We start from the raw sequence: 61151 nt of genomic DNA, 5'->3' as shown, positions 1-61151 counted from the left end.
AAACATTCCCAACCAACCATAACCACGAGTATCCATTTCAAACTGTCGTTCATCTTAACGGAACTCGTTTACCTGAATACCCTTTGCAGGAAGAATTTCAGTACAGGGATCATTATGCTCATCTCAGCTGGTCACTAAGACAAACCTTCAGCTCTGATACCACTGTTGAGTCTATCAAGGAAGGGGTTTACATGGGAGACACAAACACCAATGACATCTAAGCCTAACCATATAAGGGATTGACACCACTCTTTACCCAAAACCTTAAGGCAATGGGTTAATGGGTCTTTCATCTTTATATATCTTTGGGCTTCATCTTTAACAGTTCAAACTCTCCTTTGAGAGCTTGTATTCAGACTTGTCTAACGTAGTTGTCACCTTTATATGCAACCTCCAATATCTCCCAGGCTTCCTTTGTTGATTTAGCATTCGCTATTTTTTCGAATCTCAACTCATCTACTGTATTGTGTAACGTGAGATTTTCTTAACAATGTTAACATCATTTTGACATAGCTTAAGTATCATTTTCCAATTGTTTTGTTAACTATTTTAGAAGCCCTAGTTTGAAAATGTTTGGGTGAAAAACTGCACAAATATAATAGCGCGATAGTTCTATCGTTCTTTTTTTCAAGTTTGAGTTCAAAAAACTTAGGTCACTTATCGAGCTTTTGTTTTCAAATTTATATACTTCCTTTATTGTTTCTTTTGTTTGTTCTTGGTCATCTTTGAGATCGACCATTGTGTTGTTTGTTCATTTTTGTGTCAAGTTTATGTTCTCATTTGCCTCGTTCACAGGTGAGTTTAGTGGAAAATCTAGTTTGTTTTGTGTTTTACACGGTTTCCTTTTGTTCCTTGTTCCATGTTTCATTGTTTTTCAGTGAAGTCGAACACATTTTCAAGTAAGATACATAACACTAATTGAGACGACTCAAAATTTGATGATCGAATTGAGATTTTCGAACAAATACGAAGACCAATCGAGAGTTTAAACCTAGTTCTAATTATGTATTTCATAAGATGACCAAACACATTAAGATTAATTGTCACTTCTTTTGAGAAAAAATTGTATCCGAATTATCAAGACTGTGTTCGTTAACTCAAGTGATTAGTTAACAGATATTTTTATTAAGTTTGTATAATACTAAGAATTGATTACATTTATAATAAAATTAGTACATACAATTTTCGTACACCAACTTTAAAAAAGTGTTAGATATCTTAGATTATTAGATATCTCATAATTATTTTTTATCTTAAATTACTTAGTTTCATTTATTTTGTTTTATTCTTTAGTTTATATTTTGTAATACACATCATATATAATTTTTTACTGCATTCAATTAGTGTTGTCAAATGGGTTGAACCCGCGAGTCAACCTGGCCCACCACGAGTTCGGGTCGGATTGGGTTTGAAAAAAATGAATATTTTTTATACAGACCAATTTTCAACCCAATTCACTTAGAATCTGACTCACCCGATTTGAACCCTTGGTGAGCAACATTGGCTCACCAACCCACCTAGTTTAATTTAATTATTTATTATTAGTTAATAATTTTTTATTGTATTGTAAATGGAAATAAAGAAAAAGATAAGCAAAATATTATAAATTTATCCATTCAAGACTCTAATCTTATAAATGGATAAGTGACCCAAAAATTATTAATATTATAAACTTATTTATTCGTTTATTGGGTTTGCTTTTGGATTACATTTGAGTTGTATGTTAAATTTTTTATTTTGAATTGTCTTTAAAATTTAACATCATTTCAGAATAAAATTATTTAAATTTGAATTACAAAATAATTATAATTTTTTTTAATTTTAAAAAAACTTGTAATTAAGTGAGAATTCAAAAACTTATAATTTTTTTAGTTTAAAAAAAACTTGTAATTAAATGAACACGTGAACAAACCCGTTTAACCCATCAACCCGTGATAGATCAAACCGGATTCAAATTTTTTGACTCGCTAATAAATTAACCATATTAAATTGACTCACTAAGTAGTTAATCCGTGATGAGTCGAGTCGAATTAGACTGAATGACCTGATTTGAATAAATAAAATCTCATAAAAGCATTGATCTTGTTCCAATACACTTAATAATCTCATTAATTAAGAATTGAAACTAAAAATAGCTTAAATAAATCTTCCTTCTTCAACTATACGAAATTTTAACAAAACTAAAGATGCTTAAGGAATTGTTAGTAAAATACAAACGAAAAAATTCAAATAAAATATATTTTAATTACTCTATCTAAAAAAAAATATTTAGAAAATAAAAATAATATAAACAATTCAAATATTTCAACTTCTTGAAATTGAAAAAAAAAGCCCCTTCTATGTTGCTTTAGTTTCCAATGTAACCGACGAATTAACCTACCATGACAAAATAAATTGTAGTGACCAAGCTTCACTACAATGCATAAGAATTGACCAAAATAAGGATTTACTTCAAAATAAAACCACTTATTTAAAACATTTCCTTTTTGGCTTTGTTATGCATCCTAACAAAGTTGACGCCCTTCATTGAGCACCGACCCTTTCAAGATAAAAACGAGAACGGAGGATATCGTTTCCGTTTAAACGCAAATAAATACGCTGCATTATGCTGGGTCGATGGAGCATAAATGAAAGTGAAAAGAATGAGCATTAAATTTTATATAGTTAATAAGTAGAGATAATTGATCCTCAGCTAGTCCACGACAGAACAAGCATTCTTCCATTTTGGAGTAAAACACTACCTGCTTCTCAGAAGAACTGGAGATAACAAAAAAGATAAAGAAAAAGGCTGATGAACCAGAACTAGATCTACTTGCATCATTCATAGTCTCGTACATGATAACCTTTATTGCCTGGCCTTAAATGTTGAACTTTTGGGGAACATCAAAGTCATCGAAGTCGTATCTTTGTCTCTCTCTTCCGGCCTGAGTACGCAAGTTAGCTAAGTTAAAAACATTTTACAGAAATGTTAAGATAACAGAACAGTTGACGAACACACACCTTTGACAAATACAACTGATCACATGAAATTTGTTCATCCATTGCAGTTAGCTTCCTTGATAGTGCCATTATTCTGGCCATATATTGAGAAAAAAAAAATACTTCAGTACAATAGGAAGGATTATAGACATAGGTCACTATGAAATTAACCGTTAAAAGTAACAAAACTGAAAACTTGTCATTTCAAAATTTGAGATGAAACATATTAATTGATTATTGGAAAGTAATTGTGCTAAACGAGCTTTTAACATCAATATACCTCTGGATTGATGAATCAATATGCTCAATCATCTCACAGGTTTTATACTGTTCAGGATCCTCCAAGAATCTCACCATTCCATCCTTCTGGTTGATAGTAGCATATATCTCACCATCCTGAATCTGTAGTTTAGGAGTATGTTATTAGTGGTATGTTATTGCTAAAATGAAAATAACAATGTATATCAGTTGGAGGACCACCATTTGTAGCACATGCATTTCAGCTTCTTTGGGGCTATTTAACTGCACTGTGTTTGCTATATCTTGGAGAGAAAGGGTCAAGTATGTCTGGGTCAATCTTTGAATATTCCGCTTATACATGGATGATACAACCTGCTTAACCAGTCCAAGGTTGTTGTCCTGAAACAGAAATTTGCACAAGAAATCTTGATAAGTAATTGCATAACGTCACAACTGGAAGTTAAACAATGTACTGAGCAACAGTCAAATTGCCGCTATAAATAAGTATTAAATATGTAAAAGAACCCACAGATTCAAACTTCTCCGCATTTGTCTTGACGAAAGCCTCTAATTCTGCAATTTTTCCATTGCCATAAGTATTTGCCAATTCAACATAAGGCTGCACAAATGGCAAAGGGATTAAAATAAGGTTAACATAGCTCAAATACAGAATATATGCATGGAAGCCAAGTCAATGTGCGTTAAAGTAATCACACAATATTGCTAACAGAAAGTTACACGGCCATTCATGTTGATGGTACAAAAAAGGAATTTTAAATAAGTAAATCCATGAATAATTAAAAAAAAATCGAGAATTGCATAAGATTTTACCCTATAGACAACTTACGAAGAATGGGATATACTAAAGCAGGCAGAGTCTTGTAGAGGTTACTCAATGGAAATGACAGATTCAAAAATGGGAAAGTGTACTTTAAGCCCCTGTACTTTTTGTCAAATTTTGCAATTGTTCATACACCTTCAATATACGAATACGTTTGAAAATATATGAAATTAGTCTTTCCTAATATTTAAAGCTTAAATGTTTAGTGATGATTTTTACTGCCACAGTTGGAAGAAATCTGGGAATTTAGTTCTTCCTCGCATTACCTAATTACAAAGTCAGAGAACCCAATCAACCAGCTAAATAAGTAATATGTATTTTATACCATTATGTATCTTGTAATGAATGGGTCAATCTTTATCTTTACCTGCTGTATCCGATTTGCAACAGTATGCACTATGACATTATACCTCATTTTACTTTTGTTTACATATACACGCACGCACACACATATGCGTTAGCTTTTGTTTACATCAGGTGTAAAGTCTAAAAGCTCGTACCAAACCCAAACCTTTAATTTAATAAAATCTAATGGTTGATATCAATTCACTAAGTGAGTCATGTGTTACCTATGCATCGATTCAAAAAGGTGTCTTTATTTCCTTGGAAGGAAAACATGCTAGTGTACTTAAATCTGAATGTAAATCAAATTAATCGAAAGTAAATACACAATATAACCTACTTAGATGAACTGATCTGAACCATCAGATTTGGTGTAAGCCTTTTGACTTACACTTAGTATAAACAGAACCTAAATATATGTGAGTGTTTGTTTACATGCATACATTTTGTATTTCGTGTGTGTCTTTATTTTCCAATATTATGTATATGTATTTCTTCTATTTATATTTTTTATTAACATTTTAGCTCATCATATAATAATAGTATGTTTAATTTAGTTGTTATTGCTATAAGTAGTTCATTACTATTTTTAATATACCATATATTATACTTTATTTAGGTATTTATTCATTTTAGTTTATTATATTATAATATAATATAAATAACTGCCCAAGATTGTCAGTTAAAAAGTGACCAATTTAAAAAATATAACAGAAATGTTGGACTCAAATTGATGGCCAAGCCCCAACAGATGAGAAAGGAGAAAAATACACCCTAAAGCCCTAGGGAACCACGACCCATCCATTTCTGTAATAGCTTGCACCACCCCTTATAAGTGAAACATTATCTGACTGACCACAAAAGGAAAGCTGCAGCATAATAGAGAGCGCATTTCCTGACAACATATTTCAGTTGAACTCTCAGTTGGACTTCAGATTCGGTGGCTAAAAAGTCCCAGTAGCATGATTGCAGCCATTCCAACAGCAACACTAAAACACGTGACAGAGTCTGTTCCTATATCTCACTGCTACTCCACCCTGCCCCACCACCATAATAGTGACCAGGTCACAATTGATAACGTAGGCTGAACACTGTCCTTTCTTCTGGACTGAAGAAAGATGATTCAACTTGGACCAGAAGATAATTTGATATGGGGAGTTATACAATCAAGGGCTGCATAGAAAGGCTGCTCCAGTACGTACATAAAAACCAGCCTCGGGTGAAGAGAGCAACACCAAATGTCAATACCTGTCCTTCTGACTTGAGGACAAGAAAGCTTCTTAGGAGGGTGGTGTTGATGGAATCTGTCTACCCAAGCAGACCGTGATTCATTTAACCCAATGATTACTACTACGGCAGGAACTATTCCTATCTTTCTAAACTATAATAAGACAGTATCTTTTCTCTTAACTTTCATTCTGATCACACTTACTAAGATAGAAGTTATTTCTATCAATATTTTGCATATAAAAAAACCAACTTGTACAATTTGACCTTCTAAATTATAAGACAGTATCTCAACCAACTAAATTGAAGTCATACCTGACAGAAGTTCTTTAGGTTCCTTTGAGCAGCAGAAGAAGAATACTTAGGAAGACTGGTAGAGAACTGCCAGAAAACAAATGGCAGGTCATCACCTGATAAATTATAAATATAGCACCTAAAAAAATAAAGTTTAATTTGGTCAAAATGAGAAAAACCCCATACACAGAGGGTTTGTCATCTGACAACACTGTTTAGGATCTGATGCATAGCAAAAATAACAGGTGTAACCTCTAAATAATTAGACTTATACCTGTCCATTACGAATGAGAGAAACCAGTATATACTTCTTGTACGCTTCAACAGCTATAGCATTAATGACAGACATGGGAGCAGTAACAACCTGGAAAATATAAATACTGAATTAAAAGGTTGATACTAGAACAAATCATGAATAACACAAGTTATAGATTATGTAGATTGCTTACATTATGCAGAAGGTCCAATGCTTTTTGAAAGCGCTTCATTCCAATGCATATCATTCCTCTGTCAGAAGTTCAAAAGACAGACAATATGCAACTAAGAGCTCATCACCAGAAGTATGATCTAATGTTATTAAATATTGACAAGTATTCAAAGTACTTGTCAATCTGATCCATGTGCACTTCAATTTAACTATGATAAAACTTGAGATAAATACAAAAGAATAGAGAATAAATTTGAGTAGCAATGGTGGGTGCCAGTTAAACATCCCATCCTCATCTCTGAAGTAAAAAGACATCCTCATTACCATTTCCTATTCTCTTCTCTTCCCTGATACCCTTTCCTCCCCTTTTTATTTTGCATTTTTCCCCTTCCAACTCCCAAATACCCACATGAATTGACATGGAAAAATCCTACAACCCCACCACTACTGTTAAAAAGACAGAACATTACCTACACCATATCTAATATAAGTGAGAGAAATTCAATAAATTATTACAAACAGTGAAGAAATTACAGCACATTCTATCAACTAAAACACAATGCTAAAAGCACAGAAAGAAATAGAGGAAGAAAGCAGCGCACCCATAATAACAGTAGAGAAAAAGGTCTCGTGGATGGTTGACTTCAAAAACATCATCATCCAATATGGATAAACCAGTTTTGTAGCACTTTGACAACAAGCAAAGCAAAAGAAACTCTGAATGTAGGGGAGTTAAGTGCTCTGCAGAGACCTGAACTTTCCGAAGTGCAGTGAACAAAGGAGCCACACCTCGTATTGGAGCTTCCAACAACATCACTTGATCCTTCAACCTCTTACACACAGATAAAACTACAAAATTCCAAAAGGAATAGAAACACAAATATTCAATTGAAAACCGTGAAACAACATCAACATCATACTAAAGCCTCTGCTTCCTTCAATCTTTCAACCTTCCACACACAGAAACTAAAAAATTCCAAAACATTCAAAAACACATCAACCAAAAACCAAGAAATAACATCAACATCAAATTAAAACTCATTCTGTAGTAGATCCTTCAGCTTCTCGAACATGCATAAAACTACAAATTCGGAAGAAAATACAATCAACATTAAACAACCAAAGCCAAGAAATAAAATCAACACCAAAAAATAAAATCTTCCCAATCTTCATTTGTCCCCTTTCTTCTCTCTCCAGTTGATTAATCTTGACTCACTAATTATTTTTCCTCTTTCCCAATCAAGAGTTGTTAGTGAGATATAGAATGGATGGGTGAAGAAGTGGGATGTTAGGTCGGGAAGAGTTAGAGGAGATATTTTTAAAGTAGTGGGATTCACCGGAACTCTTCCACTCTCTATCTCACCTCCTCAATTCCTATGCTACGTGGGACTTTTGACAGAACAATTTCCATTTATCTCTCAATCTCTCGCCAAGTTTGTTATTTATTTCTCTTTTAACCAAACACTTACAATTTGTACTCTATTTCCCACCTATGCCCATTCATCGTTTATGTTTCCATCAAATCTATTTCTCCTCTCTACCACGCCGACCAATCATATCTCCTTCACTTTTATTGAATTGTAAACAACACTCGATCGCACAAGTATCTAACAACCAATAAAATAATCTGAACCCGCAATTTGTTACTTAATTAACTAATGTAAGCAACAAGGTTTCAAAATCAGTGCGCAAAAACAACTTCGGCCGGCGATTTCCCAATGTCAAGGATCAACCCTAACTGCGACCGCAATTTAAAGCCGCTTCCATAAAAGCAATGAATCAAGAGAAAATAAAGATTCGAATATCATATTTTCATACATCTTTCAGGGGCCAAACGAATCTGATCGCTGCAAGCGCCGATGAACCTGGTAACGATTGGAATGGCAGTCTCAGCCTGCGTTTTTGTGATCGGACTAGTCATGTAGGCTTCTCTGCAATCGCAAAAAGAATCAAAATAAAACAATTCGCGTAATCTGGCAACAATATTCAAGGTTTCAAGAACTAGGGTTTTGGACATCGACAAATAACGCTTAAAATTAATCTTTTTAGGGACGTACAGGATGTAGAGAAAACCGAGGGAGTGAATGGAGGGGTCGAGTTGAGTGAGAAGCGAGGGCAGGCGAGTTGACTGGGATCGGAGCGACTCATCGGCTTGCTTCAAAATACTGTGGAGGCGATTGACATCGCTAGAAGTGCTCGATAGCCCTTGGATTTGGGCGACCAAAGCTTCCAGAGGGTCCATGCAGTGCAGTTACTCGCTTTTCAACTCGTTCACTCGTTTGTTCTTACTGACTCAGTGAAAATACGTAACAGTTACTCCCTCCCGAAGCTCGTCTTCGTTTTCCTGTCGTCCTGAGAGTGCAATGTAGCACATGAATGTGTTTGTGCACTAATGAAAGATATTTGAAGGAAGGGAATGGAATGGAATGCGTGTGAAGTGGTGGGTGAGATGGATTTAAAAAAAAATCAATTTGCAAAAGTAGATGATTATTAATTTGTCCTTTTTTTATTTTTCATATAAAATGAAATTGTAAAGACTAAAAATTAAACTAAAATAAAATTAAAATTGTTAAGGATAAAAAAATTAAAATTATAAAAAATAAAAGGACATTGATTAAGAGAATAATCTTTGTTTGAGTTTGATAGGCTATGTTTCACTCGTAAAGGTTGCAATAAAAGACAATGTCATCAAAGTTGTTAATAAAAGACAATGTCCTCTAATTCAATAAGCAAGCACACAAAAGTTTATTTAACTTGGTTATGTTGACAAGAAGCTCGGTTTAATTCGGTAAAGTCACTAATAAAGGTGGACAAGCTAGATTTAGGAAGACAATGTCGGCAACCAAGCTCGATTGAGCTCAACAAACTCAAATTCAGTAGTGATTTTATCAAATACACGATTTTCTGGCAAACATAATTCATTCTACCGCATGTTTTAAGACTATGGAATCGATTTCAGTATCATAATAAATAAAAATTGTCCTCATTCATAGCAAATTAAAAATAGTTTTTAACACATTATTATGACTCGTTAATACAAACATAATAAATTAAACTCAAATTGATGTTGTTCTTTGGGAGTGTGACCTTTTGACAGGAGGTGACATGTGATTGAGTCAAAAAGATTCCTTAGTGTGCTCTAGAAGGTTGAGCAATGAGGATGCAAAAGGTTTTTCGACACTTTGAGTGTAAGAGAATAAGTGTATGTTTTAATGTGTGTTTGTGATGGATATGCATGAGAATGTATAAGGTCTTAGGATCATATGCCATTTGTGTGATTTACATATGGAATCTGTTGGAGATAAAATATTAGGGAGTGTTCACTTTAGATTATTGATTTGAGGGAGAGTGAATGGATGAATTTGAGGGGATTTGAGAGTGACTTGATTATTGTTTTTTTACGGGATTTAGAGGTGAGTGAGAGTGAATTTGGGAGTAAAATTTGTAAATATTAGTGTAAGAGTTCACCGATGTAACAAATTTTAAAAAAAAAATAATTGGTATAAATTGAAGATTATCAAAATACCCCTAGTTATAAAAATAATATAAATTGATAATGGTTAATGTTATATTTAATTGTAAAGATATTCATAAGGAGAAAAAAATAAAAATGATTGCTTGTTCATAAAATTGTGGGAAACTAAAAGAAATCAAATCCTTCTAAATGTCAACACTTTGTTTACAAAAGCTTTGATACATAACTTGTTTTCAGAAACATAGATTTACTCTATTAAACTAAAAAGAAAAAGTATAAAAATACATTCTACTTGAAATGAACAAAATATTCAAATACCTTTTTTACTTTACACGACAAAGATGCAAAACAGTATGCAAAAGACCAAAGAAAGAGGCAAGGAATTGGAAGAAAGTAAAAACATGAAATATTTATAGGTACAAGTAGCCTTTGAATTTGCATGAAGAATTTTCTAGCAAAATGGTGTTGAATGGTGTGTAGTTATTTGGGGAGAAAGGAAAGAAAGGCATCAACAACAACCCGTGGAGAAGAGATTTTGGTATTGCATCTGAGTGACACGTAGAAGAACCAATGGACATAGAGAAAAACATGTTGGGCGGGTGCAGGCTTGCTGGAACCAAATAAATCACCACGGGAATCGAATACAACAATACAACATGATGAAGGAGGGAGTGGAACCGAATACCAAAGAGCGAGAATCGAATACAACATCAGTTGAATTTGTTGTATGGAATAGAACCGAATACAACAAATCTGGAATCGAATACAACACCCTAAAGAACCAAATACACTATTCTTCAATTCCTTCTTCAAGCTTTATTATTCATCTTCTCCATCTTCAACACATGCTCATCTTCTATATGGAGGGCAAATGTGACATTTGAAAGGAATTCACTCAAAATCCGAACGATTCAGTGAGTGATAAAAAAAGTACATGTCTTGCAAAACCATTTAAGTTTGTCTTCGAATATCCGCTGAAATGAATACGGTGCATCTCTCAAATTAGTATTAGATTTTCCTCTTTAACAATAAAATTTGTTCATCCAAATACAGCCTTAAAGGGTAACTATTTGGCTGTTTAAAAGACAAAAATATTCAAGACTACAATAATGAACCCTTGATGGGTCGTGCCTAGTCATTTTAGGCCAGGTATGTACAAATGCATATCCAATATTGGACTCAAAGTCTTTAGGTGTACATGTAGTTATTGGACTCAAAATCAATATGTGTAATGCATATTATTTTGGTGGGTCCTAGGTCGAGCTTGTGGTTGTCGTAGACCGGACGATTTATGTAGTAGACTAAATCGTTAACTGCTCAGTTTCTAGCACCTTTCCAAGATCGTCCAAAGTTTGCTTGAATGGTACCTATTGAAGGTAATTCGATACTGAAGTCAGTATATGACCGATCAGTTGGAGAGCTGGTTGGAGGAGCTCAGCCTTAAGAGCTCGCCTTGGTAGGGCTCAACCAGGAGAGTTCGACTAGAGGAGCTTAGTTTGGAGAGGTCTTGAAGCTCAACTCGGAGAGTTCGACCTAGAGAGTTGGGCATGAAAGAGCTCAGCCTATAGAGTCAGCCTTGAGAGCTTAGTTTGAAAAGCTTGCCTTGGAGGACCTCGACCTATAAAGCTTGGCTGGAGGAGCTCAATTTGGAGAGTTCAATTAGAAGAGCTTAGCCTGTAGAGCTTAATTAGAAAAGCTTTGTTTGAAGAAGTCTTGGAACTTAGTTGGAAGAGCTCACTCTAAAGAGCTTAACCTCGAAAGCTCGTTTGAAGGAGTTCCACCCGGAGTTGCTCAATTGGAGGAACTCAATTTGGAGAGATCTTGGAGCTCAACTTAAAGAGCTCACCTCAGAGAGCTCATCTCAGACTGCTCAATCTAAAAAGCTCGGCTGGAGAAGCTTAACTAAAAGAATTCGGCTTGAAGAGCTCGGCATGGAGGAGTGATAACTCAATTTGTAGAATTTTATTACACTCCTTTTAATATCTTTGTTTCCTTTATTTTTCAATTCTAGTTTATATTTGTGTATCCTAGGAAACTTGAGGTTTATTGTCGAGCTTATTAGATGTCGAGTTGATGGGTTGCTGAGTTGTTGGTGCGGAGCTAATGGAGACTGAGTTGTTGGAGCCGACCTATTGAGAATTGACCTGTTAGCTGTTGATATACTGAGTTGCTGACTTAAATTGTCGTGCTTCTAAATCACTGAGACCGGATTGCTATGTTGTGAAGCTGTCAAGTTTCTATTCTACCAAGGTGACAGGTCTCCACACTATCCAAATGAACTAAGCGAGGGATGTACACTGCCACATCAACTCACAAAATAGAAACCAATTCTAATGTAGCAATAACACGTATTCTCACACACAACTAGGAGAAACAAACTATTGTATATATTGAATGAACACAGTAGTCTCAAAAGAGAGGACGTGTAGTGGAATGAGACGGAAAGAAGAACACTCGTACCTTTTACCAAAGTTCCAACACGTTAATGTAATTTGGTTTCTTCTACTTTATTTTCATTATCTTGTAATTTTAATTTTACAACAATTTTAATTCCTTTAGACATCTTTCCATAGTTGAAAAAATTCTAACAAAAAAAGTTATACTTTATGACTCTTTTACTAGGATTTGTTTTTGTTTTAACCTTTACTTTTTATGTAACACAGTTTCCCTAACCTTCTTGCATACTCGCATCAAACTTAAAAACTTTACTTATATTTTTTAAACTTATAACTTTTTATCACACCCCTCATAACTAAGTTCTTTCTTTTGATATCGTGGTACATTTCACAGTTTCTTTTTCTCATATGCCTTATTTAAATAAAATAAAAATAAATTGGATGTTTTGCTCAAAAGGGGACAAGTGTTTAAACATATTAATGATGACAATGTTCTGCTTATGAAAATTTAAAGTGATGATGAAATTCCTTAACTAGCTTATGGTAAAATACTTTGAATGAAAATTATAGGATTAAGCTTGTAATTTAGAATGAAGATAAATAAATGTTTAAATTTAAAGTTACTTTATATGCTGAATTTAATTCATTATTTTGTATTATTTTACTAGGATTTTATTACATCTTACATCACTTAAGCCATTACCTTATATATATTTATTTGATATATTGACCAATTTTATTTTATTACATTAAGTTCAATAAGTATAGGTGAATGTTGTTGAAACATAAGATTTAAACAGTCATTATAAAGTTACAAAATACATATATAAATTATAAAGTAAATATTACTTTCTCTCCAAGCCAGAATTCCATCTCCATAACATAACCCATCGAGCTAATCAAGACAGAGGAAAACCCTCCAAAACCCTAAACCCTTCTCTGTAATGGGTAGCAGCCAAGCCGCAGTCTCGTTCCTGACTAATCTTGCCCGCTCCGCCTTCGGGCTGGGCGTGGCGGCCACCGCCCTCTCGTCCTCTTTATACACAGTCGACGGCGGCCAGCGTGCCGTCCTCTTCGACAGGTTCCGAGGCATTCTCGACGACACCGTCGGCGAGGGAACCCATTTTCTCATCCCGTGGGTCCAGAAACCCTACGTATTCGACATCCGCACGCGCCCTCACACCTTCTCCTCCATCTCCGGCACCAAAGACCTTCAGATGGTCAACCTCACACTCCGCGTCCTGTCTCGTCCTGAAATCGGCAAGCTCCCCGTGATTGTCAAGAACCTCGGCCTTGAGTACGATGAGAAGGTTCTTCCATCCATAGGAAACGAGGTTCTCAAGGCCGTCGTCGCGCAGTTCAACGCGGATCAGCTTCTCACCGACCGTTCTCAGGTCTCTGCTCTCGTCCGCGACAGTCTCATTCGCCGCGCCAAGGATTTCAACATTGTTCTTGATGATGTCGCCATCACGCACCTCTCCTACGGCAGCGAGTTCTCGCGAGCGGTGGAGCAGAAGCAGGTGGCGCAGCAGGAGGCTGAGCGGTCCAAGTTCGTGGTGATGAAGGCCGAGCAGGAGCGGCGGGCCGCGATTATCCGTGCCGAGGGAGAGAGCGATGCGGCGAAGCTAATCTCCGACGCTACTGCCTCGGCTGGAATGGGGCTGATTGAACTCAGGAGGATTGAAGCGTCCCGGGAAATAGCCTCCACGCTTGCAAAGTCGCCGAATGTTTCGTACTTACCTGGAGGACAGAACCTGATGATGGCTCTTAATGCTTCCCGTTGATCTTGATAATGGTAATTACATGTCTCTGTCTGCATATGTCTCTGATAGTGTGCATATTCAATCTATTGATAAAGAAAGTAACAAAGAATGTATTGATATATGTAGCATTTCTCCTTTTTATTAGGAACCCTTGAGTGAATAATTTTTTATTGGTCATCTGGTTTCTTATATAGTTAATGAGTTTATATCAACTTATCTTTTTCAAGTTTTAACAGAGATTATTGGGAATGTTGTCTTGTACATGGTTTATGTTACTTGACAAGGAACTCTTATTATTGGAGTATAATTTAGTGTTGATCTTATCAATAGGGTAGACTTTTTCATTTTGTAGTTTCATTATGAGATTTCTCTTACAAATAGGTTGCAAGTTGGATATCTTGTCTAAATAATTTCCTTGAGGAACCTCAACCTTTCAACACAAACATCTGAGTGCTAAATTGTTTACAGACATTATTGGCACACTTTTGCATACATTACCACACCCTCTCATCCATTAACATTGGAACCCATTTCATGCCTGTTTTACTTTTTTTAATTTACAGATCTCTGCCAGTTTAATGAAGTGTCTTCCCCATGGACCTAATACATATTCTTTTCTTTTTCTGACATGATATCTAGATGGTTATGAAAAATTCGCTGGGATGCATGGACTAACACTGTTCATTAAGCTTTATTAAGTTATTTGGGTTCCATTTTCATCTTAACTTTAAATTATTGGCATTGTTTAACTGTTTCTACCTCTCGGCACAAAAGATGTAGAAAGACCATAAAATTGTATACCCAGTTGTTTCTAGGTTTTGATGTGCAACTGTATATGTTAGTAGTTTATTACCATTGCCAAACCTGCCTAACCCTCCTGCTTCTTCATTTCAGGTACATGCTTGGATCAATTTGTTTAGTGGTTCCGTTCTTGGAAGCAGTTTTCTTGAGTTTTTACAGTAGACTCTATCTCGTTTGAGCACAATTCAATATAATACTTGTGTGGTTAAATGTAAGTCAACTGACTTTATCATCAATTTACCAAAGTATTTCAATATATCCTGCGCATTTGGTTCTGTTTCGTTTCTCAATTTTGCCATTCTCGCTTGCAAATATGTGGTCAATATCGTAAAAGCTTCTGATAGTTTAAAAGAATTAAATTGTATTTTAATGATTAGGATGTACCTGAAATCAAAATGAATGCCAGAGAAAAAATGTTTTCGAGAATTTCACTTAATTTATTTAAATTCTATAATTAAATTGAAGTGTTTAGGCAATTCAAGGAATAAATTTACCGCTCTACTTAAATAAAATATTGAGAAGTGAAATGAATATTTGTTATATTTGATGCATATATTAATTTTTGTAATAATTATTTTAAAAGTCATAAAATTGTGATAAATGTTTTACATTTTGAATGTATGATGGTTTCTTTTCCTTCTAACTTATGCATCGTCTGGTTGGTGGGGTGAGTGTAAAAACAAATAAGATAAATTTAGTTGGAGAATTGATTGGAATGAAAAAAATAGGAAAATAATAGAAAAGTAATATTCTTACCAATTTTCTTTTTTCACTCTATTATTTTCTTCAGTTCAATATTTGCAATTTTCACGTATTTTTGTTATTTTTTTATTTCAATCTTTTATACTATCTTATTTTTCTCATTTTGACTAAACAAACCCTTAAAGAGTGAAAATGAGACCGTTTTCTTTGCTTCATTTTAAAATTATTCAAATAATCTTATGCGTTTGTTTGTAATACTTTCTCCACAATCATTTCCAGAAAAAGAAAATTCTTCAACTAAATACTTTGAATTTTTACATATTTTTTTAATATAAACCATCTCTACCCCTTTACATTTTTTTTATATCGGTAACTTAATTTGACAAACTGATGTTTTTTTTTAATAAAAACTTAAACATATATAAAGAAGAAGAAAATACATTTTTTTAGCAAATGGACCCAGGTCAAATTGCTTTTAATTTAACGTAAAGTTTAACTAAAAATTGATTTCCTCCACTATATTTATAAATTCACTTAAATAAGTTTTAAGTATTTTCTAAATTTAAACATTTATAATTAATTTTTATTCAAAAAAATTATTTTAATAACTTTAATTAACTTCTTTTAAAAACATTTACTCGAAATATTTTTTATTTTTATATAACTATTTTATCATTTAATTTTAATATTAAAAAAAAGAGTTAACCAATAAACCGATGAAACAAGAATAACAATCGTGTTATTTGTTGATTGAAAATATTAAACGACCAAAAACTTGGATAAAAATAACAAAAAATATTTAAACACTTATTAAAACAACATTTTTTTGATTAAAATTCAATAAATAATATCTAAAATTGTAAAATATTTAAAACTGAATTAATTCTCTTAAATTCAAAAGTTTATGATTATTTAAGTAGTTCAACATATGTTAATACTGCTCTCAAATAATATAAGACTAAAATAAGTGACAAATAAAAGATTTACAGTTATTTTTTAATGTTGTTCGTTTTAGTAATTAAAGTAAAAATGATTTATATAATTTGATCAGCCAATAATTTATATATGATTTAATTAGGTTATTGTACTATATGATCGTTTGATAAGTCATGAACTGAGCGGTTGACCATCTAACAATGAAACAATTAGTGAACTGATTGGTTGGATCAAAAACAAGATTAGTTATCGAGAGTTATTAAGTTAATTCTAAATCAGGTTATTGGTGTATGGACTATAATTGGGTCAAAATTAGAAGTCCATCACGAAAGTCTATAAATACATATTTGATATTCACGTATTTGATTACTTTTACTATGCATTTATTGTCAAATTGTCTAGACGAACACTAACTTGAGCGTCAGAGTATCTTCTGCAAGTGACACTCGATCTAATTGAACAGTACAAGGAGAATTAAGGACCAAACTGTGACCTAAACTTAGAGTCAGAAGATAGTTTGTGTAAGAAGACTTAACCTCGATCCCACAAATCGAACCAGTGATGAATGAAGATGACAAAATAGACCTTGATTGGTAGATACACAATTAAAAAAAAACGAAAAAAGAAACTGTAAAATGATCTTATTCATCCTGCTTCTTCTGTACAAAAGCTAGTCTTTTTAGTATCATATAGATATTTTAAGCATTAATAAAAAAAATTCAATGAAGAATATAAAAAAATGTACAAGTAATAAATTATTATAAATAGTACCTAAGTTATTTACTTTATGATTTATTTTTAAATAATTAAAAAGTTTAAATGCAATTTTGATACATTTAATTCACTATTTTATCTCCTATTTTAAAATAAAAACATTTGATCTTCTTATTCTAAAATTATTGAACATAATTTCTATTTTATGTTCTCATGTTTCTTGTGTCCAAAAGGAGTATAAGTAAACAAATTAGGGTTAATTATATTTTTGTCTTAAATTATGCATCATTTTTTGTTTTTTTTTTCAAATTTTATTCTATTTAGGTCATTCTTTTTCTAAAAAGTCAGATATTTAATCTTTCATGATCAATGTCATTAGCTTTTTTTTTTACGTGATAAATAGTTAGTCACATCCCCAACTCATATGTACTATATTCCTAGCCTAGTAAGGTTGACAAAACATGTGTACTATGTCTCCAGGTCAACAAGACATCCAAATAATTCAATAAGAAATTCAGATAACATGGTAAGGTACATGAAGAACTCAAATAATTCGATGAAAAGTTTAGATAATTCAGTGGGAAGTCCAGTTAGTTCGGTAAAGTGCATAAAGAACTCAAATAGTTCGGTAGAAAGTCTAAATAATTTAGATAACACAAGAAGAGTACACCAGAGGAGCTCGACTCATAGGAGTTGGACATAAAGGAGTTCGACCTAAAGTGGTCATCAATCTTAGAGTTATACCATTCAGTTGATAGTTAACTATCTAAGATTGACTCGACATATATGAAAATAAAATTCTCAATTATCATTATTCTTCTCTTTGTCCTTTTTACCTACTTTTCAAATTTATTTTTTCTTTTGAATCTTATTACCATTTAACAATGAATGCTTCCAAGATCCATGGGAGGGAGGGAGGGGGGAATGAAGTCCCTCCTAGATAAATAGATATGTTGGGCCAAAAATTGGTATGAAAAGACTTGACATTTTTGAATCTAGGAGACTGATTTAATTACTTATATTTTGATTTTTTTTATCTAAGCAAATTTGATACAATTTGAAAAAATTTATAAGAATATACAATTTCTTCACACGACTTTAAATGAAGAAGTCGCACATTCTCTACTTAACTTTCACAAGGCTTTTATTTTGATTGCATTGAAATTAAAAGTTGTAAGCCACTCCAACAACTTTAATGTGATGTAATGGATTAAAAGTTATGTTACATTGAAGTTTGAATCTTAATACAAGGTCATTTTTGGGTATGCTGACTTCCAATTTTAGTGTCATGAGTGATGAGTCCATATTTTCTACACTTCACTTAGTTTATTGTGCTAGAATTAATCGGGGAATTATGCTTAATTGTCCAGTATTTTCCCGTTTTCACTAATTGTGTTAAATTTGATCAGAAATTCTTATTTTAACTAATTTGAATTATCTGAGCTAATTATTTTACAGGGAAAATTTGGAAATACAATTTGGGACATTTGAAGGTTAAATGAGAAATGACAATTGAGCTCAATACCTCCCAACACTCAAGGATTCAACACACATACATCTCACTGTTTTAGAGCTTTCATGTTGATAAAAATGAAGTATGAATTTTACAATGGAGGGACCACCTTTGTTCGGAAGCTCACGGTCATGGAGAGAATAATGCAAGCACATTTCTTTTGTTGTCATTTTGGTTTCTAAGAGAAACAAGAAGCAATCTCACGGCAATAGCTAGCACAAAGGCACACCAATTGAAATGATGGAGAGGGACCACCTTGCATTCAGCCCACGGTTCTCAAATAATTGGAAGATAACAAATTGTAATTTTTATTATGGAGGAAGGCCACGTGAATTGCAAACTCACGGCACACACAAAGGAATTTTCCTTCTCCTTGCAAGTGTGGGAGCCGCCACTTCTCATTAGAAAAACATGACAAGGGAATGAAAGAAAGGGACCACATATAAGCAAAAGTTTTCACGTTTTTGGAAGACCATGCCCATGGACAATTCATATGAAGCATTCAGCAAATACACAATGCAAAAGTGGAAGCAAAGAAGGGGCCACCACATTTCAAGAAGCAAATCACGTCCACATGCAAAGGAACACATGGCCCCCTCTTCTTTGTCATTGAATAAAATTTTCCAATGCAAGGCTACCATTTCACGGCAAGTTGGCTTAGTGCAGATTTCTTTTGCTCTTCCACTCCACACAAACCTCACGGTTTTCAGCTTGGTGTAGAATTTTTCACATGCTTGTCCACATAAAGTTCACGGACCTATCCAACAAAACAACAACAAGAACTTCATGTCTAGCTGGGAGAAAGGTAGAGAAGGAAGCTACAGCTGCCATGACTTGGAAAAGAGGGTGTCTCGGTCCAGCATAACATCCAGCTAGAAGAAGAAGCCGTGAGCAAGGTGCTGGAAAATGGAAGCAAAGGCAACAACACCAGCAGCACTTGAAGAGTTACGTTCCAGCACATGTCCAGGGAGAAGAGTGGATTCTTGGAATGAAGAAGGGAGTTCTCGGCAAAGAGCTGAAATAGCCACGGTCCAGCAAGCTCACGGTCCAGCTGGGAAGAGAGGTGAAGATCACAAATTGGTCCAGCTGAGGAAGGAGCACACGTTACGGAGCTGTGGGAATGGTGCACGGTTGAGCTGGGAGATTAATTGGTTGGAAGAAAAGCACACAGAGATGGAGGCAGCCACCTGCATCTGGAAGTGGTATTCTCGGCTAGCATGGAATTGAAGAAGAAGACAAGAATTGGAGGGGCCCTCACCTCCTTTATTCACCTTCAAAACTCAGAATTTATGGAAGAAAGCCTTTTAAGAGAGACAAAACCAAACGCAAAACCGGGCTGGAATATTGACTGAAACATGGCTGAAACTAAGGAGGGATATACGGGAGTATGTCCATATTTCTGATATAAAAAGGAGCCAACACTAGAGAGAAGAGGCAGTTAGTTTTAGGAAGAGCAACCACGGACGTTTTGATTCGGAGTGTTTATTTTTCTTCCTCCCCTGTTGGGGAGGTTTGGGTTTATGTGTTTCAATTTTCTAGTTTCAATGTATTGGAATTTCATTGATGTTAATTGCAATTTCCATTTTGTCAGTTTTCAATTTACGGTTTCAAAACTTTATTCAATTGTTTCTCAATTTTTATTTTCTGCACTGTTAAATTCTGCCATTGCCTTTTACCGGTCATTTTATTTTCAAACGTTTTATATTTTTACCGTCGCTTGGTTTTACTGCTTTGAAATTTATTTCAGTATTTTTAATTTTTGTTTTATTTAATTTCCAATTTTAATTTACTTTATTTTCTGCATCAAAAACATCCACAAAAACACCCCCCTTTCGTGTTTAATCTGAGACTGAATCACAAATTGGTCCTTGAGAGACGACCTAGGAGTCACTTCCTAGTAACTATACTGCATTCTTTTAATGCACATCAAATTTGACGGGCCGCGACACCCGTATCAAATTTTGGCGCCGTTGCCGGGGACCAAAGACGGTTTGGTTTTAGATTTTTGTTGTGTAAATTTTTGTTTTGTTAATATGTGTGTTTTGTGTGTTTTGTGTTTTGCATTTTTGTAGGCGACAACGACACCTTCAGCAAATTATGGCAGCGTTGTCACTTCAGTCCAGGTTCTTGTTTTAGATTTTTACTGTTTTTGTTTTATTACGTGGTTGTAATATATGTTTTGTCTTTTATATTTTTATTGTGTTGTGTTTTGTATTATGTCTGTTAATTAAAAAAAAAAAATTTAAAAAAAAAAAAATTTCAAAAAAAAAAAAAAAAAAAAAAATTATGTTCTGTCTTTTGTGTGCATGTAACATGTATAAATGTGTTGTGATTTATCTGTTTAGTAATTTTTAGTATTTAGTTTTTATTTGTTTTGTTTTTATTTTTCCATGTCTACCTATTTTAATGTTGTGAATAGTGCTTATTCTGCGAGTGCCTGTAATCATGAATCTCCTTCTGCATGTTACTCTGATTCTCGTGCTGATTTTTATGATGAAAATTATATGGATTATCCTCAATTTCCTGAGCTCACTCCTCGTGAGTCGGTCCCACCTACAAAGGATGATATTCATTGCGTTCTTAGCACTGGACTGATATATCTGCTCCCTAAGTTTCATGGATTTGCTGGAGAATGCCCACATAGACATTTGGAGGAGTTCCACAACATGTGTTCTTCAATGAAGCCTCCACATGTCCCTCTTGATCACATTTTCTTGAGGGCATTTCCGCACTCATTACATGGAGCAGCTAAGGATTGGCAAGATTCTCTTCCTCTAGGATCCGTTACCAATTGGGGATATCTTGAGCATCAATTTCTGAGCAAATTCTCCCCTGAGCAGTATGGATACATCAACGATCCTGAGTGGAATGATCTTAACAACGAATGGTACAATACCCCACAAGATCATTATCTAGAACCACCATTCGAGAGTACTTTTATGCTTCCACCAGTCCAGCAATATGAGAGTCAGCAATATGATGCTCCTGCCCAAATAACTCCTCAGCCTTCTACTTCTGAACCTACAATGAAGGAGTTACTGGAGCAGATAACCATGAAGAGCATTCAGTTCGAGCAAATCAAGCAGGAAACTCAAGCTGCCATGAAGAATCTGAGCGATCAGGTCGGGCAGATGGCCACTCTTGCATCTGAGGAGAATGCTGAATATTTTGAGGACCAGGCAAGAATAAGCAGTAGTTTTGAACCAGGTAGACCACCTTCATCTTCCCACACTCTATCAATCTTCAAGGAAGTGGAGGTAAGCATACCACAAATTGATTATTCTGTTAATTGTACTGTTGATTGGTATGCTGATAATTGTATTGTTGCTGAGCATGTTTTTAATTCTCCCTCTGAACATGAATCTGAGTCTGTGTTTGGTAATGCATGTAATTTTGAAATTGATTCATGTTCTGAGGATATATCTGAGGTTCAGCCTATTACATTGGGATTGGGTGTTATACCCCTGCATGAAATTTCTGTAGTGCCACATTGCACTAACCATGTTGTAGGAGGTACGTATAAACTTGATGAGCAGACACCCACAATTGAAGACAAAGGTGCGAGCACCCAGAACTGTTTCAACAACAACAGACACCTGCTGAACCGGCTCATCAACAATTTCTGCTTTGATCCAGCTGTGGAAAACATTTCACTACTAGATCAGATTTGGAGGATGAAGCAGTTCGTCCTCAAAACGTCCAGGCTGGAATCTAAGTTGGAAGACATCTCCCTGATGATCCAAAATTGGCAGCTTCCACCATAACCTACGGGAGTTTGCATTTTCTTTCTCTCCCTTTTTCCTTACTTTATTGCATTTGTCCATAATATGTTTCCTGTTTTGATTGCTGATGACATGCCTAGAACACATTGAGGACAATGTGTAGTTTAAGTGTGGTCTATTGGGAGAGATTCTGAATTTTTCTTTGTTTTGTGTCTTTTGTGTGTTAATTTTTTTGTTTTTGAGTGTTAAATTTTTTCTGTTTTAAGTTGTTTTTATCGAGTTTTGTGTGAAATAAATTTTACATTTTTCTCTTGATTTCTGGATTTTGTCTAAGTTGTAGATTTTTCCTTCACTTCATTGATACTTAGTTTGAAATCCTTGCTTTTCTCTGCTTGGAAGATGATTATAAATGTTTAAGAGGTTGATTTGATTGTGACAAACACCCTGTGTGAGATTTGAGCCACTTAATTTTCTTTCTTGTGTGTGACATGTATCTTGATTGCTTGCACATATGCCTTGGCTTGATTCTTTCTGATATACTTTGATTTATATGCATGTTTTAGAAATGATAAAGGCATTTTATTTCTTGAGCCTCTTTAGCCAAATAAGCCTACCTTGTTATTATCCTTTGATAACCCTTTTGAGCCTATACTTTCCCTATTTCTTTGTTTTGAAGCTCATTCACTGACCCTAAGTGAAAAACCATGATTACCTTAACCTTAGGGAATTCTAGAGCTTTAGAAGTGTTTTGTGAACAAGTGTGGTCTCCTTGGGGATTCTGATAAATTGGCTAGTTGGTTCCTCATCATGTTTTGAAATGATGATTTATATCCTGTTATGTGATAAAGAGAGAAAAAAAAAAGAGACAGGATGAAAAAGTGATGATGAGAAAAAGAAAAAAAAATTGAAATTTTTTGTGAATAATGGAGTCGAGAAGAGGATCGAATTAGAGGTTTGAACGTAATTTCATTGTATTTCCATTTTTTCCCAGTGCTGCTCTAATTCTTCTGAGATCTAGCTACTTATCCATATTTTATCCTCCCCTGTCCTTGGCCCCATTTCACCCATAAAAGACCTTTTGATCTGAACGTGCATATGTTTTAAGTGTTGATATTAGAAGATTGCCAAGTCTACTTGTGTTTGCTTTCTTGAGTGCATTGAGTTGAAATGTTTACCCTAGACACTTGAGAGAAACACTGTAGTGCATCTGTGAGGTTTTGTTATTTTTAAATCACCTCTTAAGCTGATTAATTATTTGCCATACTTTGAATTGCTTGGATGATTTCTATGAGTATCTGCTTTTCTTGACTATGTGTTGGATATTATCTACTTCTTTTATCTGTCCAGAATTCTTGAGAATTGTGTAAATTCTGTTTATTTCTCTTGTGAGTCTTTGTTTTCTGTATGCTGCATTTGTGTCAGTCCTTTGATGTCCTTTGAACTATTCCCTGATTTTAGTCTTGATTTTGCCCAGGAGTGCAAAAGATTAAGTGTGGTCTATTTTGATGAGTCCATATTTTCTACACTTCACTTAGTTTATTGTGCTAGAATTAATCGGGGAATTATGCTTAATTGTCCAGTATTTTCCCGTTTTCACTAATTGTGTTAAATTTGATCAGAAATTCTTATTTTAACTAATTTGAATTATCTGAGCTAATTATTTTACAGGGAAAATTTGGAAATACAATTTGGGACATTTGAAGGTTAAATGAGAAATGACAATTGAGCTCAATACCTCCCAACACTCAAGGATTCAACACACATACATCTCACTGTTTTAGAGCTTTCATGTTGATAAAAATGAAGTATGAATTTTACAATGGAGGGACCACCTTTGTTCGGAAGCTCACGGTCATGGAGAGAATAATGCAAGCACATTTCTTTTGTTGTCATTTTGGTTTCTAAGAGAAACAAGAAGCAATCTCACGGCAATAGCTAGCACAAAGGCACACCAATTGAAATGATGGAGAGGGACCACCTTGCATTCAGCCCACGGTTCTCAAATAATTGGAAGATAACAAATTGTAATTTTTATTATGGAGGAAGGCCACGTGAATTGCAAACTCACGGCACACACAAAGGAATTTTCCTTCTCCTTGCAAGTGTGGGAGCCGCCACTTCTCATTAGAAAAACATGACAAGGGAATGAAAGAAAGGGACCACATATAAGCAAAAGTTTTCACGTTTTTGGAAGACCATGCCCATGGACAATTCATATGAAGCATTCAGCAAATACACAATGCAAAAGTGGAAGCAAAGAAGGGGCCACCACATTTCAAGAAGCAAATCACGTCCACATGCAAAGGAACACATGGCCCCCTCTTCTTTGTCATTGAATAAAATTTTCCAATGCAAGGCTACCATTTCACGGCAAGTTGGCTTAGTGCAGATTTCTTTTGCTCTTCCACTCCACACAAACCTCACGGTTTTCAGCTTGGTGTAGAATTTTTCACATGCTTGTCCACATAAAGTTCACGGACCTATCCAACAAAACAACAACAAGAACTTCATGTCTAGCTGGGAGAAAGGTAGAGAAGGAAGCTACAGCTGCCATGACTTGGAAAAGAGGGTGTCTCGGTCCAGCATAACATCCAGCTAGAAGAAGAAGCCGTGAGCAAGGTGCTGGAAAATGGAAGCAAAGGCAACAACACCAGCAGCACTTGAAGAGTTACGTTCCAGCACATGTCCAGGGAGAAGAGTGGATTCTTGGAATGAAGAAGGGAGTTCTCGGCAAAGAGCTGAAATAGCCACGGTCCAGCAAGCTCACGGTCCAGCTGGGAAGAGAGGTGAAGATCACAAATTGGTCCAGCTGAGGAAGGAGCACACGTTACGGAGCTGTGGGAATGGTGCACGGTTGAGCTGGGAGATTAATTGGTTGGAAGAAAAGCACACAGAGATGGAGGCAGCCACCTGCATCTGGAAGTGGTATTCTCGGCTAGCATGGAATTGAAGAAGAAGACAAGAATTGGAGGGGCCCTCACCTCCTTTATTCACCTTCAAAACTCAGAATTTATGGAAGAAAGCCTTTTAAGAGAGACAAAACCAAACGCAAAACCGGGCTGGAATATTGACTGAAACATGGCTGAAACTAAGGAGGGATATACGGGAGTATGTCCATATTTCTGATATAAAAAGGAGCCAACACTAGAGAGAAGAGGCAGTTAGTTTTAGGAAGAGCAACCACGGACGTTTTGATTCGGAGTGTTTATTTTTCTTCCTCCCCTGTTGGGGAGGTTTGGGTTTATGTGTTTCAATTTTCTAGTTTCAATGTATTGGAATTTCATTGATGTTAATTGCAATTTCCATTTTGTCAGTTTTCAATTTACGGTTTCAAAACTTTATTCAATTGTTTCTCAATTTTTATTTTCTGCACTGTTAAATTCTGCCATTGCCTTTTACCGGTCATTTTATTTTCAAACGTTTTATATTTTTACCGTCGCTTGGTTTTACTACTTTGAAATTTATTTCAGTATTTTTAATTTTTGTTTTATTTAATTTCCAATTTTAATTTACTTTATTTTCTGCATCAAAAACATCCACAAAAACACCCCCCTTTCGTGTTTAATCTGAGACTGAATCACAAATTGGTCCTTGAGAGACGACCTAGGAGTCACTTCCTAGTAACTATACTGCATTCTTTTAATGCACATCAAATTTGACGGGCCGCGACACCCGTATCAATGAGTCAGCTCGGGAGCCCGACTTCATTAAAAAAAAATTCAAACTCGTTCCCCGACACTTAATATTAACACTACCTGACAGTCCATTCTAATATAACTCGACCAAGGTCTGAAGCAACTCGTCCAAGGTTTGACATAGTTCAGCCAAAGTCTGATGTAGCTTGGTTGAGGTCTGATACAACTCGGGTTGTCTTTGAAAGTCTAATATCATATGGAAATAGACTGAATTATTTTTATTTTTTATTTACATGAAAACAAGTTGATGACGAACTTCCAAGCTTATTTTAGGCTGAAACTAGCTTTTGTTTGGGCGGTTTCAGATCTTGACCGAGCTATATTAGACCTTGGATGAGCTATATCATACCTTGGCTGAGCTATATCATACCTTGACTGAACTATATCAGACTTTGGTCGAGTTGTATCAAACCTTGGTTGGATTGTTGGCTATTTTAATATGAAGTGTCGCAATATGGGTTCAAACTTTTTTTTAATGAAGCCGATCTGTCAGGCTGGTCAGATTGACCTGTGGGGCTGGCCTGCCAAATTGTCAATAATCAATTACAAGTACACAATAATCGATTATCAACTATTACCAACTCTATGTTTGAAATTGGAAGTCTTCTTGTCCCAAAACAAGTTTCTATTATATCATATTGAAGTAGTTGAAGAGATTAACAACATTCATTTTCAAAGCTCTCAAAACAAAAATTGTGCAAAAGTTGTGTGGGGAAACGCACAACTTTGCCATTCAAAATCATGTGAAATTGCATGACTTGTCTATTCTCGTAATTTTTTTCAAATTTATCTATTTCCATAATACTGCACCAAATTTTCCTAAATACATTAAAAAGAAAACCTATATTATGCTACATTTGATTATATTATTTCAAAACTACTTTTCAATTAACTAAGAATTTATGTTAAATTAATAATATTAAAAATTAAATTTCAATAAAAAACATTTCAGAAAAGAAAATTAAATGTGATTTGTAAAATTAAGCTATACTGATTACTTTTTAGTTACCACACAAAGATTAGATATTCTTTTATGAATCTCGATTATTTTATTGCTATATCTGTTTTTAAAACATTTTCATTAAATTTTTTATAATTTATAAAAAATACATGAAATGTTTGAGAACATACTATAATTAAAACATTTTTTTTGTCAGCAAATAAGAGGATTAATAGAAAAATATTGTAAAAGATATATAATTATTCTGTAAACTTTATCCTCTACAATATTTTTAGCGTGCTCATAATCTAATAAATTCAAACTCATCCATGTTTCGGTTTCTAAATGATAATCAGATCACCATCCCAGAGTTCGGGTTATCGATGTTAGAATCCCATTTACCAATTTTGTATAGATTACATTTAACCAAGAAAGTAAAGGAAGTTCTTCCTTATTATATCTAATCACAGACTAATCTTTTAACGCCAAATCCCTTGCTAACACGGATTACTCGTATAAATACACAGAATAGAACAATAATTTAGGGAAGAGATCCAATCAACTCGTATTTTCATTGAATAAAAAGTACAACAAAAAGAGCTTATGCAAACATCTGCTGTTGTTGGCTCCAGTATTACTATAAAGCAAGCTATACATTTTCTATATTCAGAAATATCAATTTTGTTGATTACTGCAATGTAAAACAGCATATAGACAATGACTTCAACGAGAATTAGCAGGATTGCATTTAAAATAACACATGCCATTGTACAACACAACCAGCAGCAATATACAAAAATAAAGAGCTCGGATTTACCTTTTTTGAGGGGGAGGGGAAGAAAAGAATATCAGACAATAACTAGAATTCAAAGAAGATTGGTAGCTCAGTGATGCTATGTCCTTGGACAAAAGAGGTCCTTGGTCCTTGGTCACATTAAATTCAATAAGGCAATCATATAAACTGACTAGCAGATTTTGTAGGCTCTCTTCTCTTGGCGTTATTCTTCATCATGTCAACCCAACTAGCTAATATATTAGACACTTCAAACTTACCAACAAAATTCATCTTTCTAGCTAACTCCTCAAGGATGACAGTATTCCCAGTTTTAGAAATATCAGAAGCAAACTTGTTATAGTCAAGTTGAGGAGCTTTCATCCCCTTCTCTAACATTTCCTCTAAATACCTACATGCATCACTAGACCTGTCCTGTCTTATAAGCCCACCAATGAGTACAGCATAGGAATTATCATCAGGACAACACCCCTTCTGATGCATCTCATCCCAAATTACGTGACCCATTTCATAATTTTTTGTCATAAAATAGGACTTCATTATCATGTTGTAGGAGTGAACAGTTGGTTCAATGCCACTTTGAATCATTTTCTTGTATATTCTCACTGCATCATCTGGCATATGCTGGCTAGTCATCAATTTTATCAAAGCATTGTAGGTCCTCCCATCGGGTGAACAACCTCTTTCCCTCATTTCCTTCAGTAGATTGTATACCATATCCATTTTCTTCTGCCTCCCAAACCCAGTGATCAAGCACGTGTAAAGCGCAACATCAGGTTGGCACCCTCGATCTACCATTTCATCAAAATATTCTATAGCTTCTCTTGTCATCTTCTGCTTGCAGAAGTCCTGTATAATAATTGTATAACTCCGAACATTGGGTGAAGGACCTTTGGCCTTCATAATTTCAAATAACTTGATGGCATCAGACTTCTTCTTACACTTCAACAACCCCTCAAGCATAACATTGTGCGCAACAATATCCGGCTTAAATCCCCCATCAATCATCTCATTCCACACCCTCCCTGCTTCCAGCAAGTTTTTCAACCTGCACCAACCACTAAGAAGTATGGTGTAAGTTTGCAAGTTGGGTGTAAATCTATCTCTCAATTTCTCAAAAACAGCTTGCGCTTCTTTACCGAGTTTTGCAGTGCCAAGACTTTCAAGCAAGAAATTAAGCACATCAACACCCACTTTAAACCCATGCTTCTTCATCAGATCGAAGATCCCCACAGCCTTCTTCCTTTGCTTTGCTTCAGCAAAGGCTTTAATAGCAATGGAGAAAGTCTCCATTGTCAAAAGACCCTTCTCACCCATTTCCTCAAGCAATGCCACCATTGTCTCAAACTGTCTAGTCCTCCCAAGAACACTCATCATGCAGTTATAAGTTCCGGAATCATGAGCAAACCCAGGCCTCTTCCCCGCCCAACAAAAGAACCGAAAAGCCGGCTTCCTAGCATGCTTAAACCTTTGCAGCACCTCCACAACCAAATCATGCGACAATTGAACCCCGCATTCATCAAGAACCGCCTCCATGTTCCTATCTAACGCAAACAATTCGTCAATCACCTTGCATACCCTATGAACCTCATCAAGATCTACACAAGATTCACCACTGACACCTCTATCATCACAATCTTCCTCAAGCCCAGAATCAGCATCACTAGCAAATGTCCTACTATTGTTCAAAAACTGAAACTTTTCATGATGAAAAGGGGAAAGGGGTAAGGCGGAAAAAGAGCCCAGACGGGGAATCAGCAGCTTTTTTTGAAAAGCAAGGAGTGGAGAGGGGTGTGGCAAAAGAAGTGAAATTTGACAACGAGAATGATGGAAAGCGCAATTAGGAGAAGCACGAAGCAAACGAGACAAGGGCAGAGAGCTACCACAAGGTAAGCGCACTTGCTCTCCTCCTCTTTGCGGTAGTCGTCTCCGATGGAAAGAGCGAAGCTCGGTGGCGGAGAAGACACAGCACCGGCCATGTTGACGTGGCAGTGGAGAATACGTGTGGTGTCGCAGGAAGAATGTCAAAGGTAGAATGTTGGAAGAGGTTCTTGTTGTGTGGCCAAGAGAGAGAGTCATCGAGGTGCCATTCACATCACAGGCAGTAGAATTAGTAAGGAAAAAGAGTAGCGACTGAAGTTAGGTGTTTCGATGGAAAAACTTATGGGTTTGATAAAAAAAAAAACTAAGAACAAAAAATAGCGATTTTTGTAAAAGAAATATTCTAATTGAAACTTGAAGTTAAAATCTGTAATAATTATATATAAAAAAATTACACTTATATAAAATGTCCACTTAAATTATCTTAAACAACAGCTACCAATAGTAAAATTTGTTTTAAAAAGTAAATACTAACAAATTCAAAATTTATTAGAGAATATTAATTATATTTATAATATCAATATGAATTGTTAATTTATTAAAATAATACTTCTTTGAAACATATAATAATAAGATAATAAATAATAATTAACAATTGATTGATAGGTTTATAATTTTCAGTTCTCAAATATGAATTGTTAATTTATTAAAATAATACTTCTTTGAAACATATAATAATAAGATAATAAATAATAATTAACAATTGATTGATAGGTTTATAATTTTGAGTTGTCCACTATGATGGTATCCGTTTATTAGTTATGTAACTTTATTAAATATGTTTGAAGTTGTTTTATAAGTAAAGTTATCTATATATTTCAAGTAAAAACAATTGAAAAGCTTGGTTAAATTGATCAAGAGTATACTCTTATAAAAACTAATATGCATAATTATATAGACTTTTTGGACAAACATACGACTTTTTAAGTGAGAATGTATAATTTGAAGTTAGAGAGCTCCAACTTTTTGATTTGTTGGACGAGTCATTCTTTGTTGGACGAGCTTATCAAAAGCAATCCTAAAGAGTATACCCGTGAGCGAGACAAAGTTTAGTTGGACGAGTCTGAAATCACTAAAAAACCAAGAGTAAGATGTGTACTTGCCATGTTGAGCAAAAGAGTCTCGTTAGACAAATTTTTAAAGAATTTATTCTCAGTACTCTCTCGTTGGGCAAACATGTATGTCGTTAAGTGAAAAAGTTTTAAGCAAAGTCAAAGAACATTAGGGTAGCCTTCTCACTGGGCTGTGGTCACTAGACAAAGAGAACATTAAGGTAACATTCTCACTAGGTTGTGGTCACTGGACAAGCATTATGGTTTCTAGGCTAGTCTCCTTTTAGGGAACACTGGCTGAGCGAGACATGACTTCACTAATCGAGAATTAACTTATCTGAAATGATATAAATTTTTGAAATCTAGTAGTTTTTGTCATGATTGATATGAATTGAATGGAATAAGTAGTGATGATTTCTAGGGTGGTAATACTAGCATGGTTGTATCATGTGTAGTGTATTGAGACTAAAATGAGATCATCCTGACTCTACAAATAATTGGATTCACCTAAGAGAAAATAACCAATGGTGAGAGTCGATGGAAGTTTATACCTAGAGTGTCGATAGTAGTCAAGCTCATGAGACATAAAATTTATCATGTCATGCTCTATGGATCATGGAGCAACTTGAACATGTTATAGTTATAGCTTCTAAGAAACAAAAGTGATTAAGCAATGACAGGTGCATGGTCTCAGAGTGCTAATTAATACATTAGTCTTTCAGAGATGTATGTGGTTCTTGATATATGAATAGGATACAAAAGCCTTATGTTTATATGTAAATTGTATGATTTGTAAAAACTACGTAGTTAGTTTATGAATTGCTAGTATATTTTTTTATTTTATTTAAAACTTATAAGTTTTAAATTAACTCTAATTATATGCTTATGATTGTATACTTCACACGAGCAGAAGATAATGTGAGTTATCGAGAAGAGCATATTTGAGGTTGGCCATGAAAATTGCATGTATGGATAATTTAATATAGATAAAGATAGTCGTGTAATGCATTATTTTACTACTTTCTTTTCTTTTAAAATACTACTTGATACCTTTGGAGGTTTATACATTATGTTATAAACTATATACTATACTTGTATACTTTATATAATTACCTCTTAATTGTAGTTTTGGATGTCAAAATTGGGTCGTTGAAATTTATATCATAATTTTAATTGTATTAAATAATTCATTTCTAAAAAGAAAATAAAGTTGAAATTATATATTTCACTATACAATGTTTAATATCTTTTGTAAGAAAACAAATTATTGGCTTTTTTTCATAAAGAAAATGTTTAATAATTTTATAATTACAAAAAACTGTAAAATCTAATTCAAATCAAGCTAAAAAAATAATGATTTCATTTCAGTCAAATTTTAAATTAAATTAAAATTAAATAATATTCGAATTTTATATTTGGTTGGGATGATTATTGATAAAAAATGAAACCACCTACGTCCTTCTAATTATTGGAATTTTAGTGGTTAAAAGTCGTTTTAAAAAATGAAATAAAATTAACTTCTCAAAAAATTGTTACATAATCAGCCGTGTATCTGGGGCAGCATCTGTTGTGAACAAAATTGGTGGGTTTAAATTAAATGCCTCATCTACCCTCTCTTATAAAAAGCAATCACATTTCCCCAAAATTTATTCTTAGTGACTAAACACTTCTTCAATCAAAAATTGATGAACAACCAAACCCAAATGGGAATATAGAAATACCCGATTGAACAACATGGATTCTGGATTTTCAATATAGTCCTTGAATGCTTTTAGCCATTCCGCACCAATTGCACCTGAACAGAACAAGTGTATTGTTGACATGCTTTACCACAAAATTAGCTTAATTTTGAGTTTAAAAAAAACATCATTGAATGATTACAATCTATAACACGATGATCACAGCTGAGGGTCACAGACATGAAAGAACCAAACTTGAATTCTTCAGAACCTGTTCCCGGAATGACCCTCCTCTCAGCTGCTCATGTAGTCAGCGACACACGAAGATAATCATTAAGAGAAAAGAGATTGCAGTTGATATAAGAAAAAAATCAAAAACAGTTGATATAAGATATAAAACTCAGTTTCTTGTACTGTTTTTACAATGCTGGTAATGAGGTTTGAATTTGTGACGACATACTATGCATAACTAAGTTAATATCTCGTACACAACCGATTTAAGCTGAAAGAGCTCTTTTAGTGATTTGTGAGACAAGGATTTTGGACCACAATTGCAAGTCAGATAGCTGAACCCTCCCCTTGAAGGTTGAGCCATGTAACAACATTTCGCTAGAATCCATTTCACTGTACTGCATTCTGCATTTTCACAACTGATAATTATTGTGTACACTTAATTTTTATTCAATCAACACCAATTACCTTCCTTTTCTTCATTTATTGTTGAGTTAGTACCATTTTGTTATAATTTTATTCTAGTTTGTAGTTAGTTATAAATAAGATTTTATGAAAATATTTACTTGTGTGACTTTTGCAGACTATTTATTATAATAAAGATAAGAAAGGAATGGAAGGTATGTAACTAGATGCAATACATAACTTTAGTTGAAACACACAGGTGGAAGACAGAAAAATAATTTACATTGAATCCAAGGCAAGCAAAACACCCAACATCTTTCATATTCTGCATAATCTGTTTAATAAAGTTAGTAGGAATTTGGTTCTGTTTTACTATGATCGTAATGTAGCCAAAGAGACACAATAGGGGTCCCTTTTACAAAAATTGGTCCATTTAACTCAACACTTAGACATTTATTTCTAAGCTAACAAAAAATAAGAGAAAAGTCATTTAATATGATTTTAACTGTCATAAAGCATTCCACAAGTATTATTTATTAGATAAGATAATGACATTCCCTACTTTTTAAGCACCAAATAAGCAACCAAGAAGACAAGAAGAGATATAATGTCAGACAAAAATCTAATACCTTGATTACAAGGTCAACTGATATGCGGGAGCCACCAGAGGCTTCTTGCAATGAATTGAGTTTGCACCGCAAACTGTAGACAAAGTGTTCCAATTATCAGAAGTAATATGTATGGCAGGTAAATCTTTCAAATATTGCTTATGGGGAATTACCTCATGAGTTCATCAACACATGCATCCACTGATAAATAGTAATGAGGAATAGTTTGCTTTGATAATAACAGCCGTGAAGCTGGACCTGTAAAAATACATAGTTTTATTTAAAAACATCACTAATGCTTACGCAACACAACATATATTATGATCAGAACTTACATAGAAGTGAACACATAGAAGGAGAAAATAAAATATGCAAGTAGTTATGAGAAAAAGTACCAAGAAGCCGTATGAAACTATGTTCACAACAAAATTAGAACATCATTTGACATGGTCCAAAAACTGGTCTTTGATTTACACTTGAAGCAGAAATATCATCTAATAAAATTTCAGGATTTCTTCAGGGTGCGGAAACTTGACTAGAAGCTACATCAGAAGCTAAAAAGGGTTATAATCAATTTAATCAGCCACACATGCTAAGATATCCTAGAGCAAGCAAGACAAAGTGAGGCATTATCTAGCATAACAATGAAGTGTTTCAACTATAATATGTACAGTATACAGACAAATTAATATACATAAAATGATAGAATTGTACCTAAGAAATCTTCAATATCAGCCTTCACAATGAGTCCTTCATTTCCTGTTCCTTTAATGATAGAGAGTGGTACCTACATCAGTGAGGGAAATAGATTATCTGTGTCTATTCTGAAAGACCTTCAACCGTATAATTTGTTATTGATAACTGACATTTTTCTCTTCAGCCAACTTCTAGCAAGAGGACTATAATACGCGATCTCCAGATGAGTTGGCACACTTGGTTTGGAAACCTTTGCCTCAGGTTCAAAAGTGCCAACCATTACCACGCCAATAATTTCTTGCGTTTTCAAGTGAACGGGCATGTTTGATCTTCAGAAACAGCTTGTAAGCCATCTCTGTTTTCTTTGTAGCAAGCAGCCTGTTGCTTAGTTTACTAAATACTAGCCTCCTTGGGCAAAACCTTTTGCCCAAAGCCTCCTCCATAACAAGAACAGCATTTTCCAGTTGTCCAACGTTGCAAAGACCACTGATGATATACTCATAAACTTCCAAATCTGAACTGTACCCACATTCTTGCATCTCCTCCCATATGCTCAACAATGTTCCACATTTTCCTACGTCAGAAAGCCGCATAAGCAGTATCTTATAAGCTTCCATTGATATCACACACCCTGATTTTCTTGCCTTCTTGTATATCACCAAAGCAGCATAAGGTGGACCATAGCTGCACAATCGTTTGATAAAGGTTGATATGGTCCCAATAGACGGCACCACACCTCGCTTCAACATCTCATCGAACATCTGAAGCGCATCAGCCACTTTCCTCACTCTGAGAAACGCATTAATTATTCTATCAAACGTATCAAGATCAGGTTCACAGTTATCACTCAACATCCTATTATAATACTTCATGCACTCCTCAAAATCCCCAACAGACACAAAATTGAAAATCATTGCATTATAAGCAGCAGTATCTGGTTGGCAATTCTTCTCCTTCATACCACAAAAAACTTTAACAGCTTCATCCATTCTACCTACCCTCCCCAAGCTCTCCATAAGGAATCCAAACGTCCTACAATCGGGTGCAACCCCATCAGCCTCCATTTCCCTCATAATCCTCTCAACCTCACCCACCTTACCAATCTTAGACCACCCACCAACAACCACATTGTATGTACCAACATCAAAACACACCTTCCCCTTCACCGAATTCAACACAGAATTGGCAGCACCAACATGAGAACGATGACATAGACAAAACAAAAGCACGTTCAAAGCCTCGGTGTCACGCCGAACCCCAAGATCATCCATGCTCCCAAAGATCTGAATTGCCCTAGACACATAACCAGCCCTAACAAAACTATCAATAACAATAGACAACATCAACAAATCACCATCAATGCCACGTTTTCTCATGTCACACAACACACCCATCATAAACACAAAAAACTTTCTTCTTCCTAGTGCGTTAACAATCACATGGTAACTAGCAACATCATTGGGTACCCCTGGTTGTTTAATTGCCCAGTTGAAAAACCTAACCATAGATTCACCACTGAGGTTCCCATTGTTCAGTACTTTACCGAGAATGCTAATGTCCACGTCAGCACCAACATTGGACAAAGCAGTTTCGATTGCAGCCTTGCCCTTTAGCTTCTGGAGGAAGACTCCGCGCAGTTTGTCTTCGGCGGGTAAAAACGCGTCCACCGATTTCACGTCTGGTTGTGGCGGTTTGAGGGGTTTCGAAACGGGGTTTTGGGATTTGGAAGTGGGAATGGGAAAAAGGTGGGAAATTTGGTCGAGGACGAGGCGCTCGTCGATATGGGGAGGGTGGTGGGGAGAACAGGATGGCACATGGAGAGAGGAGAGTGGGGAACGACGCATGGAGAGATGAGGACGGTGGTGCTGCTTCGTGAAGCGCGCGAGGAAGAGGAAAGATCGAAATGACATTGGGGGCACTAGGATCACGACAGTAAATCGGACATCAGTGTCTGTGCCAATAGATTATGTAGAGAATACTCTTCGAAGTACCTTCTGTAAAAGGTTTAAGTGACGAATTTAATTACCACTGATCATTTTCTAACATGACAAGTTATACAATGTATACAGATAGAGTTGTCGAGTGAGCCATATGAAAGGATTTGGCCCTAACCCATGTGGGTTGGGGCTAAAATGACTCACAGGGCCAAACAAAATATTTTATTAAAAAAGTCTACAGGACTAAATACTCCAAAAACTCTATAGGATAAGGCTAGCCCATCAGCCTTCCTTTTTACTAAATTTTATATGCAGAAACAGAAAAAAAAAATTTCAAGGTAATCCAATAGTAAGTCTGTTCAAATAATGGGTATTACAGATTCATAAAATTTGAGCTTTAAATAATGGGTATTACAGATTCGGTAAGACCCTTAATAATTAGCAATGATAATTTCTGTCACATCACCATTAATGCACGCCACTTCCATACTCAGCCATTAAAACCCACTCACCAATCTAATTCACCACTCTGATCTGCACTGAAAAACGCACCACGTCACACGCTCAGGGCTTTAAAAGCGCACCAAACACTGCATGCACGCACGCCACATGTCACGAGAGAAGTTTCCAATTCAGAAGTGGGTGTGCAGGTGTCAGCAGAGGAGACGCTCGTCCGTGGGGCGTGGAAATTAACAAAACTTTGGTTTTTCGAAAATCTCTCTCACCTGCACGCACTCATCTTCTACCTCTGAACTCACCCCTTCATTTCTCTCCAACTTCTCTCTAAAACCTCCCAACTTCTCTCTACTATAACTCACCAAGCTTTTCTCCGATCATGTTTCAGCACCGTAGGAACGTTCGCTGAACCGAGAGCTACACATTGGACCGAACAGTTTCAAGAACTGAAATTGGTAAGTTCTCCTTCAGTAGCTCGTCCTTAGGTTTTCTGAAAACCAGGTTGTTGGCTGCATGCAAATGTGTAGTCTAAAGGATTCATTTTTTCTGTGGTTAGATTTGTTTTAAGAAGAGTCAAGAGGCATTGAGGGTAGAATACCGTTAGCTGGACGAACCAAAAATCTTGTGTTAGGACGTTTCCTTCATTGATCCGGGTAAGGGAAGCTTATATGTTTAATTTATACTTGTATGTTGTATGATCTGGTTTGCATGTATGAAAAGTATGATGAGTGAGCTGTTATGAACGATCACTGTTATGGAATATGATTTTGATTTGGTTGAACTGCATGTTGTTTTGATACGTATGAAAAATGGATTATTACTAATGAATGAGTTATTAATGTGATGAATTCCATAAAGTTTGTAAAGTAATATTGGATGTGAAGTTATAAAGTATGAATCATATGAAAAATGTTAAAGTTAAGATAGTTGAAAAATCTGGATATGATAATTCTCCCTATGATAAATTACGCTCGTCACCGTACGGTCTTATACCGTTCGTGTTTCCTGGAAATAACTTAGAATGAAATTCTTTCATTTGGAAAGAATTCTGTTCGAGAACGAGCGTCCCCATTTTAAATGTCTGAGCGTTCGGATTCAGCTCAGCTGTATATAAATACCTTAACTTTAAAATACGTAACGTTTGGTCTTATACCGAACGTTCGTTCTAAATAGCGCTCGGTTTTAAACCAAGCGTTCGTCTTAAATAGCGCTTGGTCTTATACCAAGCGTTCGCCCTAAAGAGCGCTCGGTCTTATACTAAGCGTTCGTCCTAAAGAGCGCTCGGTCTTATACTAAGCGTTCGTCATGATTGGTTTTCGGTCATTTACCTAGCGTTCGCTTTAATGTAGTGTTCGGTCTTAAACCGAACGCTCATCCTTATCTTTGATTCCTTAACGCAAGTAAATAGCGTTCGTCCAAAATACTTAGTAAATGAATATTGGCGCGTTCGGTCATTGACTGGCAATCGACCCCTTTTAAACAAAAGGTTCTCAATGTAGTTAAGTATTTTCTTGAGGTATCTTCGTCCAAGTTGAGTCAACCTGACCTCTTGGTATTTAAATTATTATGAAAATGGTCTTATTACTCTGGAGTCTTCCTGATTGTTATTGAGTTCTTCTAAATCTGGCTTTTTTTACGTTCGTCCTCTTCCTTCAGAAAGTTGAACGTTCGTCCTTTTAAGAAAGTGGAACATAGAATGAAAATGTTATGAATATGAAATATTAAGACGTGTGAACACTATATTACATGATTATACGATTATGGAAATTGAACGAGCGTTCCAGGGAGGAACGTCTCATATATGTTGGATATTAAATTGGTAAAGTATGACTGTGGCTATTGCTAATGCTGGCTTGGTCCATCCTGATATTCCGTGATACTCATCTTCAAGTAGAGGAGAGTAGTCATGTGTGGGAATGGCAGGAGGTTCTATTCCTTAGGGGTACTTTGGATAGAGTTAACCTCGAGTGGCAGCTGTTGAGTGTATCCCAATTACTACATCACTCGGGTGCAAGGACGCCTGTAGCTACACGGTTCATACAGTCCGGACGGTCGTCATATATATATATATATATATATATATATATATATATATAGATGCTATATGATGTTATATGTTAAACTATGTGTTTGTGTGGAATGAAATGTTTTATTGTATGTGTTGATGTATAACTTAAACTATATAAGCTTACCCTTTCGTTTTCCTTGTGTTGTCCTGCTGTCTATGTACGTTCGTCCTGTCTTGCAATGATCATCCGTGTGGATGTGAGCAGAAGGCGAGGCCACCCTAGAGGATGTGATCGAAGAAGAAAACTTGGTTGAAGTGGAAGTGAAAGCGGAGCAGTAGAACGTCCGTCTTTCGTTTTGATTAGAGCGCTCGTAGATGTTAGGCTGTAAATGTTAGCTTATTTGGACGTTCGGTTAATTCTTTTGTAAAACCGTTCGTTCTAGTTTACTTTCCTGTTTCGGTGTTACGCTCGTTATTTTTGTATCCAAGCCGTTCGGCTTTTGAACCTTGAACTCTGTAAATTGTAAAGACTGCATATTTTACTGTTAATTGTAATTAATTCTGATCTATGGTAATTACTATATTTTGGGATGTTACAGATTCACAAAATAGAAAGGTAACAATAACTTGAAAGCCATTTAGACTACAGTTTTTATGCAGATGAAGGGCAAGAAAAATTCTCACAATGTAGAGAGGGTAGAAAGATTAAGAAAGTTAACCGCCAGTCCTTGCTGGAGCTGATTGTGACCAAGATTCCTGCATAAAAAAAATAAAAAATTATTCTAGGTGTTTGTAGTGGTGGTCAATGTAGTACAACTATGATAAATTTACAAGAAGAAAATTACACACAGGTTTGTAAGAGCGTTCAAGTTTGAAAGAGTAAGGAACAGTCCCTGTGATATTATTATAAGCAAGATTTCTGCACACAAAGAACTAAGAACGTTATAAATCATATCATAAATAAAATACACTGAAGATTACAACCCCATGTCAATTGAAACATACAATCGCTGCACATATGGAGGGAGCTGGTATGGTATGCTGCCGCCAAGACTGTTGCCACTCATGTCTCTACAAAAGTTTACAAGGTCACACAATGATAGCAATGAATATATGTAAGGAAAGAGACCATTAATCTTACAGGGCGCTCAAAGATGTCAAACTTTCAAATCCATAAGGCAACGACCCAGTCAGTCCAAGATTAGATAACTTACTGACAAGTCACAAACAATAGTCATTAAAATTAAGAAACAAAGCTTAAAGGTAATGATCAAATTATATAAAGTGAAGATTGGGACCATACATCTATGTAACACGGTTGCCTGAGCAAGAAATGCCTTTCCAAGGTTGTCCACAAGGATCATCGCCATTAACAGGCCAACCAAGTTGGAATGGTGAGTTCAAATTTTGAAATTAAAGTCTCACAGGAGCAGCTGCGGAAAACATTCCAAAAATAAAAATATTCATTAAACCCAATACATGTATTTTGGTTTGTCATTATCTAATAGGTTATGGCCTCAACATGATCCATCTACATATTTCAGGGTATAGATTTCTCTTCAGGCAAAACTAATCCATTATGATAGAATCCTTGAATATACTACTTCTAAACAAAAGTGAATAATTTGGAACTTAACCATGTGTTAGATATATTATATCTTTTATCTTTTAGTTAGTTTGTTATTATTTCTCATTTGTATTTTGGGCTTAGCCCATATTTCTTCTATTATAAATAGAGAACCCTATGTGTGTATTTTACACAAGGGAGATCAATCTAATATATAGTTTTTCACTATATTCAACATGGTATCAGAGCAGGTTCTTTGATCCTCTTCTAGTGATCTCTGCTGTCTGCCGGCGGCCGGCCGCAATGGCCGCCGGCAGCCCTTACAGTTTCAGTCGGCAGTCCATTTTCTCTTCTTCTCAGTGCAGCCAGTCGCCTCTGCCGTCGACCATCGCCGCTTTCCGCTGCCGTCACTGCTATCGCTGTCGCCGCCACTTTCCGCGGCCAACCATCATCGCCGCCGCCGGCCACCGCCGGACACCACCGCAGTTTTAGCCGGTGACCTGCGGATCTGGACCGTCTCTTCGAGCGACGGCCCACTACGCCGGTTTCGAGAGCCAGTTCTCAGTCACGCGTCGCCACGCGCCGCCACGCAGCGCTTCTTTCCGGCCAGTCCGTCGCCGGTCGTCGGCCGCCGTCACAGTTTCGACCGGTGACCAGCAGATCTGAAGCGTCTCCTCGAGCGACGGCCAACCCCGTCGGAGACAAGCACAGACTCCGCTCAACGCGCCTCCACGCGCCGCCTTCTTCTCTTTAGATCTCGGGCACGTGTTCTGCACGCGCCGCCTTCCCGGTGTTAGAGGTTCACCGCGACACCTCCATAGCTCTCGCCGGACCTCCCGCTCTCTGTTCAGACCTTCCAGAGCAGCCATTGCTGCCATCTTCGTCTCCGCCGTTGATTGTCTAGGCATCATTTTCCGTTGTACAGGCACTGTTTGCCGCTGTCCAGCCATTGTTTTGCCGCTGTCCGGCGCCGTTTGCCGCTGTTCCGCGCCGTTTGCCGTTGTCCCGCGCCGTTTGCCGCTGTCCCGCGCCGTTTGCCGCTGTCCCGCGCCGTTTGCCGCTGTCCCGCGCCGTTTGCCGCTGTCCCGCGCCGTTTGCCGCTGTCCAGCGCCGTTTGCCGCTGTCCAGGCGCCGTTTGCCGCTGTCCAGGCGCCGTTTGCCGCTGTCCAGGCGCCGTTTGCCGCTGTCCAGGCATCGTATGCTTCCAACCACTGTAGGCTCCCATCAGCTCATCAGTTAGTGATGGCAGTCCCTGTAGTTTTGTCGCTTCCAGCCACTACAGGCTCCATCAGTCAGTGATGACAATTTAGTCCCTACAGTTTTATAGCAATCAACTGCCGCTGCAGTCGCTACCGCCTCAGACAGACGCAACTGCGTCAGTTCTTCTTGGGCTAGAGTTTAGCCCAAACTTCTTGTGATACACGGCTAAGTATCACCACTTGGGAGTTGTCCAGCAAAGAATCTTGGACCTCCAACATATATTTGGATCTTTGATGCCTTTGTTTCAGCGTTGTAGCTTAATATTTGGTTTTGTTTTAGTGGTCTAGCAATTGTGATATTCCACATTTCCATCGTTCACACTAAGGGGGAGTACGTTTCCAAGACACTGCAAGTCACATATATATGGGTGTAGTCCCTGCAGTTTTGTAGATTTCAGCTACTACTATTGATCCCGTCACCCATCCATCATTGATGAGGATTTAGTGTAGTCCCTGCAGTTTTGTAGCTCTTAGCTTTCAGCTACCACTGTTGATCCCATCACTCATCCATCATTGATTGGGAATCAGTCCTGGCAGTTTGTCATTGTCCACCACTGCTCTCCTTCATCCACTTTTGAAGTTGAAGTTTCACAAGCTGCTGTTAGTCCATCTATGTTTGTCTCATACTCTTGAAGACAAATCATCTAGTTCGACACTGAGTTCATCTATTCCAAGCTTAGTTCATACAATTTGTATGCTCCAGCTTGAGGGGGAGTGTTAGATATATTATATCTTTTATCTTTTAGTTAGTTTGTTATTATTTCTCATTTGTATTTTGGGCTTAGCCCATATTTCTTCTATTATAAATAGAGAACCCTATGTGTGTATTTTACACAAGGGAGATCAATCTAATATATAGTTTTTCACTATATTCAACACCATGAATACAGATTAAGAAAATGTTTTCTTTTTATGACATTTTTCTTTAAATATTTACAGGATGAAGAGAATTTGAACAAGAACAAATTTTCAGATACACAGTAATCACATCTGGCCATTGCCATACACGTTAATCAACTAACATATATTTGCATTGATGTCCAACTGACCTGGTCAATCGCACAAGGAATTAAACAACGGAGATTCTCTTTTCCAGAAAATAGGTGAGGAAATGAACAGGGAAATGGTGGAACGGCCTGCATAGACAAAAGAAGCACACACAGTCATCACCTTGTAGAAAATTCAAAATATGTACTATTATTAAATTAAATGGATTCAATTATAACTAGGAAAAACAAACTTACACAAAGCACTATAAGCACAGAAGAATATATATAGTTTCATCATCATGATGTTAAAGTTCCATTGTCTATAGATCACAAATATGTTCAAATAATTGTTAAGGACAAACTTTCCCGAACCTATTAAGAACAAAATATGAATGAGAGAAATGACTCAGGAAGCCAACTAATAGCCCAACTACAGTAACCAAAATCTAAAGTTAGGGATCATTCTGTAAAGAGAAGAAATGGACCATACCTGTATCTTAAAAGTCAAAAACCAAGTTACAATTAAAGCCAATATCATAAAACCAAGTTCATATTAGAATTTACAGGTTTATAATGATATAACAGAGCATCTAATCAAAACTTCCAGTTAAACGATGCTACACGGTCCAATTTAGGGGCAAAAACATACGCTCTCACACACACAAATTAGTCAACAAAATTGGTACAGTTGATAATAAAAGAATTCGGTTTTCGGTAAAGATATGATCTTGCTGGATCCGAGAACCACTCAGTTCATGTAAACTTCTTTTTTATAAACAAAATAAAAGAAAAACAAATCTACATTTTACCTTGGTTACAGGATTCTAAAAACCAACCTCAAAACACGAACCAAAAAAACAAGAAAAAAAAAACAGTTCCAAAACACTCCGTAAAGTTTTGAACAGTACTAAGCAATCAACCAGGAATAATAAACATGCTGGGAATTAACAAAAGAAAAAAGACAAATGCATGGACCTTTTTCCTTAGAGTAAAGGCGAAAATTAAAATTTAAAACTTTAATTTGGTAAGAGAGAAAATATGAGTTACCTGCAGCAAACGGTGTTGAGGAGTGGTTGTTGAATGAGAGGACGATGAATCGTGAATAGGCTGTGGTAACTCAATTTGCTGAATAGCATCGAAGAGGAAGAAATCGCAAGAGGTCGACGGAGGAGTCGTGCCGGCGGTGATGAGGTTGTCGGCGGGATCCAAAGGGAAGACGACAAAGAAAAAGAGAAGTGCAAAGAGGAGAAGAAGAACAAGTAGTAGAGTGAAAATCAGGCACAAAATTTTTTCATATGGGGCCACTGGAGATAACCCAGCCCTACTCCTATCTTAACCCACTTCATGGGCTCCCGGCTTTGGAAAAACCCCCTAACGTACGTGTAGGTTAAAAAATGAGAGATGCTCCCTCCACCTCCACTCAATACTCCATGCACCTCCCCATGATAAATTTGTCCCGCAATAAATTTTCACCAACATTAACCTTCTTCATTAATTACTGCTCCCCTCTGTAAGAAATGCACCCCTACACCACGAACCTGCACACGAAAATTATTTATTTGTTTCTTCTTCTTCTTGATGAGATTGTGGTGGTGGTGTGAGTCTGCGTCCTGTGAGATTGTGGTGGTGGTGTGAGTCGGTGTGGTGGTGGGTTGTGCTGGGTGGAACGTTGCAAGTGGTGCAAGGAACCGCGATGGTGAGAGCTCGAGTTTGTGGTGGTGCTTATCGGAACAAGAGAGGGAGCTTCGTCTCTAGTGCGCGAAAAGAGTTATGTTAATCCTTCAACGGATGTGATGATCCGTCGACAGATATCAACATCCGCTGAAGGGGTAACGAATGTCAACATCCATTCTCCCTTCAACGGATGTTGATATCCGTCGACGGATTATCACATCGTTGAAGGATTGCATAACATTTAATATTTTAGTTTTTGGTTTATAATATTTTATAATTTTAGGACATCCGTAGAAGTGTTTTAGGTGTTTTTTTTATTTTAGTATTTTTGATTTTGTATTTTATTTGTTTAGTTATTTTTTAATTTATTTTTATATATGTAATAATGTTATAAATATTAAGGTGAAACTGAAACGGATGTCAGCACATCCGTTGACGGATATGCCATATTCGTGAGAGTAATTTAGTATTTAGGTTTTTAAAATAAATTTGATAATGAAACGGATAGGCCACATCCGTTAACGGATGTGGCCACATCCGTTAAAGGTGTGAGTTTTTTTATATTAAGTTATTCTTTAAAATTTAATGTTTTTTATAATATTTTGTGTAATTAAGTGTAAAATACTTTTATTTTATTTAATGAAATAATTATTATTAATTTAATAAAATAATTATTAATTGAATGAAATATAGTTGACGTATGGATATAAGTTGAATGTATAATATGTAGATAAATATTTTTTTATGTGTTTATATGAATGTTGTTTATACTTATTTGATTAATTATATATCAATGTTAATGACAATAATTGTAATTGTATAGGTGATTATTATCTAAAGTGGATAAACATCTTTGTATGGATTCTCAAATTGAATCTAGTTTTATATCTGATTTCTCTTCGTTCATCAACGAAGTTGTAGAGAGGGATCTGACAAATAAATTTACCACAAATGTAATATTTCCTTTTCGGGAGCAGTTAATTGAATGGGTAAGAGGGATTACTTATGATTTAGGGTTTGTTGTTGTAATAGTGAGATCTGACATAACTACTGGTGTGCGGGGAAGAAAAACTTTCATCATACTTGGATGTGAAAGAGGGGGGAAATATCAGAAATACAAACCCGATGCGGTGGCTAGTGTATACGGCACTCGTAAATGTGAGTGTCCATTTAGGTTAAAGGGTAAACCATCTTCAGATGGGGACGGATGGGTGGATAAGCTCATGTGTGGACATCATAACCATGAGTTGGCTGAAACTTTAGTTGGTCACCCTTATGCTGGGAGGTTAAATATATCAGAGCAGTCATTACTCGTTGATATGACAAAGAGTAAAGTTACACCTGCAAATATTTTACTAACCCTGAAAGAAAATAATGATCGAAATGTGACAACGATTAAAAAAATCTACAACGCAAGATAAGCGTATAAACGATCATTGAGAGGCTCTAGAACTGAACTACAACAACTTATGATGTTGTTGGACCGGGATAAGTACATTCATTTGAGTAGGTGTGCCGACGATTCAGAGGTTGTTAATCACCTCTTTTGGACACATCCAGATGCTGTGAAATTGTTGAACGCATTTAATATTGTATTCTTGATAGATTCAACATATAAAACAAAAAAATACAGACTTCCTTTGCTTGAGATTATTGGCATGACGTCGACCGGGTTAACCTTCTCAACCGCATTTGCATTTTTGTCAAGTGAAAGGCAAAACAATTTCACTTTGGCTTTGGAAAAACTAAAAGGTCTATTTTTCACATCTGAGGGCGGACCTAAAGTAATTGTTAGTGACCGTGACTTGGCTTTGATGAATGCCATTGCAAATGTTTTCCCCGAGTCGTATAAGATATTATGTCGGTTCCACATCCTTAAAAATGTTAATGCCAAATGCAAAATGTTAGTTGATTCTACTGAGGCTTGGGATGTGTTGATGGAGGCATGGGAAAACGTTATGGATTGTGCTGATCAGACCTTGTTTGGTGACTATGTGAATCGTCTTCAATACGTCTGCAGTGCTTGGCCTCTGTTCTTTGAATATGTCAATCACACTTGGATTATTCCATGCAGTACATATTTTGTAAAGGCCTGGATAGACAGAGTAATGCACTTAGGGAACACAACCACAAATAGGTATGTTGTTTTACTTAGTTCTTCTGTAGATATTTTTTTACATTCAATGTTGATGTTCTTCTTTTCTTTCAGAGTTGAATATGCTCATTGGAGCCTGAAGAAAGTTTTGGGCAATAGTATGGGTGACTTGTGTTCTTGTTGGGATGCTATTCATAACGTCGTTATTCTACAACACAACAAGATTAAGGCGTCATTTGAATCAAGTCTGTTGCTTACGAGTGACCTTTATAAAGGATACAAATATAGACATGTTATTGGGCGTGTTTCTCGATATTCGTTGAATCTCATTGCTAAGGAGTTGGAAAGAGTGCAACTGATAGGATTTGATTCCTCTAAGTGTGGATGTGTGTTGAGATGTACATTCGGTCTCCCTTGTGCATGTGAATTAGCACGCTATGATCCTGGGTTCATCCCTTTGGGTGAATTCCATATAACGTGGAGAAGATTGAGTTTCTCAAATGTTGAAGTAAAGGAAACCGAGCCCCTGTTATCCATTAAAGATGAGCTAAAATCGGTAGAAGAACGATTCAATGAGGTTGACATTGGAGGTAAAGTCACCATCAAACAGAAGTTACTTGACATTGTTTGTCTTGCAATGACATCAATGGTCCCTCCATTACATAAAGTGAAGACAAAGGGTGTACAAAAAAGTAAAGTTCAACAAAGAGAAAGGTCTACGATGCGGGAGCCATCATATTTTGAGCATGTTGACGCGTTTCATGCAACAAATGAATCATCATGTGTAAGAAGTAAATTAAAATCAAAGCCTAATACAGTGTAGAAAAAGATAGTTCCAATGATAGACCAGTTTCATCCTATTAGTCACCCTTTCATTCTCGACGTTGTTGATGTTGTCGCAGATGGTCACTGTGGTATAGATGCATTGTTGCGTCACTGGGACTCGGAGAAGACTCATGGCCCATTATCAGAAATGATCTGTACAAAGAACTCAGTGAATGGCGTGACGAATACGCAAGGCTAGTAAGAGGCTATGATAGACTAGAAGAACTGAGGATGTCCTTGTTGGTGCAGTCGCCGTCGACAGTACATGTTTCGCTATATATGTATTTATCTCATATATTTTATTCTATCTAACTACTTCTTTTATTCATTACAGGCTAATCGGAACAAGTGGATGACTATACCAGACATTGGTTATGCAATTGCTAACCGATATAATGTCATATTAGTGTGTATGTCATATTATCAAAATTATACTATCTTCCCACTACGTTCTATGAATTCTGTGTAGCTACGACGTTCGTGCACCCGGGTGATGTAGTAACTGGGATACCCTCAACAGCTGTTGGAAGAAGCGCTGGAAGAAGAAAGTTTGGTCGAGGTAGAAGTTACCACCTTCTGATATAAGTCAACATCGCATAATTTGTATAGGACATGTTCATGGATGTCATTTCGTGCAGGTAATTGTATTATTTTGTGTTTTCATGTGAAAATTAGTTATCACCCACTTAACATTCAAATTCGTATAATGCAGGTTAAACTACAAGAAAGTTGTCCTTTGCCCATGGTGGATATCATCTCCTCAACCCACTGTTATCCTCAGGCGCGAGCATGGTCATCTATTTATACTAGTAGGATGCAAACATTTGCACAGTTGATGGGCGTAACGTCATCTTACATGACTTAGGTGACTCATGATATCCATATTATGTTTTAAAAAAGGTACAATACATTATCACTTGTTATTAATTAAGTACTCATTTTTTTACTTAAACATACTAATATTGTTCCACATATATAACCAATATAAAAGAACATGTACATGAAAATGAAAACATTAAAATTACAAGAGAAATATAAAGTCATGCAATACATAATTCCATATAATACAAATTCCTATCAACTAGACGTCGATCGTCTACCACGCACATGCCTCTGTCCTCTCCTACTCGGGGAATATTCGTCGATGTCCTCATTAGAAATCTGCAGCAGGTCCACCGACACCTGATGTGCAACAGTATCCTCGGGCACATGGCGACACGATATCAACGATTGTAACATCTTGGCCATCCGCCTAAATCTAGCCTGCATTATAATAAAGCCAAACAATTAAAAAAACATGGTTAACAAAAATGGAGTAACAAAAGAAATGATAATTAACTAACCACGACACCAGATGATGAAGGTGAAGAAGATCTACGATGGGGTCGTGGCTCATGGTCAACATCGGGGCGCTGTGAAGGCGAGAGATCCGGTCGCACGTCAACTGCAGCTCCAATAATATACGGATGTGAAACCCTCCTAAACCAGTGTATGTATCCATCGACACATTCCGAAGGGGATGATGCATGCCTCACATTCATAATAACATGATCAGTGAAGTGCAACCACGCATGATCAACAACGACTACATCTGCATCTGCAACGGCAGTGGGTGATCGTGGAATCTCCTGGTAAAACCCAAACTGCCTCATCACACGCTCAGGCAAATGACGGGAAAGGGTGTCACCAATTCGAATCCATCCAGAATACATGCATATGCTGAACAATGGACGAATGCCCCGATGTCCCTCATACGGGTGCCATACAACTCCACTGTATGTAAGGCCATCCAACTGCGACCGAATCTCTGCAAGAGTGGAAATCTACCTAGGGCTCTGCCACCTAGCAGCATGTGGTGTGCTATCATCATAAGATGACACCAACCGCCTCCTACCCATGCTAGGGAAATGCTCGTATATCCAACTCTAAAAGTAATTATTGAATTAAATATTTTCCATCTTCGGACATGGTAATAAGTAAATGAAGTAAATGTGCAAGGTATATGTGTACCTGAAACAGAGTTAGATATCCAGCCATCTGTCTCGTGGAAGTCATACTCGCATCCCCGAGCTGCTCGTACAAATGGGCGAGTGCAACAACGCCCTAGGCATATATGCCACACGCGTGTACATCTTTAAATAATAGTAAGTATGACACGCGTATAGAAGTGACACTCTTATTTGCGAAAATCGTGCATCCTACTAGATGCAACAGATATGCTCTAGCAGCATAATCCCAATGTCGCGACTGACACCTCTGACCATATATATCTCTCAGCCAGCTCAATATGACTTTTGGACGACGTGCCTCCTCCTCTCAGCACCAGTTGTGCCACCATCAACGCCAAGCAGGTCCACAAGAGCTGAACGAGCCTCCTCAAACTCCAACTCCTCCAAATCACATAACTGACCCATCACCGAGAGGTGAAGTAAAGTCGACACATCGTCAAGAGTGATCGATATCTCCCTTACAGGGAGATGGAAACTACTCGTCTCAAAATTCCATCTCTCTATGAAACCAAGCAACAAGCCCTTATCAACATAATCATAGCAAATGTCTATGAGAGGCATCAAAGAGGAATTCAACACAATGTGTTGAATTCCCTCGGCGCACGATCCTAACTTATTAACTTTTTTACTGTGCGAGATCAACTTCAGCATGTCCCATCGATCCTACAAAACAATATTTAATATAAATTGTATTCGAAAACAAATTAATAATTCAAATTTAAGTTCTGCACTCACTCGACCTTGCGAAATACCATAAGCAACATGCTGAACATAATGCGTCAGCAATGAAGCATCATGTGGACCTCCAGGAAATCCACCGATATCCTCTTCTATGTCACCAACATCCGCATGCTCCTCCTCATCATCATCGTGGTTAGGGGCTTGAAATGCCTCCTCCTGAAGATCACCCTCATAGGCCTCCTCCTGAACATCATCCTCATAGGCCTGATATGCCTCCTCCTTAGTCGCTTGATCCTCAGCAATAGGGTCATCCTGAATAGGAGCTGCACGCCTTCTCCAAGCCGAAACTGTAGGTCGTCTCCTAGCTTCGCCCTGCGCATAACTCTCCCCTCGAGAACTCTCTCCGCGAGAAGTATAAGATACACCGTGTGTTCTTACCATTTTTGATAAAAATTATTTTATTTAAATTAATAATTATTTCATTAAATTATAAATCATTATTTCATTAAATAAAATAAAATTAATTTACATATAATTTCGTCAAGATATTATAATAAAATTTTACATTTTAAATAATGTATAAATTATTTTAAAATATCATAAACTAATAAACTAAAAAACTAAAAACTAAAAACTAAAAACAAACTTAAATAAAACCATATTTAAATAATCAATTAAATAAAACTAAAATTAATTTAATTAAATTTATAATAATATTTTCATTAAATAAAATAAATTAAATTTACGTAACATTTTATAAAAAAAATATTTAAATACTAAATAAATTAAAAAAAAGAAAGAAAAATCGCCCACGGTACTACGAATGTCCCACATCCGTTTCGGCTTCAAACGAATGTGCGACATCCATCGACGGATATGGGACATCTGTTTCTGTGCCAAACGGATGTTCGACATCCGTTCTGGCGCTCCGGTCATCTTCTTCACATAAACACCATGACATAGTGAACACTAAACGCACCCACAACACCCATCCGCGATCAAAAAAATCTAGCAAACCAAACATACAACACACATTCATATTCAATTCAAAATATCTAAACAAAACTAACCTCCAACAACAACTTTCTCCACCCACGAACGCACCACCGATGAACCACCGACGTACCACCACCTCCACACCACCGCAACACGAACACCCACACCACCGCACCACCAACGAATATGGACGACACCAAACGGATCTGGATGATGAGAAGAAACGGTGAGAAAAACAGATCTCACCGCCGAAAATAGAGAAGAGAATGAGAGACAGATGTGAGAAGAGAGGGGGTGCGACTGAATAAGAGGAGAGATGAAGAATTATTTAGGGTTTTAAGGTTAAAGTAAAAAGTAAAAATTTAAAGGGTCATTTTGTCACAAAATTTTATGGGGAGGTTCAGGGAGTATCGGTGGTGGTGGAGGGAGCAACCTTCTTAAAAAAATAGGGTCTAGCTTTAGAAGAGGTTAGGATTAAACATCCGCGGTTTGTGGGAAGTTATTATCTACATTGGTATTTTAATATTCGTTTTTAAATGGTTGGGTATAATAACAAAAATTAATTTTTATATATTTTTAATTAAATTTAATTAAAAATAAAATAAAATTATATTTTATCAAGTTAAATTAATTAAAATTAAATTTTAATTTATATTTAATTTAATTTATATTATATATATTTTGTAATTTTATTTAAATTTTATTTTAAAACTGTATAAAATATTTTTCTGTTTTTGTATCTGCGGGTTTTAAAATACCCATATATATTTTCTAAACGGATATCCGTACAGGTAAGGGATCGAATAATGAATACAATTTTATTCAACGGGTCGAATTGCGGGTAGACACTATCCATACCCGACTCGTTGCCGTATCACACCTTCCATTATGTTTCTCTATGGTGTGATTACAAGCCCTAATTTTAAATATAACAAAAATTCATATTTAACGCTACGAGTTTCTGTTTTTCTATACGGGTCAAGTATTCATTTATGCGGTTTGTACTAGAGAGTAAATTTGAAAAAGAGCAAGTGCATGGATTTAAAGAGACGAAAGAAGAAGTCTGGTGTTGTTTGGAAAATGAGAGGTCTTATTTGACATAAAGTGCTTCTCCTTGTACCTCACCAACTTCATCCTGCACCTCACCGACTTCATCTTGCACCTCACCGACTTCATCTTGCACCTCCCATTCTTTTCATATTTCCAATTCAAACCCTGTCAAGAATAATTTGGTTTTCAAAATAAGCTGACTCATCCATTCAAACCCCTTTCTCCACTCCACTCCAGTGTCGCATCTCACGTCTTCAAAACCCTACACCCCTTTTTCCTCCCTTCTCCTGTGCCGAATTTAAGATCTCACCCTCTACTCCTTTGTTTCTCCTCTATTGTAGTAGTCGTGTCCTCCTCCCCTCCCCTCTCTCTCTCTCTCTCTCTCTATTACTACTTTCACCATTTAATTTGAACTCGTCCTCTCCTTCTGTGTTTTTCGTTCAGTGGTTGTTTGATGTTGCTATTGGTGGCTGTATGGTGTTGCTGTGGTGGTGGTGAGCATATCAGTGGTTGTTTTTCGTCTACCTGTTGTCAACGTTAGTTTATGTGTGATTTCCTGCTCCTCCTCTTATACAATGCATGATTGATTATGTTAATTGATGTTACATGCCTGTTGGATGCTTGATTTGGGGTTGGGGTTGATTGATTTGGGGTTGGGGTTGATTGATTTGGGATTGGGGTTGATTGATCTAGGTTGTGTGATGTTTGGATGTGGGGTGGGAAGAGTATACGAGAAGGAGGGATGGTTTACCGCAGCAAGGCACTGCCGCACAGGAAGCGCGATTATTGTGCGCGCAGAGCCGCAATTGGAGGTTCGGTTGGGGAGCGCCGCAAATGGAGGTGTGACTAGCGTTGGCGCCGAAGTTCGCGAACTACGACTGAGGAGCGCCGTAGTTGGAGGTGCGTCGGTGATCCTCCGAAATTGGAGGTGCGGTTGGTGTTGGTGACCTGAGTTTTCTTTCTTATTTTAAAATAATTTCTTTAATTATTTTATATTTTTTTTTACTAATATGTTTTCGTATTATGTATTTTTATTTTTTGTTTGGTAATTCTTTTTAATGTGTTGTTTTTTTTATAATTTTAAATTTTGTATATAATATTCATTATGTATATTTTGTTGTTGAATTTTTTTTTTCTGAATTTGTTATTTATTTCATTAAATAATAATTATTATCCATAAATTTTTTATTTTTTCAATTATTATTTTGAGTCTTAATTTATTTTTTATTTTTAATGTTTTTGTTATAATGTGTTATTATTAATTTTTGTTGTTATTAATTTTTTCTTGATTATTTTAATATTAATTTTTTATTTTATGATTATTTATTATTGGTTTGAATATTTATTATTATGTAATTATAATTTTTTTTATATAATTGGTTAATGATATAATTGGTTAATAATATAATTGGTTAATAGAAATGGTTAGAACTAGAGGTGGATTATCTTCTTGTGGTGAGGCTTCATCTTCTCATGGTGAGTCTTCTACTTCATCACATGATGAAAGGAGACAACCTACGACATCTGCTCCTAGAAGAGACGTACAAGAATATCGTGTGGATGTTATTCATGAGATGAGTATGAGGAGCATGACGAAATTATACAGCAGGGATATGGCGAGGATGACTATGTTGAGGAGGAGGATGTCCAACAGTAGGATGATTATAGCGAGGAAGAAGATGAAGGTGAAGATGAAGTTGAAGATGGTGGATTTTTAGGAGGTCCATGTGACACCTCCTTGCTTACACATTATACGTAGCATGCTGCATTTGCCATATGGTAAGGCCGTGTTAGTCATGAATCTAAATGTTATTTGTTTATTAATTGTTTATTTATTTTTTTTATATAATTTATGTGTTTTTATGTAGGATCGAGGCGAGATCAAAATGATGTCCCATGGTAAAAAATTAAAACATTTTGGAACGTACCATGAGGCTATTGAGCCTTATGTGTCCATGTCGGGGTTGGCTTCCTTAGTCAACCTATCATACGAGTATGCCGATCATGGATTGATCGTTTCCCTTGCGGAGAGGTGACACCTAGAAACGAACACTTTCCACCTCCCGATAGGAGAGATGAGCGTCACATTAGATGACGTTCACAATCTGCTCCACCTACCTATCATGGGACAATTTTGTGAGGTGAAGGAGTTAGAGTATGATGAGGCTCGATCTCATCTTATGGACTTGCTTGGCGTCAACCGCGCCAAAGCTTCAACCGAGATGAAATAGTCACACGGTCCAAAAGTTAGGCTCAGCTAGCTCCGCGAGGTCTACCAGAAGTGTATTGAGCATGAGCTTTGGGAGTGCACTGCTCGTGCCTACTTGTTGCATCTGCTTGGATGCACAATTTTTACGAATAAGAGTGGGACATTGATTTGAGTCTCTTACCTCCTTCTGTTGCTGGACTTGAATGTTTGTGCGAGATATGCCTGGGGAGCAGCTGTAGTCACACATACTTATGAGCAGCTAGGAGATGCTAGCTTCACTAATGTCAAGCAGATAGCTGGATATTCCACTCTTCTATAGGTACATATTAGTTTTACAAGATTTTGTTAATATATTTTACGAATGTATAAAACAATTTAAGTAATATTTTTTGTAGAGTTGAATATATGAGCACCTTCCTAGCATGGGAAGGAGGCAAGTGTCAAATAGGTACAAAGAACTCGATCCACGGGCTTCACGATATATAGCTCTTAGGCAGGGTTAGAGTCTGACGGAGGGGCGAACATATCTGGATGGGCTCACTTATGATGCGGTCATCTGGCATCCATACATTTTACATAGACGTACATGTCCATTCATGGCCATATGTATGTTTTCAGGATGGATCCGACTAGGTGACATGATTCACCGACATCTGCCTGAACGTGTGTTGCGTCAGTTCGGTTTTCAGTAGATCATACCACGTTCGCTTGAGAGTCTTCCGATGCTAGACATTCCTACGATTGATCTAAATTGGCTGAGGTATGTAGAGCATGCCATTAGTGGTGTTGTTGAGGCTCATGAGCCCTCTGCGTGTGTTGATGGATACCTATTTTGGTTTAGACGAGTGTTCCACCCGTACATCACTCCAGCTGATGACGATGACCGACCTAGTCTTGCTCCGCGCATGAGGCGACACCTTCCGGATGACATCCCGGTGCCCTTAGTTCGTCGTAGACGGTCGCCTGAATTTGGATTGTTGGTATGTAATGAAACTAAGTGTGATTGTTTATTATATCAATTTTTTTACATAGTGAATTTATTTATTTTTTATTCATTTCAGGGTGGTATGAGGCATGTGTCAGGATGCTGTAGAGCATGTTAACCTGTCGACACGTCACAGAGGGCACTATAGCTTATCAACGTACTATTAAGACACTCCAAGTTGCTTGTAGATCCGTTGAGGAGTATGAGGCTAGTACTAGTAGAGGTGCTCGTCATGTGCGTGGACGAGCATCATTTTCTTGAAAGGACATTATTATATATGTTTTTGAAATGCTTATTTTTGTAATGCTTAATTATAAGTGAATACCCTAGGAAAATGTGGTAATTAGGGAATAATGTGGTTATGAGACTTGGACCTTATTGGTTGGTAATTGGTGTTTGATGATTAAATGTTTTCTAGAATTATAATTATTATGTTTATTATTTAATGTTATTATTGATTAAGTGGAACACATGATTTATATGTTGTTATTTTGATGATTTTTGTGGTGTGTTGTTACCGATATGATGTGTTGGATTGATGGTAGAAGGGTGATTTGAGATTTAATAGGTTGGGCCAAATTTTAGAAAGAAAAAGAGTTAAAGTAAGAGTGTTACTCCCTCCACCACCCCATCTTCTCCCTACACCTCCCCAATTTTTTTAAATTTCAATTTTACCCTTTTTACTTTTACATTTATCTATTTTACTTTTTATTTTTTAAAACCCTAATCCCTTTTACTTTCACTCTTTCTCTTAGAGGCAAACTTCCACTCCACCCACTTTCACTTTCTCTCTTTCTGTTGATTTCTACATCCATTAACATCATTCTTCATTTTTCCCTAATCAAACCAGTTATATATATATATATATATATATATATATATATATGTATATATATTTATTTATTTATGACACACATAAACTCCATAGATATAGATAGAGTTGGAGTAATGAAGGAAAGAAACGTGAGGTCCCTAACAATGTTGGCCATTTATGTTGCTACTGTAGTCAAAATCTTTTGCTTCTTATTTTTTGCTGCTGAAATTTCTGCACATCACACAAAAATGTATTTCCTCACAGGCAAAAAAATCAATGCTAGTATTCCCTTTTCGATCAATAAATTAACTCCACGTAAACAACAACACACAACATTGAAGATTATGTTTGTCTGTATAAACCTCACGGTGTTTTTCACGACCGACTTATTCAATCTTTTGTCTGGCATATTTCATGATTGTTGACACATAAACCCTACTGGACCAATACGCGCACACTTTATATTGGAGGATTGACATATATACTTTTAAACGGATGTCAACATCCGTAGACGGATATCGACATCCATTTGTCCTTCAACGAAAGTTGATATCCGTGTACGGATGTTGACAGCCGTTTAAGAATTTAACGCATATTCACATCCGTTTAAATATTACTGGAGGGTAAAGAGGGATGGGAAGGTACATGGAGCAGTGTGAGGTGGTGGAGGGAGTAACTCCCTTAAAGTAAACTTTTGGGTTTAATTTGTATTTTTGGGCCCAAGCGTAAAAGAGTCTTGTACCCTCATTAAGTGGTGTGGACATTAAGTTAAGAGAGTGTAGAAAGAAAAGGAATAAAAATACAATCTGAAACAAAATAGAAAGATTATGTGAATCTTTGAGATATTTGGTGGTTGTTGATATTTTAAATATTAGATTGAATAAAATAAGAAAGGAAATCTTGGTGGTTTTATAGATTAAGTGAAAGATATTATTTTTAATTAAAAAGATAGAGATAGAATAGAAAAAGATAAAATGGAGAAGAGTAAAAGGGGGCTGCATATTGCTACCCTAAAATACAAAAACGAAAATTAGGGAGTTAAGGGAGAGAAGAGACGTTTCTACGAGAGAAGAGGAAGAGCTACAGAAAACCTAGTACAAGGGAAGACTTATAGTATTTTTGAAGTTATATAAAGCCCTAGGATTGGCCAAGGTATGAGAAGCTTACCTTTGTTTGTTAATTGTTGTATGATATATGTGTTATTGGTTATTTGATTAATAATCCTTGTTGATATATGTTTATATGATTATGGTTGTATGTTGCTCTTGTTAGGTAAGGGTTTATGTATGCATGGGCATAGGGTTTATATAATATTTGTGTTTGGTGTTCCCTATGAATGTATGTATGGTTGTTGGGTTATCTAAACAAAGGGTTTGATGTTAAGGGAGAATAAAGTTATGATTTATGGGGGTTTCCATGCAAATATATGTTGTAAGTATTGGGTAAAGGAAAGAAAAGAAGTCATTCCCGCATATCACAAAACCTGCATTGGTGTTTTCGTTGTTGCAAAGTTGTTCACTGTTGGATCGAGCTGATTTTTACACAATGGGTTCCAGACATATGGTTCTTCATTTTAACCGTTCGGATCTTCAATTGGATGTCTATGTTGGGAGAAACAGCCTAAACAAAAAGAGGAAAGTATTTCCGCATATAACAAAGCTGAACTGGTGTTTTCGTCGCTGCGGAGTCGTTCACCGTTTGATCAGGCTGCTTTTTGGAGAGTATATTCCAGACATATGGTTCTTCATTTTGACCGTTCGGATCGTCAATTAAATGTCTAGTTTGGGAGAAAAAAGTCTCGCATCAGTAGCTCTATTTTGGAGAAGTTGTAGAGCGTGATGAGAATCATAGAATGAGTTTAGGGGTTCTGTTTAAGGTTATGTTTGACTTGTGGATGAGATTGGAGCATGTGTGAGTGTTGGGATGTACCTTGGTATGTGATAGATGAGCATGAAAGTGGAAGATGAGGTCTACTTGTTGTACCTAGTAAATCTTGGTTCTATCTGCGGATATGTACTCTCTTTGGCATTGGTTGTTGAAAAGAGAGTGGTGACTCCCTTTGACATTGGTTGTTCAAAAGGGAGGGATATTACCTTTGGCATTGGTTGTTGAAAAGGGGATGACTCTCTTTGGCATTAGTTGTTGAAAAGAGAGTGGTGACTCCTTTTGGCATTGGTTGTTGAAAAGGGAGGGATATTCCCTTTGGAATTGGTTGTTGAAAAAAGAATGACTCTCTTTGGCATTGGTGGTACGACTGTCGCGGTCATACAAATTTGATACAGATAAAGAATGTAGTATAACTAGGAAGTGACTCCTAGGTCGTCTCTCAAGGACCAATATTTGTGGTTCGGTCTTAGATTTAACACAAAAGGGGGGTTTGTAATTTTTGTTGATGCGGAAAAATAAATTTGACTAGAAATTAAATAACACAAAATTAAAAATACTGAAGTAAATTTTAAAGACTGTAAAAACTGAACGGTAAAAGATGGTAAAAATGGAACAATAAATATTCAGAAACGTAACAGCAAACAGTAAAATAAAGAGAGTTCAGAAAATGGTAAATTCATAAAACGATAATTTCAGAAAACGGTAAATAAAAGAGACAATAAAATTAAAAGCACTTTACTGAAAATTTAATTCATCAAAAGATTGAACACTTGAAAATAAAATTCTTGAATAGGTAAAAATTTAACGAGCAAACTACTGACAAACTTATACTGCTTGAGAAATAAGAACTACATTTTTGCACTGAAATGGAAACTGAGAAAGCTTGCTACTGGAAATGGAAAAGAAAGAGGCCAGAGCCTCCTCCCAGGACCGTTCCTACACTACTCCTAATTCCTAATACATTCCCCTCTGCATGTTGCTGGATTTATAGCTAAAATGCTAAAATTCTGATCCCGTGACTTCTCCAATTCACTTATTGTTTTGTTTTGTCTTTTGTTTTCTTCCACTCTTAGGTGTGCCAAGGAATACGGTGGGGCCTTCATTTTTGTTGGTCGGTTTGCCACTCAGCTTCCCAGCCAAAATTCTCGTGAGTTTTCTTCCAGCCATGATACTCTTTTCTATATGGGTCGTGACATCACTTCCTGGCTGAGACATCACGCTGCTGGTATCGTTAAGCTCTCCTCCATTCCGTGATGCTCCTGGTTGCTGGACATGGACACTTGTTGCTGCTGGTGTCCGTGTGGACGTTGCTCTTCAGGCCGGACACCACTCTGCTACCAGCTTCTTCCGTGGTGCTCCAACTGCTTCCAGCCGTTACACCTCTAAAACAAATCATCACCGTCACCTCCAAGCTGCTGGACGTGTGGTAGACTGGTGGAATGATGGATGCTACTGGAACGTGGAAGAAGGTTTACGTTCCAGCTCTTGGTGGCTACTGCTGCCTTCCATTCTTTCCAAGCTAGACGTGGATGCTGTTACGTGAAGGCTGCTGTAACGTGGTGCTCTACAAGGGTGCTGGATGTGACCGAGAGCAGCAGGACTGCGTGAAGATGGTGGACACTACAGCTGGAACCGTGATGCATCCCTTGCTGCTGGAAGCACCCTGGACACTGCTGGGACGCTTCTCCTCTTTACTGACTGCACCTTGTGTGAATGTGATGATCAACTTCTCTTTCCAACCGTGATGATCTGAGCTTAGGCGTGGCAGCTGCTGCTGGTTGCACCGCTTCTCTTCTAGCAACCCATGTAGTATCTCATGATGGACCAAGGAGTGTATGGTGACTGCACTTTCTTTTGCTTATCTTCACTTCTTCCAGGGCCGTGAAGGTGGCAGGGAGTGTGATGTCTTCTCTTCACTTTGCAGCTCCCAAACTTCAACTCTCTTTTGCACGTGGGCCGTGTGCAATTGCACTTACATCTTCAATTTCATTTAATATTATACCAACCCATTGTTGAATGGAATAAGGTGTGAAAGCGGTCCCCTCTGCCGTATGGTTGCACTGTTCCAGCTTCAAAATAATTCATGAGTGTCTCTTTTTGGAATTAAAGGACCGTCCTCTTCTTGTCCTATGTGCACCTTTTTTTCAACATGATTCAGCCACTCTTCTTTCTCAAAATACCGTAACAACATCTTCAAATGTAAATTATTGCTTTCAATCTTAAGGCAAGATAAACATCACGTGCACAACACTTCTTTTAAGCCAAAAAGAAATTTCCATGGCCCATGACCGTGAGTGTTTAATAATTGTGGAAGTCAATAACATTCTTAGAAGAAATCAGCATATGTTATCCTCCAAAATAGCTATAACCCGTGAGTCTCCAATTCCTCAAAACGTGCCCCCTCTCTTATTCCAAACAATGTGATGTTTGCTGCCAAAATGAATGGTACACATGGGGCCGTGTGAAATGTCTTGCTTCTAAGCCAATTGTGCTCAATTTTCCACACAAATTAAATCAACGCAATGTAGTTTCTTCCAAACAGAGTGTATGAATGTTTTTCTAAATGTCCCAAAATTTTTCTTTGCAATCAATAATGAAAATAATAAGCTCAGATAATTCAAATTAGTCAAAATAAGAATTTCCGATCAAATTAAGCACAATTAACGAAAACGGGAAAATACCGGACATTTAAGCACAATTCCCTGATTAAATTCGATACAATAAACTAAGTAAAGTGAAGAAAATATTGATTCATCAAAATAGACCACACTTAGTCTTTTGCACTCCTGGGCAAAATTAAAACACAAATCAGGGAATAATTCAAAGGACTTTTAGAGGACGTGACACAAATGCAGCATACAGAAAATAAAGACTAAAGAGAAAAATAAACAGAATTTACAAAGTTCTCAAGAAGTTTGGACAGAGAAAAGAAGTAGACAATATCCAACACATAGTCCAGAAAAGCACATACTTACAGAAATCATCCAAACAATTCAATACATAGCAAAATGATTAATGAGTTCAAGAGGTGATTCAAAAATAACGAAACCTCACAGATGCACTACAGTGTTTCTCTCAAGTGTTTAAGGTAAATTAATGTCACTCAATGCACTCAAGAAAACAAACACAAGTAGACTTGGCAAGCTTCTATTATCAACACTTAAAACATATGCATGTTCAGATCAAAAGGTCTTTATTGGGTTGTAATGGGGCCAAGGACAGGGGAGGATAAAATATGGGTAAGTAGCTATAGCTCAGAAGAAATAGAGGAGTACTGGGGAAAAAATGGAAATACAGTCAAATCTCACCCAAACCTCTAATTCAATCCTCTTCTAGACTCCATTGTTCACAGAATTGT

At 36.4% G+C, this 61151-nt stretch overlaps 5 protein-coding genes and 1 long non-coding RNA gene across 13 annotated transcripts; 1 reads left to right on the top strand and 5 right to left on the bottom strand.

Annotated features, from left to right (window-relative positions):
- Positions 1-2628: 2628 nt before the first annotated feature.
- LOC108347823 (COP9 signalosome complex subunit 3) lies at positions 2629-8768 on the bottom strand. The gene is made up of 11 exons (XM_017587255.2): positions 8408-8768; positions 8169-8281; positions 6953-7199; positions 6373-6430; positions 6198-6287; positions 5945-6010; positions 3749-3838; positions 3460-3618; positions 3260-3381; positions 3001-3073; positions 2629-2924 (listed from the first exon to the last, which is right to left on the bottom strand). The coding sequence occupies exons 1-11, from the start codon at positions 8590-8592 to the stop codon at positions 2859-2861; spliced, it is 1269 nt and encodes a 422-aa protein (XP_017442744.1). The 5' UTR covers positions 8593-8768; the 3' UTR covers positions 2629-2858.
- A 4305-nt stretch (positions 8769-13073) lies between these two features.
- Positions 13074-15060, top strand: LOC108347824 (prohibitin-3, mitochondrial). Its single transcript, XM_017587256.2, has 2 exons — positions 13074-14016; positions 14879-15060. The coding sequence occupies exon 1, from the start codon at positions 13166-13168 to the stop codon at positions 14003-14005; it is 840 nt and encodes a 279-aa protein (XP_017442745.1). The 5' UTR covers positions 13074-13165; the 3' UTR covers positions 14006-14016; positions 14879-15060.
- Positions 15061-27729: 12669 nt separating this feature from the next.
- LOC108347809 (pentatricopeptide repeat-containing protein At3g62470, mitochondrial-like) lies at positions 27730-29948 on the bottom strand. Its single transcript, XM_052870988.1, has one exon. It carries the CDS (start codon positions 29877-29879, stop codon positions 27960-27962), a length of 1920 nt encoding a protein of 639 aa, XP_052726948.1. The 5' UTR covers positions 29880-29948; the 3' UTR covers positions 27730-27959.
- A 2286-nt stretch (positions 29949-32234) lies between these two features.
- LOC108347831 (putative pentatricopeptide repeat-containing protein At5g43820) lies at positions 32235-36381 on the bottom strand. 8 transcript variants are annotated; one of them, XM_017587270.2, is made up of 6 exons: positions 34523-36381; positions 34371-34443; positions 34052-34198; positions 33830-33914; positions 33678-33750; positions 32235-32710 (listed from the first exon to the last, which is right to left on the bottom strand). In XM_017587270.2, exon 1 carries the CDS (start codon positions 36260-36262, stop codon positions 34616-34618), a length of 1647 nt encoding a protein of 548 aa, XP_017442759.1. In that variant the 5' UTR covers positions 36263-36381; the 3' UTR covers positions 32235-32710; positions 33678-33750; positions 33830-33914; positions 34052-34198; positions 34371-34443; positions 34523-34615. The 8 variants fall into 8 exon arrangements, with proteins under 8 accessions (XP_017442759.1, XP_017442755.1, XP_052726914.1 ...); XM_017587266.2 differs by having other exon boundaries at positions 34371-36381; XM_052870954.1 differs by lacking the exon at positions 34052-34198 and having other exon boundaries at positions 32236-32528; positions 32615-32710; positions 34371-36381.
- A 3166-nt stretch (positions 36382-39547) lies between these two features.
- LOC128194811 (uncharacterized) lies at positions 39548-40041 on the bottom strand. The gene is made up of 3 exons (XR_008246198.1): positions 39895-40041; positions 39759-39824; positions 39548-39672 (listed from the first exon to the last, which is right to left on the bottom strand). It is a non-coding gene; the product is annotated as an uncharacterized LOC128194811 (long non-coding RNA).
- Positions 40042-49444: 9403 nt separating this feature from the next.
- Positions 49445-50293, bottom strand: LOC108347807 (uncharacterized). The gene is made up of 2 exons (XM_017587233.1): positions 49907-50293; positions 49445-49834 (listed from the first exon to the last, which is right to left on the bottom strand). Exons 1-2 carry the CDS (start codon positions 50291-50293, stop codon positions 49445-49447), a joined length of 777 nt encoding a protein of 258 aa, XP_017442722.1.
- Between the last annotated feature and the right edge of the window lie 10858 nt (positions 50294-61151).

This window comes from Vigna angularis, chromosome 11 (genome assembly GCF_016808095.1).
Source record: "Vigna angularis cultivar LongXiaoDou No.4 chromosome 11, ASM1680809v1, whole genome shotgun sequence".
NCBI classification, from domain to species: Eukaryota; Viridiplantae; Streptophyta; class Magnoliopsida; order Fabales; family Fabaceae; genus Vigna; species Vigna angularis.
Note: the sequence above shows the minus strand (reverse complement) of the source record. Positions and strands in the feature narration are given on the sequence as shown.

Coding starts and splice junctions, on each gene's coding strand:
- LOC108347823 (XM_017587255.2), bottom strand. CDS start 8,592: ATGGACCCTCTGGAAGCTTTGGTCGCCCAAATCCAAGGGCTATCGAGC. Junction 6,288..6,372: donor CATTGGACCTTCTGCATAAT/GTAAGCAATCTA, acceptor TATATTTTCCAG/GTTGTTACTGCTCCCATGTC. Junction 6,011..6,197: donor CTCTCATTCGTAATGGACAG/GTATAAGTCTAA, acceptor GTTTTCTGGCAG/TTCTCTACCAGTCTTCCTAA.
- LOC108347824 (XM_017587256.2), top strand. CDS start 13,166: ATGGGTAGCAGCCAAGCCGCAGTCTCGTTCCTGACTAATCTTGCCCGC.
- LOC108347809 (XM_052870988.1), bottom strand. CDS start 29,879: ATGACTCTCTCTCTTGGCCACACAACAAGAACCTCTTCCAACATTCTA.
- LOC108347831 (XM_017587266.2), bottom strand. CDS start 36,262: ATGTCATTTCGATCTTTCCTCTTCCTCGCGCGCTTCACGAAGCAGCAC.
- LOC108347807 (XM_017587233.1), bottom strand. CDS start 50,293: ATGGTAAGAACACACGGTGTATCTTATACTTCTCGCGGAGAGAGTTCT. Junction 49,835..49,906: donor ATGGTATTTCGCAAGGTCGA/GTGAGTGCAGAA, acceptor ATTGTTTTGTAG/GATCGATGGGACATGCTGAA.